The 72,089-nt window shown below is 34.0% G+C and overlaps 3 protein-coding genes, 2 long non-coding RNA genes and 2 pseudogenes across 7 annotated transcripts; 5 read left to right on the top strand and 2 right to left on the bottom strand.

The window, feature by feature from the left end:
• Positions 1 to 17,391: 17,391 nt before the first annotated feature.
• LOC146904589 (cation transporter HKT1;3-like) lies at positions 17,392 to 22,220 on the bottom strand. Its single transcript, XM_085727055.1, has 3 exons — positions 20,912 to 22,220; positions 18,785 to 19,012; positions 17,392 to 17,801 (listed from the first exon to the last, which is right to left on the bottom strand). The coding sequence occupies exons 1-3, from the start codon at positions 22,159 to 22,161 to the stop codon at positions 17,603 to 17,605; spliced, it is 1,677 nt and encodes a 558-aa protein (XP_085583181.1). The 5' UTR covers positions 22,162 to 22,220; the 3' UTR covers positions 17,392 to 17,602.
• Positions 22,221 to 30,828: 8,608 nt separating this feature from the next.
• LOC146904586 (cation transporter HKT1;3-like) lies at positions 30,829 to 42,822 on the bottom strand (annotated as a pseudogene). Its single transcript, XR_015018314.1, has 2 exons — positions 41,573 to 42,822; positions 30,829 to 31,167 (listed from the first exon to the last, which is right to left on the bottom strand). The product of XR_015018314.1 is annotated as a cation transporter HKT1;3-like (transcript).
• On the top strand, positions 32,656 to 35,773 carry LOC146904588 (uncharacterized). The gene is made up of 10 exons (XM_085725040.1): positions 32,656 to 32,675; positions 32,718 to 32,854; positions 32,995 to 33,128; positions 33,264 to 33,478; positions 33,906 to 33,971; positions 34,338 to 34,407; positions 34,517 to 34,586; positions 34,996 to 35,040; positions 35,372 to 35,559; positions 35,651 to 35,773. Exons 2-4 carry the CDS (start codon positions 32,753 to 32,755, stop codon positions 33,376 to 33,378), a joined length of 351 nt encoding a protein of 116 aa, XP_085581166.1. The 5' UTR covers positions 32,656 to 32,675; positions 32,718 to 32,752; the 3' UTR covers positions 33,379 to 33,478; positions 33,906 to 33,971; positions 34,338 to 34,407; positions 34,517 to 34,586; positions 34,996 to 35,040; positions 35,372 to 35,559; positions 35,651 to 35,773.
• LOC146904587 (uncharacterized) lies at positions 36,901 to 38,490 on the top strand. Of its 2 annotated transcripts, none has more exons than XR_015018317.1 (3): positions 36,901 to 37,038; positions 37,453 to 37,568; positions 38,100 to 38,490. It is a non-coding gene; the product is annotated as an uncharacterized LOC146904587 (long non-coding RNA). The 2 variants fall into 2 exon arrangements; XR_015018316.1 differs by lacking the exon at positions 36,901 to 37,038 and adding an exon at positions 37,053 to 37,227.
• Positions 42,823 to 51,728: 8,906 nt separating the features above from the next.
• On the top strand, positions 51,729 to 52,916 carry LOC146904585 (F-box/kelch-repeat protein At3g06240-like). The gene has a single exon (XM_085727216.1). It carries the CDS (start codon positions 51,729 to 51,731, stop codon positions 52,914 to 52,916), a length of 1,188 nt encoding a protein of 395 aa, XP_085583342.1.
• Positions 52,917 to 56,241: 3,325 nt separating this feature from the next.
• LOC146904584 (F-box/kelch-repeat protein At3g06240-like) lies at positions 56,242 to 57,395 on the top strand (annotated as a pseudogene).
• Positions 57,396 to 59,940: 2,545 nt separating this feature from the next.
• Positions 59,941 to 63,534, top strand: LOC146904583 (uncharacterized). Its single transcript, XR_015019427.1, has 3 exons — positions 59,941 to 60,452; positions 60,583 to 61,794; positions 61,932 to 63,534. It is a non-coding gene; the product is annotated as an uncharacterized LOC146904583 (long non-coding RNA).
• Positions 63,535 to 72,089: the final 8,555 nt, after the last annotated feature.

The following is a 72,089-nucleotide window of genomic DNA, read 5'->3' as shown; positions in this document are numbered from 1 at the left end:
CACACTTTTTATAATGGCCTTTTGTATCCCACAAAAATTTATGTTGATGCAGCTGCAGGTGGAGCTTTGATGAACAAAACATACACAGAAGCATATGCTTTGATCGAGGACATGGCACAAAACCACTATCAGTGGACCTACGGAAGGGACACCACTAATGTTGCTCCTTCACCCTCTTAGAAAGAGGTAGGTATGTATGAAAATTCTTCCCTTGATCATCTAGCTGCTAAAGTTGACGCACTCACACAAAAATTTGATAAAATAAATACTAGTGCTGTCACACCTCCCCCTGTATCACCTCTTTGTGAAGTTTGTGGTGTATTTGGCCATATTGACATTGATTGCCAACTAGGTAGTGTTGTTAGAAGTCCTGAGCAAGTAAACTATGCTCAATATAATCAAGGGTTTAAAAACAATCAAATTTTTTTTCAAACCCCTCAAAATCTTTTTGGACAACAAACAACACCACCCGGTTATGCAAACAACCAAGGAGTTCCTCAAAAATCCAGCTTGGAAATTTTACTAGAAAAATGTGTTATTGATCAATCCAAGCAGCTCCAAGAGCTTAAAAATCAAACTGAATTTTTGAAGGACTCTCTTGCCAAACATACATCGAACATAGACTCCATAGTTACTCACAGTAAGATGATAGAGACTCAGACTTCTCAAGTACCCCAACAGGTGGCTAATCCCTCTCAAACCTCCGAAGCCCTTCTAGGCCAAATTGAAACCAACCCCAAAGACCATATAAGTGCTATTATTTTTAGGGATGGTAACCAATTAGAGGACCCCGTTGGTAAAATTCATAGCAATGAAGAAGAGATAGGAAGTGATGAGCCTCAAAGTGAGAAAGCTATAGGAGAGAATGACAAGCCATTTGTTTCACCATCTCATGAGCCTAAAATTCATTTAACAAAAGAGTTTGCTAAATCCAAGTTAGATGAGCAGTTTAGAAATTTTATTGAAATACTTCCAAACAAATCGCCACCTAAACTTAAGGATCCAGAGAGATTTTCCATACCTTGTGTCATAGGATATAAAACATTTGAGAAAGCCATGCGTGATTTGGGAGAGCATGTTAGTTTGTTGCCATTATCCCTTTCTGAGAGATTGGGTATAGGATAGATAAATCACCTTCTAACCGTCAAGCTAGTGACTCTAAACAAGCGCTTCGTGGGAGGCAACCCATGATTTTTATTGCTTTTATTTTTGTTTGTTTTGTGTTATTTTAATTTATTTTGAAGGTATTTGTCTAATATGATACAAAAAAGTGAAAGAAAGTTGAAGTCATTGACCTGAAACAAAAAAAAAAAAAAACGTTTTTCAAAAAAAAAAAAAATTTTAAAAAAAAAAAAATTCCTTCTCTCCTCCAGCTTCTTCACCAATCTCCATCATTCAACTCTTAAACTTCACTTAAACCACAACCCCATCACTAAACCAACTCTTCCCAACCAAAACCTTGCCTAACCCTAACCTTCACCCAAAATCCACACCAAGTCAAGTTAAGGTCAATGACATCAATGAAGAAAGTAAGAAGATTGAAGCCTCTGGAGGTGGTGCAAGCAAGAAGCAATCATTAGCCCGCAATCATGGGATCCAATTCAAGGATTCTGAGCAATTAAATAGGTATAAATCTCTAAATCTCTAGAAATATCTCTCCTTGCAGGTACCCTGATGATAATGTTATGGATAGACTAGAAATAGATGAACATGTGATTAGGTTGTTGAATAACACAACCCTGTGCTTAGGTACCTTCAAAGGGTTATGTCTTGCACCGTATAGAGTAGGAAAGAGGTAGGGAATGATGAGAGCTGTTTATGTTGTGGGCTATGCTTTATAACCATCATATTAACATTTACTATTATTTGCTTCGATTATCTTGTTTCAATTGTTAAAACGAAACCGATTTACAAGGGTGATATAATGGTAGGTGGAATCATCACTTTTATTGCTAGGAAGCTCGGGGGTGAGTGTAAATCAAGGGATCAAGAGGATAGAGGGGAACTATTATCTAGACTTATATACTACTTTCTCCTTCCTTAGAACCCATGGCCCTACTCACAATTACCAATACGAATGGAGAATTATTAGAGCTTATTGTTTGATTATTCTACCTAATCCCACTTAACTATTCTCGAGGTGGTGGAAAATTTGCTTTATGTTGGTACTAACCCACAGTGTACATAATGATGGTGATGATGATGGTAGAGGTAGGTGCAACTTCTTGCACCATGAACAAGAAGCCGGGGTGGGAAGTTACAATGATGAACGGCGGGCATGGATGCAAACTAAAGTTCAAAGAATAAGCACCGAGCATCAAAAAGGATATGTGTCGAAGTGAAACAATGTCCAAAGGAGCATGAATAAATGAAGAAAACAATCAAATGCTCAAAACAATTACGCAACACCTTCACATCCAAAGTCCACTAGAATTTCCAATAAAATTGTGAGCTTTCTTCTTCATTCTTCTCTTCTTCTTCTTCTTCTTCTTCTTCTTCTTCTTCTTCTTCTTCTTCTTCTTCTTCTTCTTCTTCTTCTTCTTCTTCTTCTTCTTCTTCTTCTTCTTCTTCTTCTTCTTCTTCTTCTTCTTCTTCTTCTTCTTCTTCTTCTTCTTCTTCTTCTTCTTCTTCTTCTTCTTCTTCTTCTTCTTCTTCTTCTTCTTCTTCTTCTTCTTCTTCTTCTTCTTCTTCTTCTTCTTCTTCTTCTTCTTCTTCTTCTTCTTCTTCTTCTTCTTCTTCTTCTTCTTCTTCTTCTTCTTCTTCTTCTTCTTCTTCTTCTTCTTCTTCTTCTTCTTCTTTCTTCTTCTTCTTTTCTTCTTCTTCTTCTTCTTCTTCTTCTTCTTCTTCTTCTTCTTCTTCTTCTTCTTCTTCTTCTTCTTCTTCTTCTTCTTCTTCTTCTTCTTTCTTCTTCTTCTTCTTCTTCTTCTTCTTCTTCTTCTTCTTCTTCTTCTTCTTCTTCTTCTTCTTCTTCTTCTTCTTCTTCTTCTTCTTCTTCTTCTTCTTCTTCTTCTTCTTCTTCTTCTTCTTCTTCTTCTTCTTCTTCTTCTTCTTCTTCTTCTTCTTCTTCTTCTTCTTCTTCTTCTTCTTCTTCTTCTTCTTCTTCTTCTTCTTCTTCTTCTTCTTCTTCTTCTTCTTCTTCTTCTTCTTCTTCTTCTTCTTCTTCTTCTTCTTCTTCTTCTTCTTCTTCTTCTTCTTCTTCTTCTTCTTCTTCTTCTTCTTCTTCTTCTTCTTCTTCTTCTTCTTCTTCTTCTTCTTCTTCTTCTTCTTCTTCTTCTTCTTCTTCTTCTTCTTCTTCTTCTTCTTCTTCTTCTTCTTCTTCTTCTTCTTCTTCTTCTTCTTCTTCTTCTTCTTCTTCTTCTTCTTCTTCTTCTTCTTCTTCTTCTTCTTCTTCTTCTTCTTCTTCTTCTTCTTCTTCTTCTTCTTCTTCTTCTTCTTCTTCTTCTTCTTCTTCTTCTTCTTCTTCTTCTTCTTCTTCTTCTTCTTCTTCTTCTTCTTCTTCTTCTTCTTCTTCTTCTTCTTCTTCTTCTTCTTCTTCTTCTTCTTCTTCTTCTTCTTCTTCTTCTTCTTCTTCTTCTTCTTCTTCTTCTTCTTCTTCTTCTTCTTCTTCTTCTTCTTCTTCTTCTTCTTCTTCTTCTTCTTCTTCTTCTTCTTTTCTCTTTTCTTCTTCTTCTTCTTCTTCTTCTTCTTCTTCTTCTTCTTCTTCTTCTTCTTCTTCTTCTTCTTCTTCTTCTTCTTCTTCTTCTTCTTCTTCTTCTTCTTCTTCTTCTTCTTCTTCTTCTTCTTCTTCTTCTTCTTCTTCTTCTTCTTCTTCTTCTTCTTCTTCTTCTTCTTCTTCTTCTTCTTCTTCTTCTTCTTCTTCTTCTTCTTCTTCTTCTTCTTCTTCTTCTTCTTCTTCTTCTTCTTCTTCTTCTTCTTCTTCTTCTTCTTCTTCTTCTTCTTCTTCTTCTTCTTCTTCTTCTTCTTCTTCTTCTTCTTCTTCTTCTTCTTCTTCTTCTTCTTCTTCTTCTTCTTCTTCTTCTTCTTCTTCTTCTTCTTCTTCTTCTTCTTCTTCTTCTTCTTCTTCTTCTTCTTCTTCTTCTTCTTCTTCTTCTTCTTCTTCTTCTTCTTCTTCTTCTTCTTCTTCTTCTTCTTCTTCTTCTTCTTCTTCTTCTTCTTCTTCTTCTTCTTCTTCTTCTTCTTCTTCTTCTTCTTCTTCTTCTTCTTCTTCTTCTTCTTCTTCTTCTTCTTCTTCTTCTTCTTCTTCTTCTTCTTCTTCTTCTTCTTCTTCTTCTTCTTCTTCTTCTTCTTCTTCTTCTTCTTCTTCTTCTTCTTCTTCTTCTTCTTCTTCTTCTTCGTCTTCGTCTTCTTCTTCTTCTTCTTCTTCTTCTCTTGAATCATTGAGGACAATGCTTCCCCTAAGTGTGGGGGGGGCCTAATAAAGTGTCTAGAGTCGTAGTGTTCCCAAACTCCCTTGAACTTTATTCTTTTGTTTTGTTTTTATAGGAAGAGGCATGACCAGTAGCTTGTTTTTAATGTAAAACATGGCATGAAATTTTTTGTTTTGTCTCTTTCTTAAAGGTTGCCTCTTGTACATGAAAGTAGTTTCTTGTGTTTCTTATGTTCTTGCTACGCCCATGTCATGTTTTATTGTGAAATTCTCCAATGAGAAAAGCACCCGGTTGCAATCCTTCAGTAAATGTATGAATCGGTATTTTAAGGAACACGTTCTATCTTTAGTGTTAACTTAGACCCTTTAAAGTCTTAAGAGTAAAAGTAGTATAAGTTTGTGTGGGAAAATTGATCAAATTGTTCTTAATTGTTATATTCTTATTAATTTGTTAATGTTAAATGGGGCGGGAGAATGGCAACAACATATGGGGGAAAGGACAAATACATCCTAACTTCCTAATTGTGGTGGTGACTCCTTAATTTGAACTTAAAGTGAAATAAATTCATTAATGCTAGGGGGAAAGGACAATTACATCCAAAAAGACTTCCTACGTGGAGATGAAATAAAAGAAAATTTTGCAGCACTACTTAGGGTGATTTTGAATCTAGGGGGAAAGGACAATTACATCCGAGAAGACTTCCTACGAGGATAGATAGCCCCTAAGTATCTGCAGCTCCCTTGTGCTTAATTGTTAAATTAATTCAATCTTAACTTAAATTCCCATCACTCTTATATGAAATGAAGAAAGGACTTTTCTCGGTTACTTTAGCACTAAGGATAGAACCTATTCCTCATAATATCTGTCTTATACAGGAGCAAGAAAAGGGTTGGACTGCACACACACACACTCACTTGAGACTTGATGTTGGGTAGAATAGGTTCATGAGAAGTGTTTGAAGTTGTAATTAGTGTACTTGAAGCAAAGCCTTTCTTTTGAGACGTTTGTTCTTAATATTGCCATAATCAAATCTTTTGTTGCTGCCATGTTTGCTGCCTTTTGCTTGAGGACAAGCAAAGATTCAAGTGTGGGGGAGTTTGATGAGTCATAGATAGTCTTATTTATTGCCTTATTTAGTTTAGTTTTATTTTAGATTTGATTTTATTTTATTGCATTTTATTTTAGTTTAGAATATTTTACTTCAAATTATGTTTTATTTTATTTTAGGAATAAATATATGGTGGAAGGTGCCTTGGAGCAAAAGAAAGAGGACTGGAACAAATACATCGCAAGAATACGAAGATACGGGACAAAAATATGTCCCCCCAAAGTCAGAAGCTTGGCACGGCCCGTGCCAACATGTGGCACGGCCGTGCCCGTCTCCAGGACCTGTGTTGCTGCTTTTCTTCAAGCCCAAGTTACCCTGTTGCAGCTTTACCGTTTTATCCTTTTAGTTGCTTAGTTTCTAAGTCAGATGTAAAGCTATAAATAGAGTAGCTCTCCACCATAAACAATCACTCTTTACTTTGTTTATTTCAAGTATTATTTCAATAAAAAGTCTTTATTTCCTTTTTACTTTCTTTGCAATTTATTTTACCGTATTTCTCTCTTCTTCCTCCATGTCTACGATGAACATGAGTGAGTAGACTTCTTCGTCTTGGGATTGTTGGGGAGTCTAATGACTCAATCCTAAACAAAACATGTCTAAACCCTAATTTCTATGTAACCCTAATTTCTAATCTAGAGTCACCGTCTTAACGTGGATTAACAATTATCAAACTGTGGAAGCGAAAGCGGAGGGTTTGATAATCGTTAATCCATCATCCCAAACATCAATTCATAAAGCGAGAGCGGTGTCTTGATGTTGGAACAAGTGAATCTAGACAATAGTTGCAAAATAGTGAAATAGTCTTTGCAACTATTGAGACAAAGAGTAGTTTCAATCCTCTATGCATCTTCTAGTAATCATGTCAGCGAAATAGGCTTGGTTGCTAGAAGTAAACTCTCACCGGACTTTCATCGGAAAGGTGAGGGGCTAAGGGAAACCGGTCTTTAGAAATTAGTGTGTAAATCATGAAATTAGATGTTTAGGTTTTGTCTAGTGAAGGATTAGTCATTATGATGAACCAATGATCCTAAGGCCCTTTATTATTATTGTTTTTACCTTCAGCAATCAAACTCTCTTTCATTAACTTTCTCTCCTCTAATCATTCACTAAAAGTTAATTAAGTTGAACAACTCCCTAGCGGAACGATAACTCTACTTACTACTATTACTTCGATAGGTCGTGCACTTGCGGTTTGGCCCTATCAGCAAACTGCTATCCTTGCTAACCAAGCAGCTATGAACAAACAAATCGAAGCTCTAACTAAGGAGTTTCAAGGCTTCACTTTGGCTCATAAGCAACAACAAGTAGCTGCAATCAAGTGTGACTTATGTGGTGAAGAACATCCCAACGATGAATGTGTTCCAGAAGGATCAAGTGAAGAAGCTAACTTCATGGGAGGTTATCAAAGGCAGAATCAATACTACAATTCAGGCATTAATAAGCATCCAAATCTAAGCTACTCAAACAACAATGCTTTGAACTCTCAGATGCTCACTCCTCCTCAACAACAACAAAGGAAGCCATCAGCTCTTGAGGAAACTATGATAAACTTCATGAAGATGACTCAAGGCAACTTTGAAGAGATGAAAAAGAATCAAGAAGCTGAAAGAAAGAACAATGAAGCTTCTAGGAAGATGCTTGAAACTCAACTGGGGCAATTAGCTAAGAAATTGGCTGAACAAAGTAAAGGCGGATTCTCAGGTAACACTAAAGACAACCCTAAGAATGAGTCTTGTAATGCTATTGAATTGAGGAGCAAAAAGGTTTTGACACCTTTAGTTCCAAAAGCTCCAAAGAAGGTTGATGATGTAGTTGAGGTAGAGGAGAATGATGTAGTTAAAAAAATGATGAGGGTGTAGTTGAAAAAGAAAATGATCATGGAGAAGTTGAAAACGAAAGGAAGAAAAAAAAATAGAGGGAGAAAAAAGTGAGAAGTTAATTGATGAAGATTCAATCTTGAGGAAGTCGAAGAGTCAAATTCTGAAAGATGGAGACAAAACACAGGTTATTCCATCATATGTGAAGCTTCCATACCTCACCTTTCAAAGAAGAAAGAAAAGGATGAAGGTCAATTCAAGAAGTTCATGCAACTTTTCTCACAACTTCAAGTGAATATTCCTTTCGGCGAAGCTCTTGATCAAATGCCGTTATATGCTAAGTTCATGAAAGACTTGTTAACCAAACGAAGGAAGCCTAAGGATGATGAGAACATAGCACTTTCTGAGAATTGTAGTGCTATTCTTCAAAAGAAGCTGCCACCTAAGTTGAAGGATCCTGGAGCTTTCACTATCCCTTGTTCAATTGGACCGGTAGACATTGGAAGAGCTTTATGTGACTTGGGAGCAAGTATCAACCTGATGCCTCTTTCAATGATGAAGAAGCTTAAGTGTGGGGAGCCAAAACCAACAAGAATGACCATTACTTTAGCTGATCGGTCAATCTCTTATCCTTTCGGTATACTTGAAGATGTGCTAGTCAGGGTTAATGACTTGGTGTTTCCAGCAGATTTTGTGATCCTAGATATGGCTGAAGATGAGGATATGCCACTCATTCTAGGAAGACCTTTCCTTGCAACGGGTCGTGCTTTGATTGATATTGAGAAAGGAGAGTTAATGTTGAGATTCCATAAGGAGCAGGTAGTTTTCAATATCTTTGAGGCCATGAAGCACAAAGATGAAAATCCCAAGTGTTACCGGATTGACATTGTTGAAGAAATAGTTAAAGATGACTCTTGTGAACATCAACCAACACACCCTCTTGAACGTGCAATTGTGAATTCTATAGCAAAAGGTGGAGATGATGAAGATCTTAAAGTAAGTGAGTGTGTTAAGCAACTAGAAGCAAGCAAGCAAGAGTTGGGTCCGGTAAAAATAGAAGAATTAATGGGTAAGTACTCTATGGATGCTCCTATTTTGAGTGGAGAAGGAGAGAAAAATCCAGAATTAAAAGAACTCCCTTCTCACTTGAAATGTGTTTTTCTCACTAAGGATGCCTCTAAACCAGTAATCATCAGCAATACCTTGACACCTTTGGAAGAAGAAAAATTAATGAGGGTGTTAAGAGACAATCAAGGAGCTTTGGGGTGGAATATTTCTGATTTGAAGGGTATTAGTCCAGCTTATTGCATGCATAAAATACACATGGAGGCTGAATACAAACCGGTGGTTCAACCTCAAAGGAGACTTAACCCAACAATGAAGGAAGTTGTGAAGAAAGAGGTGCTGAAGTTACTAGATGCAGGTATGATCTACCCTATCTCCGATAGCCCATGGGTAAGTCCAGTTCATGTGGTACCCAAGAAAGGAGGAATGACGGTGGTAGCAAATGAAAAAAATGAATTGATACCTACCCGCACCGTCACTGGTTGGAGAATGTGTATAGACTACCGGAGGTTGAATACCGCAACAAGAAAGGACCACTTTCCATTACCATTCATGGATCAAATGATTGAGAGATTGGCTGGCCAAACCTTTTATTGCTTCTTGGATGGGTATTCGGGGTATAATCAAATTGCAGTGGCTCCGGAGGATCAAGAAAAGACTGCTTTCACTTGTCCATTTGGAGTGTTTGCTTATCGAAGGATGCCCTTTGGGCTGTGTAATGCGCCGTCAACCTTTCAAAGGTGCATGCTTTCCATCTTCTCTGATATGATAGAGAAGAACATTGAGGTATTTATGGACGACTTTTCTGTTTTTGGTAAGTCTTTTGATCAATGCTTGTTCCATTTAAATGCTGTACTTAAAAGATGCACCGAAACTAACCTTGTTTTGAATTGGGAAAAATGTCATTTTATGGTAACTGAAGGTATAGTTTTGGGGCATAAAATAAGTGCTAAAGGCATTGAGGTGGACCAAGCCAAGATAGAGGTTATAGAGAAACTTCCTCCACCCATCAATGTTAAAGGAGTGAGGAGTTTCTTGGGGCATGCCGGTTTCTATCGGCGGTTCATAAAAGACTTTTCTAAAATTTCCAAACCCCTCTGTAACCTCTTGGTCAAAGAAAATGAGTTTAATTTTGATTCTGAATGTCTAAATGCTTTTTCTTTGATTAAAAACAAGTTGGTGACTGCACCAATAATCATTGCACCCGATTGGGATTTACCTTTTGAACTTATGTGTGATGCAAGTGATTATGCTGTTGGTGCAGTCCAAGGCCAACGCAAGAACAAATTTTTTCATGCAATTTACTATGCAAGCAAGGTTTTAAATGAAAATCAAGTTAACTATTCCACAACTGAAAAGGAATTGCTTGCGGTAATATTTGCATTGGAAAAATTTCGTTCTTATCTAATAGGCTCCAAAGTCATTGTTTTTACAGATCATGCAGCTCTCAAATATCTCTTAACTAAAGGGGATTCAAAGCCTCGACTGTTGAGGTGGATCCTATTATTGCAAGAATTTGATCTTGAAATTCGTGACAAGAAGGGAGTCGAGAACGTGGTAGCTGACCACCTCTCAAGGCTGGAGAATGATGAGGTGACAAAGAAGGAGAAGGCCATCAAGGCTGAGTTCCCCGATGAACAGCTGTTTGCTATTGGAGAAAGACCTTGGTTTGCTGACATGGCAAACTTTAAGGCCGGCAACATAGTTCCTGATGATCTGACTTACCCTCAGAGGAAAAAGTTCTTCAAAGATGCAAACCACTACTTGTGGGATGACCCGTATCTGTTTAAGGTAGGTACTGACGGTTTGATTAGACGTTGTGTTGCAGGTGAGGAAGCACATAGTATCATGTGGCACTGCCATAGCTCAGCTTATGGAGGCCACCACAGTGGAGAAAGAACAGCTGCAAAAAAATTTCAAAGTGGATTCTGGTGGCCCACCCTTTTCAAAGATTGCCACGACTTTGTCACAAGATGTGACAGATGCCAAAGGACAGGTAACATATCAAAGAGGAATGAAATGCCCCTAAAAGGAATCATTGAAGTTGAACCATTTGATTGTTGGGGTATTGATTTTATGGGACCATTCCCTTCCTCTTACTCTTATCTCCATATTCTAGTCTGTGTTGATTATGTCACAAAGTGGGTTGAAGCGATACCATGTGTTGCTAATGATGCCAAAACAGTTGTCAACTTCCTTCAAAAGAATATTTTCACTAGGTTTGGAACCCCTAGAGTATTGATCAGTGATGGGGGGAAGCATTTTTGCAATAATTTTCCTGAAAATGTGCTCAAAAAGTATAACATTAAGCACAAAGTTGCAACTCCCTATCACCCACAAACTAGTGGTCAAGCAGAGGTTTCAAACCGACAGCTGAAACAGATTCTGGAGAAGACAGTTGCGTCAAATAGGAAAGATTGGTCTAGGAAATTAGATGACGCACTGTGGGCATATAGGACAGCCTTTAAGACCCATCTTGGGTTCTCACCCTATCAGTTAGTCTTTGGGAAGGCATGTCATCTTCCAGTCGAGCTAGAACATAAAGCTTATTGGGCCATTAAGGCCTTAAATTTTCATCAAGTAGCCGCTGGTAAGAAAAGAATTTTGAAACTTAATGAACTTGAGGAGATGAGGCTTAGAGCGTATGAAAATGCGCTCATCTATAAAGCCAGGACAAAAAGGTATCATGACAAAAACTTAGTGTCTAGGGATATTAACTGTGGACAACTAGTTTTGTTGTATAATTCCAGGTTGAAGCTGTTTCCTGGGAAGCTCAAGTCAAAATGGTCTGGACCATTCTTGGTCAAAAGTGTGTCACCATATGGAGCTGTTGAACTAGTGACACCTGAAGGAGATCGAAGTTTCAAAGTAAATGGACAAAGAGTTAAACCATACCTAGGTGGCGACCTACCAAAAGGAAGGGTGGCACTCATTCTGAAGGACCTCTGAGGATCCTTAGCAGTCAAGCTAGTGACGATAAAGAAGCGCTGAGTGGGAGGCAACCCACTAGATTTACTTTGTTTTCAATTTATTCTCTTTATTTTCTTTTTAATTTCAAAGTCCATTGAACTTATTTCCCTATTGTAATTGCTCCTGCACTTGTTTATTATTAATGAATTTGTTTTGTTTCATGTGACCTATTCCAGTTTAGTAACAGTTGTTTGATGAAACGGTATTCCAAAAGTTCTAAAGGAGGGGTGACTTGATTCAAAGGCGAAGTGTACGGCGTTGCTAGGTAGTCACATACTCCCAGAAATCTCAGCCATAAGGTTCATTGCCAAATTTTGTTTTTCAATTTACGTATATTTAGATTAGTTTTCCATGCAACTACATTTCTAGAACTTGCATTGTTTCTCTATTATTGATTGGTCTTTGTCATATACACACTGAGGCAAAAGTGCTTGGTCCTGTGAGCCTTTTTGAAGCCTACCCTTATTTTAATTGTTATATATTATCCATTTCTTAGCCAATTTGAGCCGGTAGGATTAGAACTTTTTTTTCGGTGACAAACTACATTACAAGCCTAGAGACCTTTAGGACTTGTCCCTTAAAGTATTTTCTGAGTTAAGGCATTGTAGGATGTTGCTAAAGATTAAGTTTGGGGTTGCTATTGGAATTTGCAACCAATTAAGTTTGGGGTGGGGGTACTAGAGAATAAGAGAACAAAAATGAAAGAAAAAGAAATTGTCATGCAAAATACACACAAAAATGGTGTATGAAAAAAAATATATGATGAAAAGAAAGGGACAAAACACATTGAAAATCCGAGTAACTTCAAACTCGATTGTCCCTACTGTTGAAAATATTCTCTAGTACCTTTACATTGATTGTTGTTTCATAAGGTGAATGAATGATGGATTGAATTTTGTGCTTAACTTCCGTAGGAATGCCTAACTCAAATTTTGTGTAGCCTACTTATCCAAATATATCCCACCTTTCACCTAAGCCCCGTTATAACCCTGAAGACCTCAAAAGTGTGTAATGATATTGAATTTGATTGATATTTAGAAACTTTTCAAGCGTATGGTAATATGTAGACCTGCATGTCGACTTGTAGAACCCTATTTCAAATTGAAGCAAGGAGTTGTGAATTGGTGGATGCGAACAAGTCAAACTAGCTCATCTTTAGCTAGAAGGAGAATGAACTTTTGGGTACTATCGTTTTGTCAGGTAACTGTTATTTTACTGTCGTTTGTCACTGTTGCAAGCAAATTCCTTGAGGACAAGGAATGGTTTAAGTTTGGGGTTGTGATGACATGCTGTCATTACGTAATTTTTAGGACTTATTTTGACATTTTGATAGAGTTCTAAGCAACATTAAGTGTCCAGGAGCAGTTAAAAGCAACAAATTTGGAAGAACTGGATTGAAGCCAATCGTACTGCGATTCTCTAATCGCAATACGATTTCTTGAAGTCAGAGAGCATGTTTTTGAAGAAGCTGGATCGTAATACGATCCAGCCAATCGTGATACGATTTCAAGAAGGGCTTTTAAGGAAATTAGGGTTCAAAGAAGCCATCGTGGTACGATTTGCAAATCGCAATGCGATTATGGGCGATCCAGAAGTTGCCTATTTAAGCCCAACTTACTCTCAAACATAAGGATTAAGATTTTGGAGAGCTAAAGTGCGATTTTAACACCCAGAAGGCTGCAGCGGAGAGGATTTCATCATCTCTAACCCAGTTTATGTATGTTTTAATTCTTTCATTGATTATGCTATTTGTAAACTCAATTATGAGTAGCTAAATCTCTTAGAGATTAGGTCGGAGATGAACCTATGTAACCCTAATTGATCATATGTTGCTGTGAAACTCTATTGTTTATTAATGAATTTCTTCTAGTCTTTATTCAATTCAATTGTTCTTAATGCTTTTTATATCCTGATCAAATATAAACATGATTTTGTGAGATCAAATGACTACTGACCATAGCTTTCGACTTAGACCTAATTGAATTGTTCTGATAAACATGGTTAGTCTAGGAATAGATAATCGTTTGTTAGTGATATTAGGTTAACGTTCATAAAACCTTCAAGGATTATTAGACCACCTAAGGAATTAGGGGTTGTAGTTTAAGAAGAGGGTCCTAACTCAAGGGATTGATTAGGGCTAATTTGTTAACTATCGTGAAACTAGAAAATCATTAGTAATAATAGGTGCAGTAACCAATTAGGGGAAACATAGAGGATTCGAAGACCTGATCTCATCTCTCTCCATATTTTCTTAATCAAATCTATTCTTTTATTTGATTTCATAAAATCAAACCAAATCTACTGCCTAGTGGCAAACAAAAATAAACTTTTATACATCCTATTTTTATAACGCGATTGAATTATTGAAGTTAAAAACAGTCCTCGTGGGATCGATATTTTTACTACTTCGATAGTATTTGGTGCACTTGCCAGACGTCTATCAGAAAACGTTGTTGGGAAAGGACTTTTGCAGGATTTGAGGTTGTCACCACCAAATCGAAAGATTTTAAAGATTTCCAATATTAATAATCGAAAGATTATTTCAAAGATCAAAAGATCGAAAGATCAGAAGCATCTCAGTTCCTAGCCAAAGTCAGGTATGATTCTATATTTCACAGTTTTCAGTATTTTATAATGGAATTTAGCATGATAAAAGAAGATTCATCTGGTTTTATAGCCGATGTATTAATAGATCATATAGAAAAGGTAGATTTTACCTTAAAACCTGAAGAAAACTTCAAACAAAAAAGTATTTTTTCTTTAATAAAAGAAAAACTATCCAGAGAAAACATTCTAAAATATGGAATGATGGTAGGAGAAGTTGCTATACCAATGGAGTCAACAGATGGATCTGTTGTAATATCCATGATTGATGAACAACAAATAAGTGAAAGATTAAAGCACTTATCGCTAGAAAAAAGGAGAAAGATAGGATATATCCATATATCAACTATTCAAATAATCATAAAAAACACTTTTATGAAAGGAATAAATTCAGAACTAGAACTTCTTATAGAAGATGCTAGAATGAATAAAAAGCATTCATTAATAACCAAAGGTGAAGGAAATTTAAAATGTGGAAAAATAAAATTCGACATAAATTTGCAAATAGGCATAAGTTTAAATCATATAGATCTAAATAGATCTTTCGTAATTCATTATAAACTCAAAGACCAAAATCTTATGAGACCAGGAAATCATCCTTTTAGCATAAGTTATAAGATGAACTATGCACTAAGTAACTCTCATTATAGCGTAGAATTTAGTGGGAAAGAAAAGGTATAAATAGATGAACTATTTGCACCATTAATAAAATTAGAATCACCAATTCTAAAACCATTAAAAAGATCAAAATCTATTATGACAATAGAAAGGACACCTCTTTTAGAGCAAGAGGAAAGCACTAGTGAATTAAGATTCTTACCACCAAGAACTTCACTAGATAGTAAAAAGGTTGACAACACTTTATCAGAAATAAAAACTGAACTTTTTAATATTAATAAAAAACTATAATGTCAGGAATAACAATAAAAAACGAATTAAGTTTATTCAAAATAAAACTAAAAAGTTTAGTTGATAAAATAGAAGAAAATTTTCTAAGTATAGAAATGAAAAATACTCTTTCGGGAATCCGTGATTTAATAATCCTACAAATTTCAGATGTAGAAGAAATGATAAGAGAATTGGAAGAAACAAAAAATGTTTCTACCCAACAAAGGGAAAGAGCTGAAACCTTACTATGTCCTGCTCAAAATTTAATTTATTTAGAAAATCTTTTGAAAAAAGCTGAAGAAAATTCCGAAAACTCCACAAATAATTCTGTTCCCAACATATAATGCCTGGGGTAACAATTAAGACAGAATTAGAAGTTTTGAAAGAAAGACTAAAATCCATAGTCAGTGATATTGAATGGTATTATGATTTAATAACATTCAAACAAATTTGTTATAATGCCCAAACTATAACAAAAACCCATATAGATCTAATTGAAGATTTGTTAGCAGAAATTCAAGAAAATAATCTTACAGAGATCCAAAAAACAAGAGCAAAAATTCTCTTAGAACCTTTTCAAGCACTAACACAGATCGAATTGTTTTTAAAAGAAGCCAAAGATTTGGAAAACTCCGCTGACGCAAACACTAACCCCAATAATTCCGTGTTTAATCAATAATGCCCGGATTAAATCTTGAAACAGAGTTAAAACTCTTTAAAAAAAGATTAGAAAACATAGTTTCTGAGATAAACTTTTATAATGAAAGAATTATATTAAAACAAATTCTTTTCCATGCTCAAGATTTAGCACTTTATCATATAGAATATATTGATGATTTACTAAGAGAAATAGAAGATTTAGAAAATCTTACAAATATACAACAAGAAAGAGCTAGGACACTCTTAAAACCATTTCAAGGTTTATATAAAATCGAACAAATGTTAGAACAAGTTCGAAAAAATTCCGCTGCCGATTCTGCCCCCAACCTGGTATCAAAGCCAGTCATACAATCCTAGGGATAAAAATGAAAATAAGAATTAAAAAACCTTTTAAAATCGCTTTTTTAATCAACCGACTTAAAAAGCAAAGAGGTGTACAAGGTGGTATGCCACGTAAGGTGGTTCACCTATCACCACTCTATTAGAGTGATGATACACGTAATTAACATTGTAAGTGATCAATTACCTTATGAGTAATAGTAAATATCTTAGTCCACAAGTTTGCAGTTTCAATTGACAAAAATATCTTAGATCATAATCTGACAAAAATACTAAAATTATTAGAGCAAACGTCATAATCGAAATTTGAATTCAAACTTTTCTCCTTATATACGTATGTGAGTATTTAAAGCTTTACAATTTCAATTGTCTAAAAAAATGAATAACAGATATCTTATACGCTTTCAAAAACAAATATAGCACTCGAAGTGCTTACATTGCATGGAATATTTGAAAAACATTACCTTTCGTTGGTTGGGTTTGGTTTGGATTTCAGTCTTTTTCAAAATAGGAACCGAACCGAACATGTCGGTTTGGATCGGTTCGGTTGATTGGTTTATTTGAAGATAGAATTAAAAAAAAAAATCATATTTTCAAAAATTTGTATTTTAGCTGAGTTGGTTGGGACAATGCATAAAATATGCAAGGTCCGGGGTTCAAACCCCGACCACTACCCAAAAAAAAAACATATATCTTATATACGAAAATATTTCACGAAACTTTGTATTTCATATTTTGTTTTTTCATGTTCTATATTTTTTAAACCACTTTTTATAAGTGGTGAGAAACGATGGGTTAGGTGTTGTTGGCGACTAAAGTTTATTTTTAAGAAGAAATGAAATAGAGTCGGAGTGATGGGATGAGAGATGATGTGAGAAAGTAAATGGATTAAAAAGTATTTTATGTTGAGATTTAATTTTGGGTCTAATCATAAGTGTGTAAGGAGGGATAATATTAGTAAAATAGGGAGTGAGGTTACCATCGGTTCGATTCATTGGATCTCAAAATGAAAAACCGAGAACCGAACGAAACAAGATCAGTATATAGATTGGTTCAGTGTGATTTTGACCCGAACCTTACAACGTTGGATACCTTTTCGGTTTGGTTCGATTTAGACTTTCGGTTTTGCCGGTTTTATCCGAACCACTTACACCCCTACTACTTAGCGGTGGTCTTGAGGGTGTGCGGGAGGGGCGGTAGCCCATATAATTTTTTTTTTTTAAAGGCATCAAAATTATTATTTTTACTTAATAGTTAGTACTATATAGATATATTTATTTTTAATTTGTTGTGATTAATTCTATTAAAAATATATTTTTAGAGAACTTTTATCATAAATGAATCTTTTACAACAAAAATACAAGAAGAAAAATATTGAAACAATTAAAAAGGTACTATTTTATTGTTTCGCCCAGAGCACCAAAAATCTTAGGAACGACCCCGCCACAACTCCATTTTTTCCGACCGGTACATGATTTGATTGGGTCGACGGTGATTCCTGAGGACTTTGCTATAAAAATTGTCGTGCAAATAGCATTGTTGTTCTTTTAATATGTATTTTGGCAAAAAGAAGTTTATCCAAATTACTTATATTTTAATTGCAGAGAATTTTATCCCAAAAAAAAAAAATTGCAGAGAATTATCTGCGTAATATACATATATAGCACTCGAAGTGCTTACATTGCATGGAATATTTGGAATGAGCTTTTTCCACACAATTAATTTTACTTGGTCATCTTAAAATGCATTGTACATAATTGGTTACAATTGATATTGCTGATGAATTAGAGAAGTTTCCATGGTTTGCCTCCATCCATGTTGAATTTTTTAAGCCTTCCAAACAACATAACAAGTATAAGAATAATCTTACCCTCATCACTCCATTTTCCAACAAATCCAATCCATTTGTTTTCACAATTTGCCTCTGGATGTAACTGTCGTTCACAACTGTATCCTGTTGTAAATCCTACGTTCCCATATGCACTGTTCAAAACAAAAATAACAACTTGAGCATAACCCACATAGATAATATGTTCAAACTAGGTCGTTTTTTTATCACTTTTTTTTTTATTATTAAACTTGATTTTATTTTATTTTTTAAAAAATAATTTGATAATAGCTTTCTTAGGATGATAAGAAATTAGTTTTATTGTATTGGTAACAATTTTTCTTCTAAGAATCCTTCAAGAAAAATTCTTTGAAGAAAATATAATATTGTATATTTCTCATGGGGGGAAAAATTTGACTATGTAGTATTTTTATTTTTTATAAAAAAAGTCGTTATCCAACCTAAGAATCTGTATCATGATTCATGAAGTACTATATATGTAATCTGTAGAAGTACTATATATGTCCATATACAAATACAACCTCTTTTTCTTCATATATTGGGTCAAAGGTCACCTCTTTAACAAAACATAATAGTCACTCTAATATTGTGCCATCATGTTCGTGATATGACCAAGTAAGAAGCATCTCATACTGCCGCGAGACAGAGTTGTCGATAATAATGAGGTTTTTTATTTGAAGTGCAACAAGTAACATGATATATAGTCTCAATAAAATACAACATTATTGAGCCTACTCTTTTGATTTATTTTTTTTTTAGAATAAATTGGAGAGACTACATTATCTACCTCGCTAAAATTTTAATACTTTTGTCAATATATGTTCATTAGTTCATGTAATTATTGATACAATGAATATTGAATGAATAATTATACTATTTAACCTATTAATTTTTTATGTAAAATATTCAACCTATCAATTATGATAATTATCGTGTATAAAAACTTATAAACGCCTTGCTTTTATAAATACATGTTATAATATAGAAAAGTAAAATTATTGATTAAAATAAATCAAGGGTTTCATTACAATTTCAAAATGTACTTATAATTTGATTATTTTGAGTAAAAGGAAATAAGATATACGTTAATGAATAATGAAATTAACAGAAATCTAACCTGATAACTTCAACAACGATATTTAAAACGTTGAAGTTGAGAGGATCTTCCTTCATTTTTTTCCTCTCAGTTATGCACACTAGAATGATGAATATGACTAAATAGGAAAGCTGAGAAAATATCAAATTCTCTGTAACTTTTCCCCTTATCTTTTTCATCCTCTTACTTCTTTCTGAGTTTTTCCCATTACTTTTCAATGGGAGGAATGAGGTGTAAGGAGGAAGGTACCTGTACGTGTACAAATTTTGTAAATATCAGTGATTATTTTTATTTATTACTAACTTGCAACAAGACATTGTTATTGTACCAATTAGTTTTTTTTTTTATATTTAACATGGAACAAGTTTATATACTACTTTTGTATTAGTAATTAATAGTTAGCACTTTCATATATAGCATGTGAGCTAGAATGAATTTAACTAGATAGAACTTTTCTATTTGCTTCCATTACTTCTATTTGCCGTCTCAAAAAAAATAAAAAATAATAAATTGGATGCAACATTTTTTTGAAGAAGAATTATGTACCACATTTTGACTCATTTTCATTTAGGAATAACCGCTCAATTAGGACCTTTTGTTAGTGTTATTCTTGTGACATTTTGTAATTTGGTAGGAATATTCTTAGTACTTCCTTGATTTTTTTTATTATTGTTAGTAGGAATGATTGGATTATAAAATAGCTAGGGTTGACTAGATAAATCAATAAAATGAGAGAAATCCTAGGAAGGAGTGGTCAGATTATGCAAAATCATTGTAATTAAAAATGGAAATGATTAGGAGAGTGACAACAGATATAAAAAACAGATATCATGGAGCTCAATGATAAAACCTTGGAGGTTCTTAATTTATTAGGAAATAAGTGAAATTGACATTATTTTAGTAGTATAACCGACTGCTACCATGGTGCAATAATGCAATTTTTTATTATTTTAAAAAAAATTGAAACATGCAAGGTTGTTCATGTAACTTCGTTCAAGTTAAATAGTATTATCATTTTGTGGAAGGTAGGTAGATTTATCTGCAGCATATGCTTTGAATTTGACTATCACTGTATACTATACTTTGAGTTTGCTACCATGCTGCAATAATGCAATTTTTTTATTTTTATTTTTATAATATGCCTATACTATGAGTTTTTTCTGGACAAGTATGCCTATATTATGAGTAAAAAGAAGATACATATTACAAAATTTGAACACTTTGAAAGTGCATCATACTGATATTCTCGACAAGTTTTTTTTTACCTTTAGTGTTATAATAAATAATTTTATATTTACGTAAATATTTGTAGAGTTTAATTAATTAGTTTGAAAAATAAACATTGAGAGATTAAATATGTTTGTAGAGTAGCATTGATAATGATAGTGGCATGGAAGTAAGGACAAAAGTGGTAGTTGCCATAGTAATTTAAATGAAATTAAATGATAATAATAGTAGTAGTAGTAGTAGTAGTAGTAGTAGTAGTAGTAGTAGTAGTAGTAATAATAATAATAATAATAATAATAATAATAATAATAATAATAATAATAATAATAATAATAATAATGACAAGTTCATCAAAATCATAAAACTGTTTTTCTAATTTTTAACTCAAAAACCGATTTGTTCGAAAAAAAAAAAACTCAAAAACCGATTATAAATTCATCAGAAAAGGTATAATCGCACTTTGTGAAAAATATTACTAGTAGGGTGAAAATAGGTTTTGCAAGACTCAAATTTAACCTGGTGAAAAAATCCACAGCTTAAACCTAACATGTAATTTGTTCTAAATTTACTTTTAAAAGTATGGCATTTTTGAATAATCAAACAACTATAAAACAGATTTAAAACTCAAGAATTAGGCTACGTAATTGTGCACGAATGATAATCCCAGTTTAAAAAATGCTATGAATGAGACCAAGTAATGTTTGTGGGTGCATTTTATTTTAAACCAACATGTATCATCCACGCACTGCAATATTTTTCCATACGTACCAATCAAGATTAAATGTTGACAAAATGGTTAAAAGATTTTAAGTATCTAGCATTATGTATATGGGTGCATATGATTTAAATCAATAATATGATTAATGATACTAATAATAATTAGTGGATGGTGAAAATAGAGATAAAGTGTGAGAAACTAACATCATGAGCACAAACAATACCAAGATGGCTTGTGATAGAATTGAGATGTCCACAATAGTTTCTCCCGTATGTCTTGAATTCACACTTTGAAACAACACTCCAATAAATTTTTGATAAAAATTCAACCCCTTCAAACCTTCTGAATCCCAATCCATTGCACAAAACAATGTAACTTGAACCACAATCAACCCAAAAACAGTAGCCACAAGAAAAATAGAGTGTTTCCCCTTAAGCAAGTGTTTGTAACCAACCTCTTCTGAATGTTTCAAAAGATATCTACACTCTTTCTTCTTGTAAAATTTTCCCAATACCCATATACAAAATCTCAAGCATGGAGGGTACAATGTGTTTCCAAGAAGTACTTGTGGAATAAGAATAAGTAGAAGACCTGAATTCTTTCTAAAAACAACCATGTTTTCATTTGTTGGAACAAATCCACAACTCGCAAATGTTGAAACTATAGTAAAAAGAGAGAATGTGAACATTTTTAGACCCTTGTTTTTAAGTATTTGTTTAGCACTAGGAATAATTGCAAGGTAAATAGACACCCCAACTACACCTATAATATGGATTATTACAAAGTAAGCAAAAACTACATAACCCAAATATTTCATAGACAAATACCTCAAATTTTCATTTGTTGTACTCAAAGATTCATGTGACATATTGTGCAAAGATTGATGTGATTTATTGTGCAAAGATTCATGTGATTTATTGTGTAAAGATTCGTGTGATCTATTGTGTACCTCATTTGTGACCATTTCAACTTCTAGATGAATTTGTTCAACATTGAAAGTGTTTATAGAAGCAAGACGTGCATGAGAAGAAGCAATTTTATCTAGCTCAGTTTTGAGTCTTGATCTAATAAAAAAAAGTCCTACCATTGAGGTAAAGACTTCACCACCTATGAACATTAAGATGGTAATGATGATTAATTGAGGGTTAGAAAAATTTTCCATTTCAACCGTGGACATGCTTGAAACTGTGGTGGCTGAAACGGATGTGAAGAACAAATCTAAATTTTTAGGTGTTTGACCTAAAGGTTTTAGAGCTTTGAGAAATCCAAAACCCAAAGTTGAAAGAGATGTGAAATATACAATTTGAACCCAAAATGGGTTTGCTCTTAGGAGGATGAAACGACAAAAACATGCTGCTAAGAAAAAAATTGATTTGCTTTGACAAGCTAGTCTTTGAAGTGATGTGCTACAAAGGTGTTGTAACTTTTTCAGAAAACAATTTAAGGTATTCATTTTTGTCTTTAATTTAAACAAGTGACTATTTGTGTTGCAATGAATTCCAATGCAAGTGAGGGTATTTTTTTTTGGTACAATGAGAGGGTATTTAAAGAAAAGCTTCAACGCTACTATAGCTATAATTGATGTGATTTTTTTAGTCAAATAATTGATGTGGCTAACTTCTTTTCTCTCCATTTCTTTCATTATTAAAGATTTGGAAGTATAAATAAAATAATGAAATATTTGGTTGGGTCAATTATTTAATATACACCACATTAAAACAATTCAAAACTATAGTACTCCTTACTTTACAATACACTTACTCATTTCACAACAGTAGTAACATTACAAATGATTTTTTTTTTTGAAAGGATTACAAATGGGTTATATTGACGTTTTTTACTCAAGAATATAATTAAAAGTGATCACGAACATCTTTATTAGTTATTAATTAAAAATTTGTTGTGTAGCAAGTGTGAATTATAAGTCATCCATTGTTTGAAAAAGTGAAGGTTGAAAACTTTATAACCGAAAGAATCCATAGATACCTTTTTAACGTTTGAGAAATGACTTAGCCACTTACCATTAATGAGAGTGCGAAATTAGCGCAGGATGGGAGGGGTCACGCCAAGTTTAAAGAGGGCAGAAGACCAAGGAAATGTAAGGCACCTAACACCAAACCCTACACAATATGACCTCAAGCACGGCATACAACCAACCTTGGTCCTAAAGTACCATTTTGGAACACTTTCATTTTCAAATTAAAAAGTGACATATGTTGGTATATCAAGTGGGAATAATATGTCCCATATTAGATGGAAAAAGTGAATGTTGAAGACTTTATAAATGAGAGAACTCATAAACTTAATGTCTTAAGGTTTTGGGTTAAATTTTGGTGTCTCTAACTAATATGATTGTTCAAGATTCGATGTGATGATCTACTGAATCCCCTCATGATGCAATAGTGATATCAAAGTCGAGGTTCGATGAAGGGTTCGACCGGCTCCTAGTGTCGAAAGTCTTCCTGACAAGGTATTCAGACACTCATATGACACACACTTGAGGGAGAGATGATGTATATCAAGTGTGAGTAATATGTCTCATATTGGATGCAAAAGCGAATGTTGAACACTTTATAAATGAAAGGATCCATAAACCTAATGCATTAAAGTGTGATGTTTCTCTTACTTATAGAAAAAGTGTTAATTAAGTTTTTAGTCCCTATAAATATTCAAAGTTTTGTTTTTAGTCCCTACAAAATAAAATCACACTTTTTAGTCCCTGTGCCATTTTCCTTAATCATTTTAGGGACAAAAAATGCTGATGGAAAAATTTTATAAGGACTAAAAATGCTGATGAAAAATTTTATAGGGACTAAAAAGTGTGATTTTATTTTGTAGGGACTAAGAACAAAATTTTGAATAGGGTTGATTATGTTTTTGGTCCCTACAAAATTGCGACCTTGTAAGTTTAGTCCTTACTTAATTTTAATAGCATTTTTAATCCCTACAAAAAAAAATTTACTTATAATTTTAGTCCCTGCTAAAATAAATTTTGTTTAATTATCCTTAAACTCTTAAATTTTTTAACGATTCTTTTTATACTAGTTTAGAACACTATGAAAGGTTCATTTACTAAAATCTATAATTTTTTAACATGAAATAAATTAAATATGAATTTTTTAAAACGACAAAAGTTTAAGATATAAGTAACAAAAATATGGACGTAGAAATCAAATTTTTGCGATATTTTTTTTGGAGGACCTTTTAATAACGTTCTTAACACGCCTGTAAAAAATTGTTGAAAAACTTAAGAGTTTAAGCATAAATTAAACAAATTTGGATTGAGTAAGGACTGATATTGAGTGCAGAAATTTTTTGTAGGGATTAAAAATGCTATTAAAATTAAGTAAGGACTAAACTTACAAGGTCGCAATTTTGTAGGGACCAAAAACATAATTAACCCTTTTGAATATTTACATGGACTATTTACTTAATTAACCCTAGAAAAAAATAAATGAAAGGATCCATAAACTTAATGCATTAAAATTTTGGGTTAAAATGTGATATTTCTCTTACTTATATGATTGTTCAAAGTCTGGTGTGATGATCTTCCGAATCCTTTTATGACCCGAAACATTAACATATTTTTTTCTTCTAAATTATACTCTTATCAATTAATATAAGAAAAAAAAACAGAAAGGGTAGACGGATTAATGGTCAATGAACTTGTTTATTTGATTGAAATTTGTTTATTAATCAAAATTATTTCTTTTACAAAATAATTTTAAAAGACATACACGTAGAAATAGATAGAGTAAGTGATGAATGATTTGTCATATAAATACAACTCAGTTGATAAAATATTGTAATAACAATGATATAGTGAGATGTAGATTTGAAACTACAATTTGCACTTAGTGAATGCGAGTTTCGCCCTTAACTGTCTATGATAAAAATTTAAGAACAATTAAACATGATTTGAGTAAACAAAAATCAATTATACATAATTAGAATTATCTAGGATATAATAATTTCTTTTGACAGAATTATTTATGGATATAATTCTCCCCGCGTATAAACCGTGTGCCAATTATTGGTTATAATATTAACTAACCTAGTACACCCTCCGGTCACAAATATAAGCAAAAATCCATGTTTTAGATTCATTCAATAAATGATGTATGTGGTCTTTATTGTAGACAACATACATCATTTATTGAATATATCTAAAACATGAACTTTTGCTTATATTTGTGACCGGAGGGTGTACATAGTTTTGGCTTTTCCAAATACTATGACAGGTTTTGACTTTTGAGCACTTGTTTACTCTTCAAAGTTCAATATGCATGTCCTATGATGCAGTACAGATGCATAATGCCTCCATGTTGCACATGGATTGGTTTGGTGGCACAAAAGGAGAAACGAACCTTCAATCAATATAGTTATTCTATTCTATTCTATTCTATTAAATATCACTGCATTAATGGTCATCTAATCAAATAGGCTAAAATGCATTTATGACCCCTTATGTTTGGCTCCGTAGCAATTTTGGCCCCCTATTAAAAAAAACAATTTTTCAGCCCCTAACTTCATCCCCTTTTGCAACTCAGTGGCCCCCTCCTATTTTGACCCGGTCAAAGCCCATGTGGCCTTTAGATGAACGCCACGTGGCATTTATTGAATTAAAATTTTTAAAAAAAAGTCAACTAATTATTTACATAATTAAATAAATAAAAAAAGAAATAAAAAATTGGAAAAACTGGTAAACAGACGAACGGTCATGGTATTCATCATCTTCACCTTCAACATCATATTATTCATCCTTCAAAATCCAGAAACAAAACACAACTAGCTCCTCCTCTCTCTACTCCCAACAACCGCAAACTCACTCACCAATCAATACCTCCTCCTTTCTCACCAGTGATAGGAAATGAATTCCTTTCTTCTCAATGGATTCTCAAACCCTATTTTCTTCTTCCCAATTTCACTAACCAATTAACCGGCCATAATTCATATTTATGGATTGAAGGCGGTTAAGAAGTATAGGTATGACGAGTGCGGTGGCGCCGGAGGTGGAGAATTGATGATGTTGGTTCTTGGGGTCCTTCAATTATTGGTCACGCTGATGATCAGGTTTCTCATTCTCATTTCATTTCATTTTTATTTGTAAGGTTTTCCATGTTAATTATCTATTTTAACATTCAATTCTTTCTTGGCCATACTCATATACTTTTGTAAGGTTTTCCATGTTAATTATTGCTGCTCTTGCTGAGACAATGAAGAAAGGAACCAGCTTTAGTGCACCTTGTCTTCTTGAAAACACTCTAGCTGTGGTGTTGAGAACAAATTCCGAATATGGTTGTGGTTGTGGTGTTGAGAACAAATTCCGAATTCATATTTCTGGGAAGTTAATTTGGTGTTTTTGTGGGTTTTGAATTTTTTTAGGTTTGTTGATTTTTTGTAGATTTGTTGAAATTGTTGTTGTTATTGGGTTTGCTGTGTTTGATTCTCTTTTTCTTGTGTATGTATGGAGGAGATTGAAGAACAACATGAATGAGAAGGAGATGAAGATGATGTTCTTGTGTTTGATTCTTTTTCCATTTTTTATTTCTTTATTTATTTATTTATGTAAATAATTAATTGGATTTTTTAAAATTTTAATTCAATAAATGCCACGTGGCGTCCATCTAAGGGCCACATGGGCTTTGACCGGGTCAAAATAGGAGGGGGCCACTGAGTTGCAAAAGAGGATGAACTTGGGGGGCTGGAAAGTTGTTTTTTTTAATAGGGGGCCAAAATTGCTACGGAGCCAAACATAAGGTGTCAAAAGTGCATTTTAGCCAATCAAATAATAGATTACTAAATAAGATAAAATGAATTAAGAATTAGAATGAAGATGATTTGACTTTTCAATATAATTATTCTATTAAACTTCGATAAATGGCATAAAGCTTCGCTTGAAGGATGTTAGAAGAATTGAAATGAAGCTTGAGAAGCAAGCACACCACATACCTGAAGAGTTATATAAATGTTGGTGCATGAGAGAAATAACCAGTTCCACTTGATGAATTGCTCGTCCTTGGTGTCTTGATGGGTGCTATAATTTTTTTTTGGTTAAGTAGTCTAGCGGCTAAAGAAATTTAGCTTAAAGGTGAATAAATATGGTGTTTCGGGTTCAAACTCTGACTTCTGTATATGTTATACATTAACCCTTACCCAATGAGTTAAGCTCATGGGACAGGTGATACAATTTTAGCAAGTGTATTAATGTATATCAAAGTAATAATTAAATTCGTATCACATGGACTATTTAAATCTCGACTTTTTTTTTTGAAAGGATTTTAAGGTCCGTTAATTTTAGAAACCACAATTTAACAACTTTCTATCCATAAATTGTCTATTAAAATGAACAATATAACTAGATATAAGCTATAAGTTGGTGTCAGTAATCATATAATCTCTTAGTTCAATTTATATTTGATCAGAACATAAAGCATTAAGCACAAGTTATACTGAATAAACCAGATTTGCAATTATACTGGTATAGAGTTCACATATTACATGCCAAAAAGCTAGAACATAGTCATCTAAGACCTAATCACATAGTAATTAGTTACCCATGGCTAAAGCATAAACGATTAATACAAAGGAAGAATTCATTACATAAATTGGATGACTGACTAAGAGTTTTGATGCTCTCCCACTCGTTCTCCAGATCTACAGCTCCAAAAATGTGGTTTCTCTCTCAAAATTTTGAACTTTTTGCTCTGAAACAAACCTGACTTTTATAGTCATCGCTTCTGTCACGTAAAAATTGTGTCTCGATCTATTAAAATCATGCCTCGAATGTACGAAAATTCAAATTTTTAGCTTTGCGCTCCTCAAAATCGTGTCCCGATTGTAGCAAATCGTGGCCCGATTTTTGTAGCAAATCACCAAAAAATTGTGACCCGATTTTGCTGCTTTCCAAGTTCCTTGTTATCGGCCTCATATACACCAAAATTCACCTGAACTCAACGAAAAGTATATAAATGTTAGGTGGTGGCAAGGAATAGTGTCATAATCAAGGAAAGTAGAATTGTTGCGTCGAGCAAACTGATATGGGATTTAGAAACACCATCTTTGAGCCAACTGACGCAGTCCTGAGTCGAGAAAAATGTGAATTCGAAAAACCAAGATTTAACCAAGTTTTCTAGATTGGCTGCAATGTCGGATACAATGAAAAGAGTGGGAACCAATTTATGACAAGCAAGCAAGCTAGAACATAAACTTAATTTATTTTTTTTAAACTATTTGCATGACATGTCCCTAAATATTTGATAGAGAGCTTTGATCAAGGGTTGACTCTACCTGCAAAAGATAAACCAAAAACTTTTCAATCTTACAATTTCTTACGCATTTTATCAAATTTATTCAACCATATAGTTGAGTTGGTCTATAATGGCTTTTTTTAGGGAAACGTGCTTATAGCATTTCATTGATAATAATAGTCTCAATACAAATGGGTATCTCATAATAGACAGCGGAACTAGCAGAACACGTAGCCTCTCATGCAAGAGTATGAGCCACCGCTTTGGCTTGTCGCCTAACAAACTCCACCCTAGAGCTAGAGAATAAATTACAAAACAAAGAACGATAGGAAGAAATAATGCAACCAAATTCGGACAAGTCGTTCCTGCTAGAAAGGAAAGCATCAAATGTTACCTTGGAGTCTGTTTCAAAGTCTACGTTATCAAGTTGCATATCGCTCAACCATTGCAAAGTAGAATGCAACCCCAAAGCTTCTCCCACATCCACTGAAACAGTACAAGGATAGGTAATAGTCTTAGCCAGCACAAAGCTACCTTCCGAGTCGCGAACACAAATACCAACACCTGTGCGATTATGATGGGAAGAAAAAGCCGCGTAGATATTACATTTATATCTACCTGACAAAGGGGGCTGCCACAAAGTTCGATTGTGTTGGTGTGAGAAGGAGGTCCCCGTGTTCGCATCAATTGCATGTTGTGGGAGCGAAGTAGTTGCAAGGACATTCGGAGCATTCGCTAATTGTCAATCTGTAATCATATTCCGGGCACGCTCTACTACTACAGCACTTGTTTCTGTCACATCGTCCCAAACACGAAGGTTGGAATGTTTCCAAAGACTCCAAATTACGGTTGACAGGTGTTGTGTTAACTCAGCAGACAGGTTCTGTAAGAGATGAAAAATAGCTTCCGTACCTGATGCGGTATGAGTGAGGGCGTGCTGCACCGAGCCCCAAAGACCGATTCTGTTCCATACCTGTATAGCAAAAGGACAATCGAAAAAAACATGCAAAAGATCCTCATAAGTAGAGTCACAACTAGAACAGTTAGTAGGACAAACAACGCCTTTATCTAACTGACGGGCACGGGTCGGTAAACATCCTCGACACATCCGCCACAGTAAATTCTTAACCTTCGGTGGAACTTTAAGGTTCCAAATACCAGACCAGTACCCCGAACGCCATAAATAGGAGGAATCAATTAATTCTGTGACACACAACCTATAAGCACTACGTACAGAGTAGCGTCCGTGTCTTTCCGCTTTCCAAATAATTCTATCTTCATCAACCTGGGAGATAAGCGGCGTGTGAAGTATTTTATTTGCCACATCCACACTGAATACCTGTCTAACCACCTGTTCATTCCAACTCTTTTCATGTAAATTCATCAAACTATTAATAGTGAAATTATGAACAAAGTGAGCACCTGGAATATCACTACTAATGAACTCCCCATTTGACAAACATGGTTCATTGAGAATGGAAATGGACGCGCCCGAGCCTATACTCCAGCGTGCTCCCCCACGCACTACAAACCTAGCACGCATAATACTTTGCCAGACATAGCTCGGATTATGTCCAACAGTAGCCGTGAGATAGGAACCGTACGGAAAATATCTAGCTTTAAAGATTCGAGCAACAAGAGAATTTGGCTCTGTAATAAATTTCCATCCATGTTTCCCTAACATAGCTAAATTAAAAGCAGAGAGGTCCTTAAAACCCATACCTCCATGCATTTTTGGTGCCGACAGCTTCTCCCAATTCATCCAGTGTATCCCTCGTTGCGTCGTTTTGCCATGTCCCCACCAAAACGAGTTCATCATCTTTTCAATGGAGTCAATCAATGTACTAGGCAGCTGAAAAATACTCATCACGTAAGTGGGAATAGATTGCAAAACGGATTTTATCATTACCTCGCGACCCGCTTTGGAGAGACATTTGCCACTCCAGGAGTTGATTTTCTGCCAAACACGGTCTTTGATATACGAAAAAGTGGCTTTGCGGTCTCGACCTATCATAGAAGGTAGGCCTAGATATTTACCTGTACCCAAAACAACTTGAACACCAAAAATATTAGTAATATTGGTTTTAAGGTCGTCAGGGACATTACGACTGCAATAAATCTCTGATTTCGGCAAACTGATCGCTTGACCCGAAGCTAACTCATAAGTGGTCTATAATGGCTTTGTTGTGAGGTTTTTAATGTTTTTTGGTAAAATAAAATAAAAAAGTTTGTTTTTTAAAAATATATATGACTAAAAAAAGACTTTAATGTAGCTTTTTAATTATTAAAATTATTATTTTTTAAAATAATTATAACAATACTTCTGAAAGGTGTCTATTTTAAAATGAATGACTATTCACGTTTTCTTCTTCTTCTTCCAAAATCCTCCCAAGACGGAAAATGAGGACATAAATGGAGCATTTTGATCGACAAAAATGAGGGATTGTTTGGATTTGTCTAAACTGTTGTATAACATCTTAGTAGGAGATAACTTGTTTTGCAAGTTACCTTGTGAGTTAGTTTGTTTATTGCAATTTGTTAGGAAAGTTAGTTAAAACTTTGCATTATGTATATAAGGAGAACACTAAAATGCAATTATATAATATAAATCATCGTAACCAACAAATATATAAATATATAGTATGAATCATCGTAGACTAAATTGAATAGAGAATAAAACTTTCACATTGAATTCCCCTTCTTTCTCTATTTTCTCCTTTTTTTTTTTTTCTCTTCTTATCTCATTCTCTCTTTTATTGTTCACACAATTAACTTCACATTTATCACGAAAAAGAAAAAAAACATTTTATCCCAGCAAGGATATGATATGTACTCTAGTTGTGTAAGTGGGATATGATGTGGGCAATACTAAACCACAAATGTATATATACATACGATCTACATACATAGTCCATGTATATAATAAGGTTTGTGTCACACCACCTTATTTAATTAGTTCTAAAACTAGATTATTAAACCAACACACCTATGCTATAGATAATTAGATATGCTAGGACAAATGCCAGGCTTTGCCTCCATTCATATTGAATTTCTTGAGCCTCCCAAAGAACATGACCAAAATAAGGATAAACTTCCCTATTGTACTCCACTTGCCAGAAAATCCAATCCATAAATCTTTGCACATTGAATCTGGTTTCAATTGCCTTGAACAGCTATATCCTGTTGAGAACCCTACGTTCCCATAAGCACTGCATATAAATTATCACAATCTTTTTCATTAATACTTTTGCATACTAAGTATAGAAAATTTTAGGGTAGTTAGAATTTTCTAATTAACTTTTTTTTAGAGTAAATACAAATTTTTATTCTTAAACTTTTTTGACCTATTTTTCTTTCTTTACAAATTTCATAGAATAGAGGCCATTTTAAAATATGAAACATAGGACCACTTTGCAAATTTTAAAAAATTTAGGGACCATTTCACAATTTTTTTAAAATTGATAGGGACCCTTTAATTTTGTAATGGATACCTACTAAGAAATCAGACATACATCTTATCATGAAAAAAGAAGAAGAAATCATACATCCATATATATATGGTAAACATTTAGTAGTGCTTACCGAACATGAAAAACCATTAAGTTTTGTCTCCATCATGTACCATAACACTATATTTTTGGAAGAGATAACTTAATCTACTAAACTAAATTAGAAAAATAATGTCCGAGGAAATTACCATTTTGCCCTTCTGAGGGGCATTTTGGTAAAATACAAATTGGACTCCCCTTGCCTATATATGTGAAAAGAAAAAAAAAAAAAAAAGAGAGATAAACGGGAACGGGAGAAAGAAGGGGGGAACGGGAACGGGAAAGGGAAAGGGAGGAGAATCAATTCTCCTCCGTCACAACTGCGGCGAAAAACGGCGGAGCCGGTGAGGAAGAGGAAGAGGAAGGGAGAGACGGTCGTCTCCAATCTAAAGCCATGCATGTATAATTCTCTCTGGTTGTTTCATATCGCAGGTTTGTGTCCGGTTCTGTTCATCGCCATCATCATCTCAGTTTGGTTTCTTGCTTTTTTTTCTGCATGCATGTTTCTTCTTTATGTTGTTTTTGATGTTTCTTTACCTCTCTTAGTCGATTGAGAGTTTGTTTGGTTTGTATGTTGTGTTTGTTTTAATTAATTTAGAGACTTTGGTTTAATTTTGTCTGAGTTTATGAATTTGTGTTTTCTATGTTTGTTTCTGGGTTTGAGTATTTTGTTTTGTTTATTGATTTTGGGTTATGGTAATCTGTTGTGAGACTACAAAATTTCAGTTGGTGACTATATTATTTTTGGTGAGTTTGCTATTCTCCATTTTCAGTTTTGTACGGCGGCGGAAACAGGAAGAGTAACGAAGACGAAAGGGAACACAGTTGTTACAGGCGCAGATTGTAAAGGAACGGCGACATCGATGTTGATAAGCGCCGAATGTTATCGACGGCGATGGTCGTGAGAAGAGAAGAAGGAAAGGGAACACGGTTGTTAGGTTGTGGATTTGGGAATTTACGATAAGCAAAATGATTTGAATTAAAATGTGAATCTTGAGCCGGCAACGACACATGGGACAACGATAAACTCTGGATTAAAATTCCGAACCAATCAAAGTTAATAGTAAGTTTATTATGATTTGATATGTTTTTATCTTATTTATAGGTTTCTTATAATGTGTTTTGAGTTGTTGGCAATCAAACGATTCCGAACCAAATCAAAGTTAATAGTAATTTTGTTATGATTTGATATGTTTTTATGTAATTTATAGGTTTCTGGGGTGTTTTGGCTCATAAAGCCAAATCAATGCTGGATGAAAACAATCCAGCTCCGCAACAACAAGACACCATGCCTCAAACACTCAAATCACACTCATTTAATACCTTTACAAGTCCTTTTTCAACTCAGGTGATTACCATTTATTATGTTCAATGCAATGCATGGATATGATACATAATGTTGCAAAACATATATTTGTCATTTACATTATTAGTTGAATGGGAATCAACTTATTTCTGTGTGATTTTGCTTTTGTATGGTTATTCAAGCCATTATATCAGCCTTCTGACTATAATAAAAGAATGGACAATCCTTCGATTCGGAAGGGCTTGGATGCAATTATTACTTCCCTCAATCAGCTAGGTGACACCTTTGAGAAGGCTTTTGAGGTCAATCTGTCTGTGTAAGAATGACACAATACATAATTGTTGATGAGTTTCTCTGAATTTCATGTTTCGATAGAGTACATCAAAGTATTGATATCTTCGATTTTTTTGACAACTCACTTATGATTTTATTTATACATCACATTCTTTAGTTCAATGTTACTTTTGGTGGAGAGTAAGACAGCAGTCCTGAGATATCAAATCAGGCGAAGAGGAAATGGCTCTGAAGATATAAACCAAGCTTCAGAAATGAGGAATCCGTGGTAGCAATCAGATCAGATACATTCTCCTTCTCTCCATGAAACCCAACTCGAAGGTGGATGGTATTAAGGCTGAAGGTGATGCTAGGTTGCAGAGAAAAGCTGAGGTAATGTTTATGGTGTTGAGAGTTACTGACTTGAAAGCTTATGATTGAAGATTTTATTTTGCTCAATTTACACTGTTATAAGAATACCATATATGTGCCAGCAAAATCATGGTATTAAAGATGAGAAAATTATTTCTTTTTGATTCTAAATACAACAAAACAATTTTTTTTGAGATAGGTTCGAATAGAATAAGCTAAGAATAGAAGCTACAAATAATGGTTCATCTTCTATATATGTTAGAATAGAAGTTTGGCAAGTTTACAACACACATTGAAAAAAGAGTGTATGCTTATGTTTTCCTTCTATATATGTTTGAATTTGTTGTTGTTTGAGTTTCATTTCTGAAGAGATCAATTGAACCAATAAAATAGCAAACATGAGACAATCATGTGATTTGGAGAGTTGACTGAATATTTTTTTTTGCAGATTGTGCATTCAATTGCTCTGTTTCGGGTTGACTTCGCAGGAAGAGGAGAGCTTGCTGAGCGCCAGGTCTGTGAATTAGTCATTACTTTAGCCCATTATTTTAATCGCAAAAGTTCCTCTTTTTATTATTTTCTTCTCTAGGTTTGTTTTATGTGAAGGTTTATATGATGTTTTGCTTGATGATGGCTTCCTTAAATTTTACTTACCGTGTTTTATAGGAGCAGTATAGTCTATCTTTTCGACCTTCAAACGTTATGGTTTAAGAAGGATTTCATTGGCTCTATTTTGTGCTGAGAATAAATATCAATGATTAGTTTCTGATGCAAATATGTCTCTGCAGAAGCTGTTTTTGTGTTTTAAAGGTGTTATAACTTTGTCTAGCATATTTCTATTTTTTTCCTAACTTCCGTGTGATGATTCTTTGCAAAACAGAGAAACATTTCATGGTGCAGTGAGTTTTGCAGCCTCACTTTCCTACTTTGGCTGAATCTATAGCTTTGAGGTGGTAATTGATTTTGTTTTGGATTTGTGTTGTTGATCTTATTCTGTTCATTTTTGTGTTTTAATTTTGCTATATATTTGAAGAATTCCATTTTTGTGTTCTTTACAAGTGTATTGCAGGAGCTATGGGTTGAATCATTCATTCTCAAGATATCTTGACGACAAAAGAAAGAACAAATGGTATGTGTTTCTTATTGTTTTATTTGACATTCATCATATATTTTGAATATTGGTTGTAAGCATAAGAGGTTTTCGTTTTGGTATTTGATAGTTAAAAGAAAGATTTGTTTTGGTAATTAAGCGCTTTGATTTGGTCATGTTGTGTGCTCTGATATGTGAAGGCGGATTCACAGTGCATCGACAAAAAAATTTCATGTCTGTTTCTGCGCCTTTCATTGCATTGTTGGTGATAAGAGTTCTCCCCCTGTAGTTTCTATGTCTGCTTTGGCTCATGTTTTGAATGCCATTTTATGTTTGATTGCAGCAGTTGGCAAGTTTTGTTGCGGTAGACGTTCTTAAGATACTTTTTCTCAACTTTTTGTCGCATTCTCATCTATGTTCTTACACTAATATCTCTCTTTTTCTGCAGTTTATTCTCAGCTATTTCTTTCCCACCCATTCAACCAAATATCAGGTGAGACACTAAAACAAAACCAAACATTGTCCTCCCTTATAGTTGCCAAGTTTTAGTCATAGTTATTTTGCTATATTTTTCATCCTTTGTTGGACATTAATTGGTTAGCTAGATATATTGTGTCTTGAACCCACAATGTCATAACAATTTTCGAATTGACATGATCTGCAATCTCAGTGCATGTTTAGTTTTTTAGTTTTAACATTTTGTGACAAACAAGTTTCATTTCTGTTTCAATTGTCAATGGACGAAGATATAAAATAGAGAAAATACAATGAAGTGTAATTGCAATTACTGTCAAGTTGCATCATGCTTTATTAGCTGTTTTTAGATGTAGCTCGTGATCACTTCAATATAATTTTGCACAAAAAAGAATAGCGGAGGGGACTGAAAATGGGGTAGGAATATCCCTTTGATTAGAAGGATGGTGTGGCTAGGTTTGTGTTCATATGTTGAAGATGGTGGAGAGTGAGACATTGATGGGAAGGTAATGCTGTGACAGGTTTCTTTCTGCTCCAGGTATTTCACTTTTTACTCTTTCCTTTTTTGTTGTTCTGATGTTGTTTGAGAGCATTTTGTCTCATTTTGATGTGTATATATTTTTTGTTAGGTTTTTCTTTTTCAGAATTTGAGGCAGGGGAGGGGAAACTCAAATCATGTGCAAAATGAGAAGGAGAAATTTGAGAAGCTGATTTTGTTTGAGCTTGAATTTGACGGAGAAAGGTTCTTATGGGTAAAGTTTCTTCTTCCACTTTTATTTGTTTCTTTCTCATCTATTTTTCTATAGAAGAAACTAGAATATTCAAATTTGGATGTGCTTTGTTAGATCTTTAATCGTTTGTGAGGGAGTTTTTTCTCCGTGGCTGTCGGTGTGTGTTATGCTGTATTATGTGTTTTGTTTATGTAAGTTTTTTTCCTCGGCTGCTTCAAATTCAGGTCTGCTTTCGATGTTTCTGTTTAGCCATTTTGTATGATATGCTTTGTTCATTCAATTTTACTCTTTGCCTAATCGTTATTCCTACAGATTAATGTATAAATATGTACACGATGTTAGTTAGTGCCATTAATGTATGAACCACTGCTAAAGTATCACAACATGAATGATATGATTCAATGTTTTGTAGTTTTCTTTTCTCCCACACTTTTCTTTAAACAATTCTCATCAAATATATTGAAAAGGCAAACAAGATTAAGCTGATAAATGAAAAACAAAACTAAAGGGGTGCTATTAAATACATTTAATTGTTTATTGCTTTATATAGCCATTGCATGTTTAAATATTCCTAAAATTCTATTATAAACAGAAGCTTCAGCCACCCTTTATTTCACAACATCCAATTCAACAGTCTACTTATCACATAAACCTAACAGAACAAACAAAATGGCTGATGCACGTACAGTCCCTGGAGTAGTCCTCTCCTCCTCCACCGGATAACAGAAAATGCCGGTGATGGGCCTCGGTACGGTCGGAAGCAACCAGTAAGTTTACTAGAAAAGATGATGTCCTTGAAGCAATCAGACAAGGTTATAGACATTTTGATGTTGCTGATGCATATGGTGTACTTCTAAATTATGGGTTACTGATAATCATCCTGAGATCATTGTTCCTGCTCTGCAGAATCTCTAAGGTGATTAATTTTTTTTTCTTCTCAATAGTTAGCTATATTTTTAGTTTTTCTCATAAATTGTGGATATTGATTTGAATGTATCCATGTTTGTTTTTGCAGGACTCTTCAACTAGAATATTTAGACCTCATTTTGATCCATTGGCCATTTACTACTAAACCAGGTGAAGATAAATAACCTATTGAAGTATCAGAGATTGTGGAATTTGATATGAAGCGAAGACAAGCAATTGAAATTTTAATGTATGAATATTATTATCAGTTTTGTCATTGGTTGAATTTTTGTAGAGAATGCATCCCTGCAAAATGTAATGAATACTACCTGAATTACGATCAATCCGGATATATCAGAGGCTGCTGAGTTTAAGAAAGGGTTAGTTATTTTATTTCGATTGTTGTGGTTTTTAATATATGTTTAGAAGGATAGTTAACACAACCTTTGCAATTTATCTATTTCCTATAAAAACCTACATAAACTGTGTTAATAGAAAGAGATGATTTTTTCTTCAACTATGGGGAAACTTTTGCTATGATAGCTGCTTCTTTTGTTTCTCTTTTTGAGGTAAGCAATAGGTCCCTTGATAGAATCTCCACAATTTTTTGTTTTGTTTTAATTTTGTATTTTGCACAATGTTCATATTTGCATGTAGTCTACTGATACATTTTATGCTGCGGCTAGATACGAAAATGCAACCCCCGTGCCACCTTATGTTACCAGCCGCGGAATTAAATTGTTTGTAACATTGTTAGTACTTTGTTTTTCGGTGTTGATAGATTCGTATTTCAGGTCTACTTTTTCAAGAGCTCTTATTTTGCTGGTGTTTATGCAAATTGCTTTCTGTTTGGGATTATTCCTCCTGTCATGACTTATATTCATCAACAATCCAAGAAGGGAAAAATCAGGTATGGTTTGTGTTTTCCAAGTGATGCTAATTAGAGTTATACATTTCACGATGTAAAGTACTGACATAGGTACGAATACCAAACACGACACTAACACATCGACTCCGATAATAATTTAAGAAAATGAATTTGTTGAATGTAGTCACATGTGTCAGTGTCGTGCCAGTGTTGGGCACTGTGATGTGTCTGACAACATGTTTCAAAATGTTTGTGTTGCAGAGTTTTACATAACAAAATTAAGCATTCAAAAGAAAGGCACAATGTACCTATGCATTACTGCCCTTCATATTGATGGCATGTCCAACTGACATGACACTGTCACATGTGGATTATTCCATTTTCTCAAATTTCTACCACTGTCGACGTGTCAGTATTCGTGTTGTGTTCGATGTCTGTGTTAGTGCTTCATTGCAGTGCAAACAAGTTATACATATAAACTTACTTTCAATTAATCAATTTTTCAGTCCCTTAGAATTTGTGAAGGAAAAGGTTGTGGTTACTGATATCGAATTGTAATGAATGATTTTGCAGGCCAACTTTCATTCAAGGAGGAAATGTGACACTTCTGCTGCTTTTCATTGTCTCGGTCATTTTGGGAATTTGGCATTAGATGTTCTTCAAAAGGCAAGGCTTAGAAGGATTTGGTTTAGCTGCAGTGAAAGTAGTCCGCCATCATTGCAATCGGCAAATTTCAACTTCTGGGTTGAGATCGGAAAGTTCATATTTCAAATTTGTATTTAAATTATGACTTGGTTGTGTCGGAAATCGGAATATGAGTCATCTAATCTTAATCCAACATTCGAGATCTATGAATACTGTAAATGAAGAGTATTTTGACAGTAGACAATTCGGATTCAGTCTAGAAACATGACTAATTCTGTACTAATAATGGAGTTATGAATAAATAATTTTTTTGCATTCAGTCAAGCATTCTTCATCCTTTTTGATATTCTAACAGTTCATGGTTAGTAAAAAACCATTCGTTTTTGGTCACAATGCAAGAAGCATCCACATCTCCCCACTTCCCCCATAGCTAGAAGTTGATCCCATCAATTGATAGGGAAGGTAACTGCAGTAAACAAGTAGTGCTGCATTACTGAATATTACATAATAGAAGGTATTGGACAGGCCAAGAGAAATTGTACATCTCAAAATTAAAAATCAACTCGGTAATGTATTTTTTGGTTGTGGACAGTTCTAACTATAGCAAAATATATCCTTGATATCCTTCCAATTATAAGAATAAGCTAACTTTGGGCTGTGCATAAAGAGTATGAGACCAAAATTAATCTACCTCGAGTAACACAAGTCCTATGACACCAAGTACAAGCCCGGCAGCTCCAACAATTCCAATGGACTCACCAAATAGCACAGCCGCAAGTACAGCACTGTCAAAGGTTGTGAATCAATAATAACCTGCCATATATATCCACTCCAGAGAGTCAAAGCAAGCAACAATTCATGCTCCCACTGCTCCAAATCAACGCAAATTTAACTCAAAACAACTTTTCCTCAAGTCCAATTCTATCATGACACATACAGTATTTGCAGTTTGATTTTACCGGTTTAAACATTAATCTCAGCCATACAATGTGCACTAGATAAGGACTATACTGCAGTTTCTAGCAACGACGCAAGAACTAGACATAAACACCCAAACAAAATAGCAACATCAATATAACCTCTGTCCATACATTTAAGTCTCATTCGGAAGAAGAAAAAAAGTGTCTCGAAATATAAGTCATGTTACAAATTACTCGACACATTTATTTTAGTTTATTTTCCGAGTATAGCCCCTATGTGTAGTATTGAATCTGAATAAAAGTAAGAAAGTAGATATTTTCAAGTTCTAGGCATCTAAGGAATATAGTATTTAGTATTGTCATGATCAATATCTTCGACAAACTTTTTTTTTTAAGATCTTAGTCAAACTTACTAATTTTTTTTTTAAAATTAGTTTAAAGTTATAAATTTATCTTTAATCTTCTATGTTTATGTCGATCCTTTTAAATTATTCCAAGAGGTTAATATGCACTTTCAATGTTAAGTTATGGCAAGAAATTATTTTAACCTTTAAGGTATGATTAAATTGAAGGTTTAAGAAGAAAATGGAGGGGAATTGACATGAATAAGCAACAAAGGTCATGTAGGGGAGGAATTGAGTTGACACAATGCTGGAGAAAATTTTGTATTGGTAATGTATTTGTCGATGGAGATGTTCTTGAATTCACATTTAGGAACATTAAGAACAGTTGTTGAGTTGATGTGAAAAAAAATTTGTGATTACTATTTCCCTTAACTTGGTCATTTTTTATCAATGCAGTAATCCTTTTTAGTTTATAAATGTGTAACTTAGAATTATGAATCAGCAACATTTACATCTATGTTCTTAGATAAATTGCATCAACATTATTAAAAAGAGTCGAAGCCTGAGCGCAACTACTAATCAATTTTACTAATAAACAAATTTTCTAAATTATAACTTATTCAAACAAATAATAAGGAATTTCAGAAACACAATATTCTAACTTGCTTGATTTCCACATTTATAAAGGGCAGTAATTTCTTAGAAAGATGTAGCTATTTTCTGTAATTTGATCATTTCTCCTTTAGAGCAATTTTTTTCAAAAAACATGTTATTCAACGAAAGGTAGTGGTTACTTTTGGAATTGACGATGATGGGGCCATTTTGGAAATTTAACTTTGTAATCCATCAAACACAACTACTTTAGAATTTATGTTGTATAACTTCTGTTTTGGTTTCGTTTATGGTAGACCTATCTAGGATTCGATATGTTATGGATCATGATTTTTTATATTTATATGCATGTAATATCTAAATTTCGAATCAGTTTACTTTTAAGCGTATTAACAAATATGTGTTTCCCAACAAAATTATCCAAAAAAAGCAATCCACCCCGTGCGAAGCACGGGTTCGTAACTAGTTACTCTACAAAAATGTTTAGAACTCGTGAAAGGATGATTATAGTAGTCCACACAACAACTGTATAAATGTTTGGACTCTACATTTTTTTTTAAACTTATATGTGCTTGATACATTTTCCTACAACTTATATTTTTTACTTACACTTAAACACTCTTATAGTAAGTCCAAATTACTATCGGAGTAAATAATTAAGGGTAATTGTTGAAATAAACCATGTAATTAATTATTGAAACAGTAGAGAAGACTTTTCCTACAATGTGATTTTTTTTACTTACTATGTAGGGCAGACTTTTCTAATAAGCTCTATCCCTTTATTTTATTTTGTGGTTTGTAACATATTGTTGTATTAAATGTGAATTTGAAATCTCATGTTGGATTGTAAAAATGAATGTTCAACAACGTATGATATATAGTCAATGTCTTAAAGTTTTGAATTAAGATGTAGTGTTCAAATTATGTATGTGGTTCTCAAAATCCAATGTAATAATCCCTTAAGATTTAGGCACCCCTCATCTCCCAACATAACATTGGTACCAATTTTCCTTTTTGTGCGCGCCTAACATTCACCAAACATTGTAGGTGTGCTAAGTTATGGAGACTAAAATCACACGAAAATCTCTACATTAGATTAGGTACATAGGCCTCCACACTTCTTCATGTATTAACATGTATATTTTCATCATGGTTTTCTCTAGGTTACCTTTGAATAATAGTCGATAATTTGCCCAACATTCAATGGAAAGTAGCTACATAAACAAATTTACAAGTGCGCTAGCAAATTTGTTTATGTTGCTAATTTTCATTGGTTGTTAGGTAAACTACCCATAATTCTTCGAGGATAGCCGAGACTTCGTACCATTCATCTAATGTGAGATGGTTTACTTATACTTGACACTTCGAAAACTTCTGCCTCAAGTGTGAGTTCATTCATATATAATATATTATGGTCTCACTCCAGTGGCATTGGCTCACATATATCAACTTACTACATCAATAGTCAAATTTACTAACTTCATAGAAATATTACATGGATGCTGATGCAAAGAGAGAAACTTACATCATGACAACGAAGATCACCAATATGGCTGAGGAGATGGTAGAGAGATCAAAAACAGATTCACCTGCATGTCTAGCATTTGTAACTTGAAACAAAGTTGCAACCACTTTCTCATAGAGATTTAATCCCTCCATAATCTTGGAACTCCATTCCATGGAACAAAACAATACAAATTGAATCACATTGAAACCAAAGACAGTAACAACAAGTAGCCAACAATGAAGATCAGATAGCAAATGGTCATAACCCATTTCCTTTGAATTCTTCAACAAGTAAGAGAATTCCTCTCTTTTAGTAACACTTTTCAGGACCTTTATGAAAAGCCTTAAGCATGGTGGGTAAAGTGTATTACCTAAAAGTACATATGGAAGTATAAGAAGAAGAAGAAGAAGTCCTGAATTCTTCTTGAAAACCATCATGTTCTCATTGGTAGGTACATAACCACAACTTGCAAATGTTGAAACTATGGTAAATAAAGAAAATGTTTCTATCTTGATGCCTTTGTTTTTTAGTACATTTTTAGCACTTGGTACATTGGTTATGTACAAAGTGACCAAACTAAAACCAAAAAAATGAACAACTATAAGGTAAGCCACAAGTATATAACTTAGATACCTAAGAGAATTATACTTAATTTTGTCTTTATTAATATTGTTATTATTGTTATCATTCTGAGTATGGTTTTCTGACTGAGGAACAGAAACTAAACCAAGTTCAACTTGATAACTATTATTACTAATACATTCATTTTTGAGACAGTGATTTTGAGTGAAATTGAACCTATCAAGAAAAAGTTGAACATGGAAGTAAAAACTTCACCACCTACTAACATAAGAAAGGTAAGAAGAATGAGTTGGGAATTGGAGAAAACTTCCATTTCTATTGATGTCATACTAGAAACAGTGGAAGCAGAAACAGAAGTGTAAAATAGATCAAAGTCTTTTGGTTTAACAGAAGACCTTGGCTTTGAAAACTTGAGACCCAAGTAACCAAAGAGAGAAAGGATAATGAAATAACATAGTTGAATGAAAAAATTGTTGAATTTGAAGGATAGAGAACGAGGCAAGAAACCATTGAAGTTGAAGTTGAATTTGTTGGGAAAGAAAGTACAAAGATTTTGTGACTTTTTACCAAAGTTGTTCTTCATGGTTGTGTTGTGTTGTGTTTAGCTTAGTTCAATGGTTTGGCAAAGTGTCAAGTGGGAAGGAATTTATAAATAGACCAAAGCAGTAGAAAGGTAGTGGTGTATGCACATTTACTTCATATGACCCAAATATAAAAATTACAAAAGTTTAGTTCCACTTTTAATCAATTTCGTGGTGTGATTGGACAATTTTTTTTATGTGAATAATTCTCCATAATTACAACACTTGGGAGGCTTAAAGTATAAAGGTTCAAAATTGCACTCCACCAGCAACAAATACATCATCCGGTTAATATTATAAGTAAAATTTTACTTTTAAATTCATTTAATAAATTATATATGTGGTGGTCTATATATAAACCATATACATCATTTATTAAATAAATCTAAAAGGTGGATTTTTGTTATAATAATAAGTGTAACACTCTATTTCTAATAAGCGGTAAAACGCGCGAATATACAAACATATTCTAGAAATAGATGCTACGTCTTCGAATAAACCACAATTGATACATGCATAAAGATCATGTTTACATAACATAGCAGCGGAACATACATATAATTCTTAAACATCTTCAAATTTCAACATGATACAAATGTATTCTCCAAATCTCAAATAACAAGTACCAACTCAACTCCAAAATACATAGTCCAAAAATAAAAACCAACATGCAAGAACTACCCTAGATCAGAGCCCTAATCTAGACACTTGCATATAAAGAGGAACTCCGCTCTTCGGCATCATCAAGCAAACAACTAAGCATCCTGCACACCATCTACCCGTCCATACAAAAAGGTAGGTGGTAAACCACTGAGGGTTAGCATTACATCATCATAATCCAAAAAGAAATAGTGAGAACATTGGAATGAAAGATATATTCAAGCATGATGATTAATACATTATACACATACTCACAAGTATCTACAACATTCATATCATTCATTACCACCATTCCAAGTTCATTTCAACAAGTGTATCATACACATATCACAACTTCACCTTGTCAATCAACAATTAACAATTATCAATTCAATCCACAATTACCATTAGCAAATCAATCACCAAACACATCTCAATGCAATTCAATTCACCAACAGTTTATGCAATGGCTCTAGACTCATTTAGATGCATGTGGTACCAAACACCTCAATGTCGTCACCTTCGCTGCAACAAAAACATCGTACTCACCTCAATCGGATATAAAATCCACCACCATCAGTCATGTATGCATGAACATATGACTCGACTACAATGCATATATTCACACAAACAATTCACCTCAACATCACCAATACTTGTATATATGCAATCAACAACAATTCACCACCACTTAACATATATACAATCATCAAAACATCCATAATTCAATCAATATATAGTTGTCACATTTATACATCATCAATCATCTCCACATAAATCAATATATAGTTGTCACATTTCCACATAATTCCTTACAATCCAAATAAAGGAACAAATACAACATATGATCACAAACATCATATTCATCACTCAACAACCATTCATACATCATCTCATAATCATATTAATCTATTCATAAAGGGTTCATAAGACAATCAACTCTTAAAGTCATTTTCTACCAAGTTCGTCTCCAAAAGTCACAACTTAGAAATACTAGAGGTTATGAACCAAAACCAATTCTACAAGCTCAATTGCCTATGCCATGTATTCTCACAAGTCACTTATATGTGCAGTAGAGTTTACATAAGCATTTTATCAGCCGAATACGATGAATTCATGAAGAATTCAAAGTTCGTCTCACTTTATCACTTTTCACAAAAATTTCCATTTTCAAATCACAACAAGTTAGATCCATCGCCTCATAGATTAGATAGTATTAAACAACTTAATTGAACTCATAAAACCCAAGTTTGAAGTTTGGAAACAATTCATAAGGTTTGGGTCGACTTAGAAATAGTTATGCGGAATTTTCGTAAAATTTTCCCTAAGACCTCCTTGGAGTATTTTCATCAAAACTCAAAAACCAAAAATCATTTTCATGTCAAACCAACGACATTAGAAAGCCAACTCAATTATCTATAACTTTCATGTTTACACCAAAGACCAGATCAAAACAGAAACGAGGGAAAAAGACGCAAGAATGCGAAACAGAAAAAGTTGTTTCTGGGCAATTTCGCTATTAGCGCAATTTGAGCTATTATCGCAATAACTCCAGACAGTTTTGCTATTAGCGCAGTTCTAGCGAATTTCTTTAGTAGTTACGGGTTTTCACACCATTTTCACCCAAAATCCCATTTTTCAAGTCCCCAACTCCCAAATCAAGTTCCAGAAAGTGTTTATGGGTCAAAATAGGTTCAATACACTTAAACAAACATGATTCAAGCATTAGAAACAACAAAATAGCTCAATCCACCAAAATCATACCATTTTCTCAAAACACCAACACAACCACAAATCTCCTCACAAATCCATCAACGACGATTCCAGTTACACCAATTCAATTCCAACAGTTCAACAATCATCAATAACAACTAATGAACATAAATTCATGCACAATTCAACATCACAACCTCATTTTTCATCAAATTTGCTCAAGAACACAAAGCACCAACAACTATGCATTTGAACATGTTAATTCACATACTAACATGCAATTATCATACAAATCATGTTCTCAAACATAACAACAATAATCATGCACGAATTTACATCAATTAGATTCAATTCATCAATTTCATAAAATGGGTAGAAATGAAAAGTTATGAATTATGGTTGAATTCTAACCCTCTTACCTCTAACACCAAGTTTCTCTAACCCAAGCCTCAATTTAGCTCCTAGATGATGAATCTCCTCTTGCCTCTAACCCTTGTTCTTGTTCTTCTCTCTAGCCTCTATCTCTTCTCTTCTCAAATGAAATGAAATGATAAATGTTTGTAAAACCTCATCTTTACCAACAACTAGAGTTTATATATGCTCTATCCAATTGGGCTTATCTTACAAACCTTAATGGGCCTAACCCATTTCTATTCTAACCTCAAGAAATGTTACTACTCACTTAACGGTATAATATATCACTAACGGTAACTTACTTCACTAACGGTAACTTACCGGTAAATAAAATAATTACTACACTCTCTAGTAACTTGCTGGAATAATAACTCTCACTAAACACTAAAAATAATCTTCAGCAAAAATTACAAAATTACCCCTACTCTCAAAATGACCAAAATGCCCCTAAGTCCAAAATGACTAAAATACCCTTCTAACACCGAATTCTACAATTCCCAACCAAAAATACACACAGAGGCAAATAATCACATAAGAGCACATATAACACACATAAATAAATAATAAAATAAATCTAGCGAAAATCGGGCTGTTACAATAAGCGGAGGGTGTACATTTGTTTGAATTTAATGCATATATTTAAAGTTGAAATGAGTATTTTTATAATAATACACATTATAATTAGTGACAGATAATTATAACAAAATAGAAATTTATGGGACTTTCATAAGAAGGGGGTAAACTAGAAATTTTTGGCATCAAATAACAAAATTTATGGGACTTTCGCCCCTTGTAATTTGAGCAAATTTCGGTTTACCCCCTTCTCATATCATCGCTTTTGTATGGTCGAAATTCATGAAAGGGGGTAAACCAAAAATTTTCAAATTACAAGGATGGAATCTAAAACAAAATTATAGGCAGTAAACCGGAATTGACCTATATTACAGGGGGTAAAACACCATTAACCATAATAATTATTTTATGGAAAACTTCAGGTTATTGGGAAGAGGATTCAATGAATTTCAATTTGCTTCTTATGTAGACTTACACACTGTATAAACTAGGCCAATAGAAGAAATCTGATTTTAGCATTTCATTTTTTTCCATCTCTTACTCCCAAAACCAATCCCTCACCATGATAGCCACCTTCATCACTGTTCAGAATCCTACATGCAATTGACTTATTAGAATTGTTGGCTTGTTCTAAGGCTTTAGGGAAACTAATAGAAGATGAATTGGAGTTTTGAAGATTTGGAGAAATTGGAGAGGAAAGCTAGGAGTTGAGGAAACTAGAAGCAAGGAAAGATTAAACCAAGCTGAATCTTATCATCCTAAAATTAAGGTGGGGTTCCCTTTTCCTTTCCATCATGCATGTAGAAATTTGATGAATCTAGAGTTAAGTTTCATTAGGGGAAAAAGGGAATTTTAGGGTTTTATGAAATTAAGTAATAAGAATAGTGAGAGTGTGGAATTATATGAATATGCATTACTTTTATGATTCTTTTATGTTATATGATTTTGAAGGAAAATCTCTTGTATTGACCTTAAATTGGGTGGAATAATCTGCTAATGATAAATGATTTGTTGTATGAAGTTATTGACATGTTTAGATTTGAGAAAGATTTTCAAGAGAAACATGAAATTCTGAAAGTTATTACTTAAAACAGTTACAGTACGTGAATTTTCATAACTTCTTGGTTTCAAATTTTAATATGGGACCAGTTGCATTGTGATTATATGTAAGTTTACTAACTTTAGTAAAATATATAAAATTTCCAGACTTCAAATGACTGTACATTCATAGTTTCTATTAATGACAGTTATGCATATGTGCTTGTATTAATCAGTCTGATTGCATGATTTTTTCTGAATTATCTATATTCTATTTTGATATAGGATCAACTTCAATGCCTTGGTACGAGGAATGTCTATCTTTAGTAAATTGTACAAAAAATTATGACTTCATTTCATGAGTCGTTCATAGCTTTTAGTGACAGATAATTTTGCAGAAAAAATTATGGCATGTCTTCTATGATGAGTGAGTAAATGTATGGGCGTTTATTTACTTATCTAATTGTTAGTGTTTTAAAATGGTAATGACCTTAGAAAAAAGAATTGAAAAAAACTATAATTCATACAATGTATAATTAGTTATTGATTATTGTAAATATGTGCTAGTGAAGTATGTTGAATGATGTTATCCCCTTGAGTGTTGTGTATTACACTGATTTATGTATGTTAAATGTCACACTACATGTTGACATAAATTCTGTAAAAAATCTGCTATAACTAGATGATTATGTTTAGTATGAGGTTATTGAATCAAGTGTACATCAAGCTAAAATGATGATATGATAAATGGCATAAACTGACTTTAAAATTTAGAGGCATACTTTGAGTATGAATGTTATTACGCATCGTTTATATTATTTATCTTATGTGTATGAGATATCTAAGTGGGAATAATGGGATTCACCTAGCTAAGTGAATTCCCTGTCTACGACGAGACGTGTAAGAAGGGGTAAACGGGGCACCGTTTACCGGAGTTAATCTATCTTCGCCTTACCTAATGATTTATAGAATAGTTTAGGTTATCGAGGTTTTCCCACTTTCGGTAACTTAGAGGATTGCTTATATTGTTTATAAGTATAATTTTAAGATCAAGTAATTGGATAAAAATGTTTATTGTAAATAAATAGTCGATGTCTTTCAATCGATTACATTTAATTTTTTCACTATGTTTACATCTCATGAAAAATCTTCTTCAATGGCAAGATTGTATTTTTATCCCATTTGGGAAGCTCAGTGAGATAATCAATATCTCACCCCATGTTGATTTTATTTTTACAGGTATAAACTTTGTTATTCAAAGAACTTGAAGCCGGATCACAGTCAGTCACCATCTAAGTCTAGGGATTTACCTTAATTTTTATATCAATAAAAGAGTTGTAAATCCAAATGTTCTTTGAAGTCAAATATTGATTTAAGATTTTAATTGTAAAGCTTATTTTAACTTTGAAAGTTTTATATAAGATTTAAGTGTATGGATGAAAATACCTTCGACATGATTCCGCAAAACAAAAAGTACTTTTAATTCCGCTTTGAAAATGAGGCGGTACAAGCACCATGAACATCAAGCCTAGAGTACTTAAATCTTTCACAATGGATGAAAGATTTTAATCCTTACACCCGTCAAACTCGTACACATATTTGGATACGTCTTGTGGCGTTTCCTCATGAATATTTGTGTGACCAGACATTGTTTGAAATTTATGCAATTGGCACTCCCATTCATTTAGACACTTCCAATTAAAATAGGGTTTTTAGCCACTATGCACCTATTTTGGTTTATATGGACCTCTCACGACGTATTTTTTACTAGATTTTGGTAGAAATGGACAAGTTTACCTTCAATGTGGGGGTTGTCTATGAATGATTACCGTGGTTTTGCTTTAATTGTAAGACCAAAGGCCACAATGTCTCAGGTTGTCGGTGGTTGCACTTAGAGAAAGATCCTAATAGAGTTGATTATGGTCTCGGAGAATGTTACTGCCAAGTCTATAATTCAATAGTATGTAAAACAAAATGAGGAATGTGAATATTGGTACGTCCAAGACCTTTGAAAAACTTGTCCTCGAGGATGAAACTCTAGTTGTTAATCAACCTAAGCCGGTTGAGATGCATCTGATGGTTGAACAACCTTCCAGGCAACAAGGACAACCCCTAAAGGCCAACACTCCTTTTCACTTTGCTTTACCTAATGTTACAGATGAGGTTGTAGAAGGCAACACTCACACTCATATTTTGGTACAACAAGTAGTTAACGAATATGATCCCGTTACACCGGAGCATGTGTTGCAGCTAGTCAGTCCTGCACTAGTGCATGTAGTTACATCGAACTGGTCCAACAAGATGAGAACCAGTCGATTGCCTTCGATGAACATATTATTTCAAGGCAGGGTAGTAGATTTAACTAAGAACTAGAGAAAGAAACTCAATTGTGTTGCCTATCTGGCCCACTACAAGGGTGAACCATCACCTACCCCCTTATTGGAATATTTCAGGTATTGGCAACTTTAATGCTCGGGTTGCTCACACTTTGTTTTTCTCACCGACTGAATTTGCAGTCTATAAATACCCTTTTGGTTTGCCCTATTTTTGTTTCTCGTAGGACTCTCACTTTATATTTGTTGGTTTCAGGTAAAACAATAACTTAAAAAGAGAGTTTCTTTCAATAAAAAATGAGTAATTTAATTCTGTGTTTTCACCCAAAGGGTCATATATTGTAGTTGTTACTTGTTAGGTTGTTAGTTTGTAATCAAAGGGGTCATTCTTTACTGCATGTCATAATTATTATTATTATTTTTTTGGAAAAAATTATTATTATTATTATTATTATTATTATTATTATTATTATTATTATTATTATTATTATTATTATTATTATTATTATTATTATTATTATTATTATTATTATTATTGTACTTGCAAAAAGTATGGTAAGGACTCTAGGGTCAAGAATCGTAGGCTAGGGTTTTGACTGATTATTGGATGCCTTGAGAATGCTCTCAAGAGTAGTATTTATAACCTGCTATGGGCTTGGGTTTCGGTTGCTTGGTTCCCAAGCAACAGGGGTATTTGTGTATTTTAGGCGGTTTCTAGAGGTTTCTAGAAGCTTAGATGGGCGATGCCTTAAGGAAAGCGCGCCGGAGTCTCAGGAGCCCTTCTGGAGGGCGCCTGAGCCCTTTCGGAGGTCTTAGAACCTTTCTGGAGGGCTTCTGAGCCTTTAGGAATATTATGACGGTTCACAGCCCCCCAAGCACGAGTCTTAGGACAAGGCGAAGTGATGACAAAATGGGACTGGACCTTCTGGGGGTCATTAAGTCTTTAGGAAGGTTTTGGTGGTTCAATTATTATTATTATTATTATTATTATTATTATTATTATTATTATTATTATTATTATTATTATTATTATTATTATTATTATTATTATTATTAAGTCTGAGACAAATCAAGAAGTTGGTCGATGTTACAAATTTGCTTTATCGATTCCATTTTGACTATCTACTCTCTTCAATTTTTGTAGAATGGTTTTTTTTTAATTGATTGAAAGCAACACATAATAGAACAAAATAAATATGGAATTATGCACAAGTATTTGAATCAAATGCCTTTGTTAAATCTAACTTAAAAGGCTGAGGATTGACACTAGATACAACATTTTTTAAGCATTTACGTTTAGTGAAAAAATTCAAAGAAATATCCTTAGAAAAAATATTTGTTTATGGTTTTTCTTTCTTTATTTTGTTTGAAATTTATGGCCTTCTTCCTGTTTAGTGTAATTTATAGTGTATTTTCTTAATTTAACAATTGGAAAATGTGTATGACGTTCGATAAATTAACTAAAAATTTGTCTTCAAATATATCCATACAGCACCTTATTAAATTAATACTAATTTTTCATTGAATATTTATATAATCTTGTAAAGGTTTGTTGTCTATTTTTAGGAGATTAATTTCCTCTACTTCATTAGAAAAATACATTGGTCTAGTAAGATTGTTTATTTCCACTTATATCATTCTATTTTGAACTTCATAAATAATTCCATTGACAATTTTTTTGGATTATCTTTCTTAAATTTTTATTTTATTTTGAGACAAAATATATTGTTAAATTACATTAGTCTTTGGAGATGCGGGTACATGATACTCGGTTCACACAAAAAAAACTATTAAATTCTTTTAATTTTTGATTTTAATTGTTTATTTTTCATATTTAGATCATCAATATTTTTTTTTGGGTGTTATTTAGCTTAAGGGGTCCTAGGTAATTAGGAGTTCAGCTGATAGGTAAATAAAGTCTAAACAAAAATTATTCCACTTCAAATTTAAATGTAGGTTCTCCCCAACTATTCGTTCTTATGTGAATCCCATTAACCATATATATATATATATTTGTTTGTAAAATGAGCTATATCAAAAATTTTCATTTTATATATGTTTTTTTTTACCACTATAGTTTATTCCTTACTTTCTAATATAGTTTATCTTTTTTTTTTCTACTTAAAAATAAAGATGGCCCAACCCTTTATTAAAAAAAAAAACAAGAAGGCCCAACCCGTTATAAGAAACCCTAAATTTTCATATGACTTCATTTCTTATTGTTCTATCAGCCGCCTGCTTATTTCCTCATCATTAACCTCTTTTTTATTTCAACTGGCGCCTCCTTCTTCCGATGTGAATATGGATAAATCAGTGATTGCAAGAAATAAAAAGGTTAGTAATTATATACCTGATGATCTTTCCCGATTAATTTTGTCAAATTTATCTCTGAAATCTTTGAATCGTTTTAGATGTGTACGTAAATCCTGGTCTACTTTGTTTGAAAACCCTTATTTCATAAGCTTGTTCCGCAACAACTTCTTATCTAATAATCATGCTTACTATGAGGATACATCACTGCTCCTGCATCAGAGTGTACCCGATGATAAACTTGTGTTATATTCTCTTTCGGGTGAGAGGTTTGAGAATGGAACCAAGTTAGATTGGCCAAATCCATTTGAGGAGACTGAACCTAGTTTTGTTATTTCAGGATCTGGTAGTATTAATGGTATTTTATGTCTGATTAATTACTCCCAACCTAATGCAAGAGTTGTATTGTGGAACCCAACTACTCAAGAATTCTTAGTTATTCCTACCAGCCCTTTTGAATTAGTCCCACATATGGATGTTGATATAGTTCGACATGGTTTTGGGTATGATTATGTTACAAATGACTATAAGATAATTCGGCAGGTGATATGTTATCATAAAATTGACGTTGATATGTTGTATTTAGAAAATATAGACGACGACCATTTTTTGGAGATATATAGTCTACGGAGTAACTCATGGAGAAAACTTGAATATGATATCCCAATAAATCATAAAGATAATGGAGTGTGCCTAGATGGAATGGTTCACTGGTTGAATGAAAGTGATGATAGTGATGATGAAGATGAAGATATTGAAGCATATCTTTTGTCATTTGACCTAAGCAGAGAGGAATTCATAACAACACTCTCACCCATAGAAGATGTTGGTTTTGATTCTGAACCTGTTTTGCTTGACTTGATGGTTTTAAATGGGTCTATTGCTTTGATTTCAAATAATAAAAATTTGGGTACTTTTAAAATATATGTTTTGGGTCAATTTGGTGTGAAGGAATCGTGGTTTAAACTCTTCATTTTTCAACCAATGTCTATTAATGTGTATCCTTTTGGAGCAGGAAGAAAAGGGAATATATTCTTTACAAATGAAGACGGAAAACTAATATTTTTTAGTTTAAGCACGATGATTGTTGAGGAGGTCAATTTTGTCAGTGGTAAATTTTCGGGTAAGACCTTAACTTATAAAGAGAGTCTTCTTCCAATTAGAGAAATAAATGAGTAATGTAATTTCGTGTTTTTATCCAAGTGCCATATGATTATGGTTGTTACTTTGGAATCAAAAGGGCCTTTCATTTGTGTATGTCATAATTATTATTAAGTGTAAGACAAATCAAGAAACCATTTGATGTTAAAGATTTTGCTTTATCAATTTCATTTTGACTATCCAATCTCTTCATATTTTGTAGAATTGTTCTTTATTTCAATTTCATTTTCACTATCTACTCTCTTCATTATGAAACCCAAGTGTGCGAAGAATTCATCAAATCCAAATTACCTAAACCCAAATTTGTGAAAAAAATTTCAAATTCAATACTGTTCTTGTGTGAACGAACAGGAACAACAACACTTTCATTTGTTTTCCTACTTCATCCCCATTTTCCCACTTCTATTCACATAGGAATTAGATCTCATTAACACCACCACCACCACCAACAACAACAAGAACAAGAAGTGACAAAACGAATCCAAGCTTGCAAGCTCACAAACTAAACATTGTTGTATAAGATCATTGCAAATTGCTAATTCCAGCTCTCACCTTAAAGTATCTAAAAAAATGCTTCATCTGATCTACATCCTAAACAAATCAATATTATGTGAAATAATTTAAGTTTTCATATTTGGGAAAGCACCTACTTCATATCCCCTATTATCATCATTTTATACCCCTTTTACTAAATCGTGTGTTTTTAGACTCACTCGTACCCACACTATTTGCCCTATTAAATTCTCGTCTTATTAACCTTAATTAACTTGATATCTTTTCTCACTGTTATTATCATCCCCAAGCTTACCAATGCTTTAACTCCTACTCACAACATAACCCACTTCATAATTCACTCGTCACCCTAAACAAGATAAGTCATCGTCATTACTCGTCATTCACAAACATCATTTATTAAATCATTCATCTTCACCATTCCTTGTCATTAATCAACATCTTATGTGAGCATATGTACACATCATATTCCTTCGTTATTCATTACTGCATTTTAGAATCTACATATTGTCATTTGTTCTCTCCATTACTACATCTTTCATCCTAATAGTGTACCCCATTCTCCATTCTAATTTAAGTGTTTATCTCTCTATTAATATTCCTCATAACGTCTTCCATATTATCTCTCACTTTCTATTGCCAACTCACCTTGACATCATTAGATTCTCACAGGCTACTATCTTCAGTTCATATTTAAGTTTGTTATTATCCAGGGGTAATCATTTCTATTTATATCTAAACGCACTCCCTCATTTAGTTATATAGTTTACGACCCTTACTCTTACCTCTCACATGAACACCTTCTTAACTCTCTATTATTTTCTAGGATGTTTTAGGGTCCATTAAAGGGGTTGTGCTGAAGTTCCAGGAAAAACGCAGCACGAACCAGGTACGGTAATTTGATCATAACTCGATATGTGGATGTCGAAAAAAGGTCAAACCAAATCCAATGGAAAGCTAACTTCCATACGCCACAGATTATTCGGTTACGGCTACTCTTTTTGAAGTGTGGTGCAAATTCAAAAATGTTGTAGTGTTCGGGACAGAAATGGGTGAAAAACACCCAAAGTTGGGTGCTGGGCGCCAGGAACTCACATCTGAGGCGCCAGCTCTCAGGTTGTGGGCGCTAGGCGCCCTTAGTGCAGCGCAGCGCTGCAACGATTTCTGATCCTACGTTTTTGAACTACGAAATTTCTTCTAAGTTGCCCAAAACTCCCATTTTCAGAGCCCTTATGATCTTAAACTGATATGAAACATTACCTAGGATTATCCTACGATCCAAACACTAGTTTCTCACACAATTTACCTAATTGCATCATTCTTCGCATGATTAAAGGCTCTAATTTAGATTACACTAACTTTGTTCTTTTTTGAATTTTAATTCTCAACCATAAAGATAATCCTCAACAATATCTCAGCAACACTCCTTCTCTAGCCTTTCTACAACCCTAACAAGAAAGATAAACCCTAGCGACGAATAGATTCTCCCCCTTACCTCGAATCCTTCAAAATTATGGTTTGTGGCTTGACCTTGCCACCGCTAGGGTTTCTCCTCTTATGCTATTCTTTTTCTTTCTTTTCCATGTTCAGTAGTACTGACTTTTCTAACTCCTAACCTTTCTATTTATATTAGGGTCCGTCACTTGTTAAGATTCTCTGCTCCTCTACTCACTATTATTTTACTCCTCCCCTCCCCTACTTATTTAAAACTTATATTCTACACCCCGACTCTTCGTTATTTTATTTTTACTCCTCCCTTCATTTTATTTAATTTCTCATACTACTTCTCAATCATTATCAATATTTTATTTTCTCAACCACAAAACAATACTCAAGCACAAGCAACATCAATAATGATATTAATCAAAACATCGCCTATTAAATACCATTGGATGAATTAAAAATTGAAAGTTGGAGTGTTACAATCACGTCCCCACAGACTCATCACTTTGATAGTCTACTTAGAATAACTGAACACGGCTTGATTGTTAATTAATTCATACAAATGAATAGGAGGGTTCTAAGAATCCTAACCGCTACTAACATTTCTGCAACCAAACAGGTAACTTGATCTGTTGCAAACAGATAAAAATTGCAAATCTGATCACGTCCCGACAGACTCATCACTTTGATAGTCTACTAAGAATAACTGAACGTGAATTGATTGTTAATTAATTCCAACAAATGAATAGGGGGTTCGAAGAATCCTAACCGCTGCTAACATTTCTGTAACCAAACAAGTAACTTGAGATGTTGCAAACAAATAAAAATTGCAAATCTCTTAACCCTCAACTCTTTATTTTATAATTTTTTTCACAAATAAGTAAAGCGAATTGTTTGGACGAAACGACAATCATTGTGGATACGATACTATACTTATCACTTAATTACTTGGTAAATGATTTGGCACACTATTCCAAATTCGACCGTCACCGTCCAATATTTAGCTTAAGTGGTCCAAGGTAATCAGGAGTTCAACTGATAGGTAAATACAGTCTAAAAAAATTGTTCCACTTCAAATTTAAACGCATTTCTCCCCAACTATTTGTTCTTATGTGAATCTCATTATATATATATACACACACACATAGACATATTTTTTTACCACCATAGTTTATTCATTAGTTTCTAATAGAGTTTATTCTTTTTATGTTACTTAAGAATAAAGATGGACAACCCCCTTTACAAAGAAAAATATGGCCAGGCCATTATAAGAAACCCTAAATTTTCATATGACTTCATTTCTTCTTGTTCTATCAGCCGCCTCCTTATTTCCTCATTGTTAACCTCTTCTTTTTTTCAACAGGCGCCTCCTTCTTCCAGCGTGAATATGGAGAAATATATGATTGCAAGAAATAAAAAGGTTAGTAATTATATACCTGATGATCTTTCCCGATCAATTTTGTCAAATTTACCTCTGAAATCTTTGAATCGTTTTAGATGTGTGCGCAAATCATGGCCCACTTTATTTGAAAACCCTTCTTTCATAAGCTTGTTCCGCAACAATTTCTTATCTAATAATCATGCTTACTATGAAGATACATGTCTCCTCCTACATCATATTGTGACTGATGATGAATTTTTGTTATATTCTCTTTCGGGTGAGAGGTTTGAGAATGGAACCAAGTTAGATTGGCCAAATCCATTTGAGGAGAACGAACCTATTTTTGATATTTCAGGATCTGGTAGTATTAATGGGATTTTATGTCTGATTAATTACTCCCAACCCAATACAAGAGTTGTATTGTGGAACCCAACTACTCGAGAATTCAAAGTTGTTCCTACCAACCCTTTTGAATTTGTTCCACTTATGGATGTTGATATACTTCGACATGGCTTTGGTTTTGATTGTGTTACAAATGACTATAGGATAATTCGACAGGTGATGTGTTATCATAAAATTGACATTGATGTAATGTCATTAGAAGATATAGCTTATAGAGTAACTCGTGGAGAAAACTTGAATATGATATCTCAATAAATCATAAGGAAAATGGAGTGTGCCTAGATGGAATGATTCACTGGTGGAATGAAAGTGATGATAGTGATGATGAAGATGATGAAGCATATCTTTTGTCATTTGACCTAAGCACAGAGGAATTCATAACAACACTCGCACCCTTAGAAGATGTTAGTTTTGATCCAGGATATGTTTTGAGTGACTTGATGGTTTTAAATGGGTCTGTTGCTTTGATTTCAAATTATACAAATATGGGTACTTTTCAAATATCTGTTTTGGGTGAATATGGTGTGAAGAAATCGTGGTTTAAACTCTTCATTTTTCAACCATTATCTATCATTGTGTATCCTATTGGAGCAGGAAGGAAAGGGAATATATTCTTTACGAATGAAGATGGAAGACTAATCTTTTTTAGTCTAAGCACGATGATTGTTGAAGAGCTCAGTTTTTTCAGAGGTAAATTTTCTGGTAAGACTGTAACTTATAAAGAGAGTCTTCTTTCAATTGGAGAAATAAATGAGTAATGCAATTCCCTGTTTTTAGCCAAGTGCCATATGGTTATGGTTGTTACTTTGTAATCAAATGGGCCTTTCATTTGTGTATGTCATAATTATTATTAGTGTAAGACAAATCGAGAAATCATTTGATGTTAAAGATTTTGCTTTATCAATTTTATTTTGACTATCTACTCTCTCCATACTTTGTATAATTGTTGTTTATTTCAATTGATTAAAAGCAACACATAATAGAACAAAATATTTATAGAATTTGAATGTCCCAAATATTGTGCACAAGTATTTGATTCAAATGTTTTTGTTGAATCTAACCTGAAAACTGAGAATTAGCACTAAATACAACATTTTTTTAATCGGTTCATTTTTTACTTTAGTGAAAAAATTCAAAGAGATATGCTTATTAGAAATTTTTGTTTATGGTTTTTCTTTCTATTGTTTGAAATGAAACACCAAAATAGTTTTTATGGTATTCTTCATGTTTAGTGTAATTTAGGATGTATTTTCGTAATTTAATTATTGGCAAACTAGTATCACATTCGATAACTATCTAAATTTGTGTCTTCAAATTTATACTTAAAGCACTTTAATTAAATTGATTCTAATTTTACAATGAAAATTTATATAATTTATTAAGTTTGTCATCCATTTTGAGGATATTATTTTCCTCTAGTTCATTAAAATGATACATTGGTATATTTGTCAAAAGATAAAAATGACACATTGGTCTAGGAAGATTGTTTATTTCCACCTATACCGGTCTATTTTGAACCTGGAACCTCTTAAAGAATTGCATATACTTTTTTCTAGGATTCTCCTCTTTAGATAGTTTCTCGTGTTGTTTCTTGTTGATGATTCTCCTCTTTAGATAGTTTCTGGTGTTGTTTCTTGTTGATGCTAATTTCTTATAAAAATTTGAAATAATAATGATATGTTTTTGATCCTATAAATATTTCAACTTTTCGTTTTAGTTCCTCTAAAGTTTTTTTTTTAAAATTTTTTTTTTGGTCCCCATTAGTTTTGCATCACCATTTTCGGTCCATGTATTATGGTAGGTTCACGAAAACCACCTTTATTTTGAAAAATAATCTACTGAATCAATAGGTTTACTAAGACCACTTTAACTTAACTCGATCAACATTTTACTAACATCATCACCTAAAAGAAAGAAACATATTTAAAAAAAAAAACTAAATTTATCTTTATTTTCCGAGTAGAATGAAATTACTAAAACCTTGTAACTGAAATTAAAATATTTAAGTAGTTAATAACTGTTGAATTATATCATTATTAATACTTTTATTATCTATTTATTATTAAATGACTCATAAAATAAATGAGTTAATCCTTTTATTTTCTCCTATAAAAGGAGCCCCTTTTCTTCGTAATAAAATTATTACATATCACCAATATTATTTTCTACTATAACTATCACAGATAAAATAACTATCATTTTATAGAATAACTATCACATACAAATTTCTTCTAAAATAACTATCAAGAAATACTTGATTGGGGACAAATCCAAATCTAAAAGGATCAGACACACTTACACAATTTATGTTTTTTTATAAAGATAAATAGTTTAATGATATTAAATTATGTGACTAATTTAATTATCATTTAAATTTTTTTAATGTTGTGTGTGTGACTATATAATTTTATTTATATTTATGTCTATACAAAACTATCTCCAGATATAACTTAGTGGAACCTCGTGCTTTACTTTATGTGCAAATCTCAATCTTTTAGGTGTCACTTACATTTTCTTTACTGTAAATCTTTTTTGACGTATATTTCGATCATTTTATTAATTTATTTTTTAAACAACAAAAATATTTCTTATCCTTATTATCTAATCCTAATGTACAATGCACACAAGACCTAAAAAACCCTAATCCTTGATTTAGAGCGGGAAAACTTTGCTCTAACTGCACTTAATGTACAATTCAAATTTCAAATCCCTTCACCGTTACCATCAAACATTGGTATTCCATCAAACATTCAATGCACGTTTCTTTCCAAGGCATGCACATGGCTCAAAATTTGGCTTCAATCTTACCCACTCTTCTCAATCCAAAGGCATCTGAACCATCGCTAACAAAATTATTTCCTTGCCATTTGCTCTCTCTCTCTCTCCTCTCCTCTCACACCCATTTTTCTCTGATCTGAGAAATTCATCTTCCATTTTCAATCCCTCTTCTCTCTCGCTCCATAATCTTCTAAAAAACCAAGTGACAACATCACAAGTGACGAATCCGGAGAAGACGAAGATGGAGAAGATTACGTTTTTATTGTGTGCCTCAGCCTGTAAGGAACTGATTTGTGGTTCTTGCTCAGTTCTTATCCCATTGATTAATTTCGTTAACTTTTGTCCTTACCTGCTCAATTCACCTTGTGTTTCTGGCAACAAAGTTGTTCTTCTCGACACACGCTATTTTTTTAAGGTAAGACTAAGAGATGACCACCAATTTTCAATTTCTTTAGGGTTCTTAATTGATATTTTTTATTCATCTATTTCTACTCTTCACATTCTGAGCGCACACCATGTGTTTGATCAAGGTTGTCTTTGAAGCTCGCACTCCTGCTACTAAAAAAAACAAAGAATGGCAAGAGCAACTTCCCGTTGCTGTTCTTAAAGCTGAAGAAATCGTGTATTCCAAAGGTAATTATGATGTTTTTATAAACCCTTTTGTTAGTTTGGGTTTTAATGTGGATTTTTGTATAAACCAACTCACTAGAAAGTAGAAATTAATGTTTCAAAGTTGCTATATATTTAAGTTCTGTGGAAGTCCAATTGGTTTGCAAATTATCGATATTTTATTGTCTTTGTTGCTAACTATGTCATTTGTGTGTTTTATAGGGTCCTTATGTTGTTTATCAGAATGATTTTCCTAATGTTATTTGTGACATTTACTAGGAGGTCACTTATCCCTTTGAGAACCCCATTCAAGAATCAAATATGTCCAGCAAAATGAATGATGCACGAGTTACAGGAGCGAAGTTTGCTGCTAAAGTTATCAATTTCCTTTAACTAATAAATCATTGTTGGTTAAAGTTGGTTTCAAGGTAAGGAAAGTTCAAATCTTAAGTGATTTTATCTTTCAACTACTTAAGCATTTGAATATTTTAACCATTAATAAGCTTTCTGTGTTGCATTCTGAATTTTATTTATGGTCTCATGTTAATTGCCTTGAAGAATTTCTAGCTATTGTGGAACTGAAAGCATAAAGTGATGGTCCTTATTAAGTGATTGAAGTTGGCGGTCTGTTATGGAATGCTTCAGCAGACTCCAGGAAATTGGTTTTCAAATTACTCATTTAGTGACATTTTGGGATTGACTTAGTACACTTGCATTGCATCTTAGGACACTTGATTTCATTAGTCTTATATAGTGGCGTAATCTGATCTAAATGTGTTTTTGGTTTCCCTTTTGAATTTGTTGGTAGTCATATGATGCACTTAAGTTGAGACTTCATAAATATATTGCATTGAATTGAAGGGAAGAAAAATTCAAAAGTTGTGAGTGTTCATATTCTAAGTTATTGTCTTTTTTATATTCTTTTTTTGTTATCATTCATTTACAGGTTCCATGAGATCAAGGACACCACTATATCATTGAGTTATGAATTAACCAATGGAATAGCTCTACTTCATTGTATATGGAATCCAAAGGAGTGTTTACAACGGGAATGACAGTTGAGAGGCAAAGTCTCGGGTCTGTTGCTGCTGTTAGGTGCTTTTTTTCCTGTCAGTTTTTTCACTGTCTGCTGCTCTGGTGTGTGGCTTTGGCTGCAGTTTTTGTTTCGGTCCTGTTTTAGGCCTTATGTATAGTGGTTATTTTGATTTGTTGGTTTGTATTGTGATGGGGTAGGGTGTTTTGGTTTCCTATTGGTTGCATGCCGCATACATAAGGCTTCCGTAATTCTGTTTGTTTCTTTGCATGTTTTGTGCAAATTAGCTGTTAAATATATATGCTGCTTTAAAAAAAAATAGCTCTACTTCATCTTTTATCACAACCATTTTAAGAATTGATTTTTTTTTTTGTTAGTAGTTGGAAGTGATTCTTCAACATAATCAAGTTTTACCTTTCTCACAAATAATCAGTTTCTTTGGTTCTTGACATATTTTAAGGCAACACACGAGGAAAACAATTTTCTAGGATCTTACCAGCTTTATTTACAAAGCTGTTTTCAATACTTATTTTTCAAAGAATTTCCAATTGTTTATGTGATTGTTATTATTTTAGGTTTCTATGGTAAAATTGCTTCATTCAAATGTTAAGCGAACATAAGATACAATCACTATAGCTCAGAGGATCAAGAAGAAACTTGAAGATGGTAAAGTTTTTTATGCACCCAACTCATGGAGTGAATTTGAGTCTGTGATTTCTACTAGCAGCAAATATGAGGTAATTTTCATTCAACTTCTATTTATCCCATAAAAGAGTGCCCTTTCTAACCACAATGTAGCTTCTACACATCAAAGTGTTTTTGTGTGTCATTCATAGCTCCTAACTAAAATGCATTAATTTTTTGTTCAATATAGGATTTTTACAATGAAGTGGTACTCCAAATATCATATATCGACAAGGACGGGAGGTCTTCTCCTCTTGGTGGTGATGGCGATATTGACACTTTACTAAATTGTGTTGCAAGGAAGTTAAAGATCATCCCAAAGATTGTCACGCAAGTCTTTAATTATGCAACCATGAATCAAAAATTGTTCTAACTAGCCGTGACAGCGGAAATCATGTGTATATGAAGGCAGGAGTGATGGTTTTCCATCTAGCCGGAGTGAGCAGACGACGCAGACAGCTGATGCTCTCAAATTAAACCATCTTGACATACATGATGATGATGCATAATCATAAAAGTTTGATTTGTGTTTCACTTAAGAGTTCACTTCTCTCAAGAAAGGAATGTGCATTACCAACTGCTGACATGCATAGAGGAGGTAAATCCTTCAATGAGAGGTAACGTTTTTATAATTAGAAGTTATTGGACAAAATCTTCAATAATTTAGTTGTGTATTCTTATCTTTCTTAAATTGGTGATTTACATGGTTTAATTTTTTTTTTCATCCATTATGAGTATAGTGTAGTATTTTGGTTCATTGGCTTTAATATATTAATTGGCATTGAGATAATAACCTTGCTGCATCATAAATAACATAAAGTTGCTCATGTACTCCCTAGAAAAGGCTGATGCATGATGTATCTTTCTGTCTCTTTTGATAATTTGAAAGTTTTTTTTTTTTATCTCTTTTACCACATGTTTTGTAATTATGTACACAAATTAGGGTTAAACTGTGCATAAAAGTTACTGATGTATGTTGTATCTTTCTTTCTTACTCTTTTTTAAAAAATATGCAGAGGCTAATTGTGGTTCATTTGTTTTCGTGTTTATACATCAACACATGCCTGGTCCATTTGTTTTCATTGCTTTTAGGAGGGAGATCAAACATTGATCCACTAGATAGAAATAGAATAAGTATTAGCAGGGTTCAAAGTTCATGTTAATAGCACTAATTTGTCCATTTTGCATATTTGAGTATGGTAATGTTGTAAAGTTGACTTAGTTTGTAGTCTTTGTGTTCAAAGCTCATGTTAATAGTACTAATTGGACCATATGAAAACACGGGACCTGTAGAAAGATTAGCTGCCACAAGAGAGTCTAAACCAATTTGTTGTGTATGTGCTTCTACCTATCGGCTAATGACTGCCACTTTAACTAACATAAATGATTTCTCCACCAAACTTTAGGCTGATCCTTCTATTGAAATGTTACTTCAGGATTTTCCTCAATTTAGATATGGCTTGATTTTATTGTCAAAATATACCATATGTTGAACAGATTTCTAAAAAATTGTCTTATGCTCAAACTTTTCTCTTTGTGCATGTATGATGACATATAATTCATTCGGCAGCATGTAATTTCTTTTGTTGCAGGTATAAGTATAATTTACATGATACCATTTAATTTCTTCAACTCCCACATGTTTTAGCATTGTCTTTTTATGTTCCTTTGGGCTGCTTAAATTGTGTTTGCTATTGATATATATGGTACTGTCAAAATATACAAGAGAAACAAGAATTTATGATACTGCTTTTCTAATATGAAGTTGAGAATTTATGATGCAGGGTCTGAACGTGCAGTCAAACGAAGAAGCAACAATTTCAGTTCACGACACGCATGACGTGCAATTTGATTGGCAGCAGCCGGACGCTAAGCACAGTGCAGCAGCTGCAAACAGTAGCACTGACAATTTTCCAGCAGCTCTATTGGAGTTCCGTGGTGGACTAAGCCAGCAAATAGAGGGATAAAATGCAATGTCGACAGAACGTCTCTTTCACAGTTACCGTGTTTATCATATAACCATATAATCTTCATAACCTAAAGAGTGGTGATCACCGCTATTTAGGAACAAATTTTTATTGTGTTATTCTTCAATGTAAAATCACCGCTATTTAGGACGAGAATTTTACTGTGTTATTGTAACACCCATACTAGACGTATCTAGAAAGCCTAGCATGTGCGTTAAATTGATATTGGATACATTAAAAATATACAACATAAAATTTTACCGAATGAATAATATTTACATCAAGTCACGTTCATATAAATCATAATACAATACAACTCATCCATACATAAAAATACATTCTTGAAATCCATAATGTCCTGCAGCGGTACGAACGAACCCTTGAAGTAATATCCATCCGGCTACGAACATGCATACTCATCCTACTTATCTGAAACAAATAAGGATTGGGGTGAGTCATAATGTCTCAGTGAGTTCCCCTAAATCCTAGGCTATAGGCAACCTCAAGGGAAACCTACGGTCACCACGTGTCTACATTCCAACCTGACGGTTGATTATACGTGTGTGGGGACTTGCATACTTAGACGGTAGTGCATACTAGAGCCGTCATAATCATATCTTAACTTGTTATAGGCTTCACTTCCTATACGTGTCATGGCGGTTGAGGGGAACCTAGAACCGCGTTGCCAAGAATACACTCTATGTATCGAGGCCTAAACATAACATAATCATGACACGACTCTAAACCGGACGATTAGGGGAAACCTATGATCGTCGTCGGTATCATGTTCTTTACTTTCTCTATTCCATGCCTTATACTTGTCATATAGCATCTAATGCTCTTGTTCTTAAACATAAACGTGCATGGATTCATTCTTGCTTGATCGTGAACATATCATAATCATAATCATATTCATATCGTACATAAACGTATCTAAGTTCATTCATTAGGTTAGCGTTGAACAAACAATTATTATCTTGATTCATTTTACGGAAAGTCCCGGGTGGAGTAACCCCGAGTACAATCCCATACATGACCGATGTACGTACATCGGACTCCCTCGGTGTCATGCGGGTCCCTTGCGGCTTGAACCGTTCCCCTTAGGTCGAGAACCTCTCGTATCCCCCTGACGTGGATAACAAGAGACACGAGCACCTACGTCTTGTTAATTTCAGTGACGTGTGGGTCCCTTACGGCTTGAATCGTTCCCCTTAGATCGAGAACCTCTTGTATCCCCCTGATGTGGATAGCAAGAGACATGCCACCTACTTATTAGTCATGGACCCTTGAATCGATCCGATTAACGGTAAACTTATACTTGTTCATGCGTATAAATTCCTAAACATGGTGGAGTGATTAACTAATCAACCCACAACTTATCATGCTTGCTAAACACTCTTAAACATATGCGAAGAGTTTATACTTCGCGTCTTAGCATTCTAGGAGTCTTGCTAACTTGCTAGTTCTCGACAACTATGTCGAGGCTCTAGTATTTCCCTTACTTATGGATAACTTGCTACCCGTCTCTTGACATGATTTCTCTCGTACGCCATGCCTTACTAACATGCTTAATACTTACTTCACATCATAAGAATCATGCTTTCTTTGATCATCATTTAGGACCTTGGTTTGAGGGGTTTACATTTATAACAGACTGCACAAAAGATCCGGAACGGAAATCACCGAATCTGCCTGAAACGAGCAAGCAGCACCAGATGGCACTACTTGCTCGCCTAGGCGAGTGAACTTGCTGGGGAGGCGAGCTGCTGCTCGCCATGGCGAGTAGAAGGCGAGCAGAACCCCCTGTTCGACCTTCTAGCTCGCCTAGCGAGCTATTTACTCGCCGTGGCGAGTTAGGACAGTCCAGCACCCCTAAAAATGGCATTTTTGACCCAAAAACCTCAAACCAAGTGTCTCTAAACATATTGGTACATATTTGATCATAGAATACTTGTAAAACATTCATTTGGCAAGTATAAACATGTTTAGTAAGCATGGCAAGAAAAGGGGCAACTAGGCTAATACATAAAACCTAGAATTACATATTATTCATATTAAACACACATGACATAATCATAATCCCAAAGGGTGGGAATTCTATCTATGGAACTCACCTAATCAAGTTCTTGAAGCATCAACAAGCTCCAAGCTCAAACATGGCAAAACCCTAGTTTGTGATCACTTGCGGCTTCCTTTGCTCAAACCATACATTTTTGTTGTCCTCTCTTGCAATTCATAGCATCATGACCTTTGCTAGCTCATCTCTAATCCAATCCAAGGCTTCTTCCACCAAAACCCTAATTCCATGATTTTTCCCTTGTAAAGATAGAGTAGGAAAAACAAGCTCAATCAAGCTTCTACTTGTTCCTTGATCTTGAGAGTACCATAAAACCAACTCCAACTTCTTGCTCAATCCAAAACCCTAACTCCTTGAAACCTTTATTGAGATGAGAAGTAGAGAAATAAACCAAAAACACCCTTCCCTTAAATAAAGAGATCAAGAGGAAACATAAACTTAAAGCTTCCCATGGAAAGAAGAAGTTTTGGAAAGATTTGATAGTGAGAAGGAAGGAAGGAGAAGTGGAGGAGAAGAGAGAAGGAAGAGAGAAAAGCTTTTGCCAACTTAGAGAGAGAAAGAGAATTGGAAATGAGATATTTTTGGGTTAAAACCAATTAAATATCCATTTCACGTGAAATTACCATTTTGCCCTTGCCTTGAACGTGTTTAAAACGACTCTGATTCTTTTCCCGTAAAAAGCTGACATGTCATAAAATATTTCCATTAACTTACCATTTTATTGGTACTAAATCACCCTTTTTATTTATTTATTTGAATGATGTATTTGCCGTCAATATCACCCGTGCGGCAGCACGGGTGCAAGGTCTAGTATCCTTATTATCTAATCCTAATCTACAATGTAAACAAGACCTGGAAACCCTAAACCTAGATTATGAGCGGGAAAATTCTGTCTTAACTACACTTAATGTAAAATTTGAATTTCTAATACTTTCCCTACATTGTATGGCACCAAACCATTGATTGTTTCACTTAAATTCTATTAACTAGGTATTATAAACAATAATTGCAAACTCTACCTATTCATATTCCACCAGCAATGAATGTTTCATGTTTTCCAATGTTTGGGTTATCAATGGAATGCACTAAGTTCAAACCTATAAATCCCATACATTTCTCTGCCTTACCCGCACTTCCCATCTTTTCCATTCTTCCATGGCACACAATAACAGCTAATGCCTACAACATTATATATCACACGGCTCAATGCTTGGATTGAGATTCATGCGGTTATAGTGAATGGACGCATTCACACATTCAAACAAATCTCAACCATCAACTCTAATACACATTTAGATCTAGCATTTCTCTGTTCTCCCACCATAAAGACACAGCCACATGAACACGTGAAAAGTGAAAAGCCAATTTCCCATTAATATATAACTTTGGTGTCACTTTTGTAAACCCCAATTCAGTTTCTTCATCAACTCTCGCACGACACTGGACGTCACTTATATGTGTCTTTTACAGTTTGTACTATTATTGTGCCTTTTATTTTATTAATGTAGAAGTTACTTATACCATTGAATGAAGGTCAATGAAGAATGCAAGTGTTATTAGCAGGAATGACCCTTTTTTGAGTTGTTGGTTTTTTCCAGAATGCAAATAATGCATGATACTGTCATTTATTTGAGTTTGTTTATTTCTGTTTATTCTCATTAAAGGACAGATGTTCAGTCCAAATATGATATTGTTGGTTAAAAGAGTGAGCAATTACATGTTCACTTCACTGTTGTGGTTTCTATGAATCTAGCCATTTTGAGACACCCATTCTCTTCTTTCCACAAATTACATTTATTGGATTTATGAATAGTCAAGGAACAACTCAAGCGGGCCTATTGTGTGGAGTTTAGAGAAAATTGTGGAGAGTGCATTCAACACATCAGATTCTGAATCAAAAGATAGTAGAATAATTGCAGAAGCTTTGAAGCTACTTCAATTTGTTCTGCAACAAAATTTGGCGTTCATTGATAGATATCTGGCAAGTGTACCAAAAACTATCGAAGTAGTAATAAATATCGATCCACAAGGACTGTGTTAGTTTCAATTATAACAAGTACGTTATACGTTAGGATGTGTAAAAATTATATTTGGTTGCCCTAGGCAGAAAAAGTTTGTTTTAATCAGAGTTGATTAAAGTTGAAAGAGTTTGAAAGAAAATTATATTGAGATGAATGGTTGAGCCGGTGAATCCACTATTGCTTTATATGAAAAAGTCTTCCTCTCTCTACTCTCAATTACTACTCAGTTTTTACGATAAATTAACTAAGTGACTTTGATCAATCTCTCGCATCAAAGCCCTTTCCTAAGTTATAACCCTATTAATCTCTTAACGTGATTGAATAACCGCGGAAGCAATATTGGAACGTTAATTCATGTATCATAACCCTCAATTTCCTATCTCTAGGTTCCTAGTGTTGAGTTAAACACAATTACTATTTCAGGATTAAAAGCTAGGGCTAGTAGTCATTCAATTCCTAAGATCAATTCATGTGATTGCAAGAAGCTAGGGCTAGTAGTCATACAAAACAATAATCATGAAAAGCAATAAACACAAGTAATTCTGAATAAAAACTGAATAGCATTGATTATAGAGAGAGTTCAACTACAAAATCATATATTACAAGAGTTTCATCATGGCTTAACCAAACTAAAGGTTTAGCTACTCATAGCTAAATGATCATAAGAAATAACAAGAGAAAACATACATAAATCTAACCAACGGGGTGTTGGTATGAGATTCAGGGCTCGTTCCTTGGTCTCCTGTCGTCCTTGATGCTCAAAATCGTAATAATAATCAGTACCAAAACCCTTGCCAAAGCTGGATATTTATAGAAAGAAAATTAGGGTTTCAGGAAAGCCCACCATCGTGCCACGTTACGGGACCATCGTGGCACGATACCTTCATTAATCTGACGTGGCAGCAAGTTCATCAACCCATCGTGGCACGTTGTGTCTTCCTTCGTGCCACGAAATTTCCAGATTGTCGCCATGAACTCCACATCGTTCCAACGTGCCACGACCAGTTATCAACGTGGCACATTTGCTTATACTTGGGCAATATTTTCCTGTTTCATCAAAGTTTCTTCTCTTGAGCTCTTGTTCCTGTTTTAGCTTGATTACACCATGAAATCATCGCAGTTGACTCTCTAAATGCTATAATAAAGACGTAAATATGACTAGATAACTAGTGTTGATGCACTGTCATCACAACCCCAAACTTAAACCATTCCTTGTCCTCAAGGAATCAATTTGCAAATGGAAAAATCGCAGTGAGATAACAACTTACCAACCAATGATATGCTTAAAAAAGTTCACTCCTTTCCGGTGTAGTGATGTACCGGATGCCTAGCTCATACCTCCAAATCCACAACTCCACGCAATTTTTTTGAATAGGGTCACACAATCATCATGCAGGTCTGCTGTATTACCATAAGCTTGAAAAATTTCTAAACTGTCAATCAAAGTCAAAGTCAAGTACACACTTTTAAGGTCTTTCAGGGTTATAACGGGGCTTAGGTGAAAGGTGGATATAATTTGGGAAGTAGTTTTATAAAATAATGAAGTTAAGCTCATACTACTTGGATATCTTTGGTAACAACACAGAAAACCAATCTCTTTCCTTTCAAATTTTTAAACAGAAGAGTACTAGAGAACTTATTCTTTTGAGACATATAAACATTGTTGGTCTCATACACAAGATTCTTTTCTTTTCATTTTTTTTTCTGCACATTTTCAAGTGCTTTTCAAGAGACAAAATATAATATTTAGGATTTTCCTTCTCTTGGTTCTCTAGTACCCCCACCCCAAACTTAGGAAGTTGCTAATTCCAGAAGCAACCCCAAACTTGAACATTTCACAACCTAAAGAGCTTACTTCAAACAAATAATTGGGACATTCATTCCTAAGGTCTTCTAGGTTTGTAATGTGGCTCGTCACCGAACAAAAAGGATCTATACCTAATGGCTCAAATTGGTTTTACAAAGGATAAATAATGCATAGATCAAGGTAGGCTCAAAAAAAAAAAAGGCTCAAGGTACCAAGCACTTTGCCTTAGTGTGTACAAAACAAGACCAATCAACAAATAGAGAAATATCGCAAGTTCTAGAAACAGCAGTTGCATGGAACACTCATATATGTAAAATTAGAAAAATAAAAATTTGGCTATGGACCTTACAAGTTTAGATATCTGGGAGTTGTGGCTACCTATTTCCTTTGCCGAACACTTCCCTCTGAATCAATTAGGCATCATCCTCCTTGAACTCTTTGGCATATCATTGGTATAGCACTGTTATGAGACTGATAAATTTTCACAAACAAACAGATTCGTTAATAATAAACAAAGGAAAGCATTACAACGGGGGGAAATTAAAGTTAAACAAAGTGCAAACCAACAAAATGTTCCAACGGAATGAAAATTACATCAAAATAAACGAAACAAAGATAGAAAGCTGAAAAAAATAAAATTGGACTCAAGTCCATCACTGCTCATCGTCATCAGTGGCCTCTGGGTCACCCTGCAAACCAGCATAAAACTCATTCACGCTCTGATCACTAGCTGCCTTCCCACGAGCAAAGTCGGATCGAAGGCGACCCTCTCTCTCTCCAGCACGTCTCCTCTGTTCCATAATGTAGTCCTCCATGTTGGCTTCAGTGCCAAACCTATCAAAAGCATTGCTCTGAAGGGACCTCTGACGGTGCTGATCAGCAACAAGAGAAAGCTCCGCTCCAAAGTAAGGACCGTCCACATACATCTGTGATGATGTATCCTGGGCCCAGCAAGCCATACCTCCCAAGTAATCAAGCATCATCGGGTGTAGTGGTGGGTATTGAGGCGCATCCTCCTGCATGGGCTGTGCCTGAGATGGTCCTCCATGCTCTCTCTGAACCGGTGGTCCCTCATGACCCTTCTTCTTCTCAAACTTCACCATAGCCGTATCATCAATGTCTCCTTTAGACTTTAGCATGATATCCCCATGCTCCTCAGGAACACCCTTCGCCTTGCACAAGGCATTGATCAGACAAACATGCCCTAAATAAACTGAAGTCCCACAATCTGCCATTTGTTGAATGCTCAAGTTGATCAATCGCCCAACATTAATCCCATGTCCAAAAATGATTGCTTCCACAATGTATAACCTTTCCATGGGCAATTCAGAAGTGGCAGACACACTCTCCAAAGTAAAATGAATGAATGAAGCCCAAGCCTTGTATTGTGGCTTGAGATCCACCACATCCATCCTGGTGGGAAGCCCAGTAGCTCTAGACCGCACATAATCCACTCCTACTTCTCCAATTTCATGCAAAATCTGCATCAGCTCATCATCAGTAGGAAAGTTTCTTTAACTCCTCGACCTCCTCCATTCCACATGACAGTTTCTCGGAGGCTTCAACCCTAGAAGTGCATTGATGGCTCTAGGGCTGTAATCAATCTTCTTTCCACGCACAAAGGAAACATTATCCTCCCTTCCATAAGCATTTGCAAAGAATTCAAGAGCAATAGTACGATTGCCCTCTTTAGTTACCAAGTTGTTCAAGCTTTTCCACCCAAGGGCATTCATAGTAGTTTCAAATTGTGGATACCTCTGGAGATTGATGAAATCGAACTTACGTTCGCCAGAAAACTTGAATCCTTTAATTTTCTCGAACCGTTCAGCATGCACGTCATCTTCGAATTTCTCATAAGTGGGTTCAGGTGGTGGTTGGGTTGATTGAGTGTTACGGGTTGTTCTTGAACGTTTGTTGGATGCTGAGGCCATTTGTGAAGTTAGATTATATGGTTTGGATGTTTTGGGATGGAGGAAGATGAAGATTTGGGGTTAGGGTTAGTGAGAAAAGGGTTTGGTTGAATTTGAGGTTAAAGATTAATGGGTTGGATATATGTATGGGTTAGGTTGTTTGTAGGGGTGATGGAGATGATGAATTTAGGTTAAAGGACGAATTTTTGAGGTTGAAGATGCGTGAGACGAAAATTTGGCAGAGTTTTGGTAGGGAAAATGGGAATGGTGAGAAATTTGTGAAGTATGTATATATAGGAAAAGTGCATCGTGCCACGTTTGGTTCAGATCGTGCCACGAAGCTATTTGTAACGGTCAAATGATTTCAAAACTTCCCACTCACGTGCCACGATGCAGGAAAACGTGGCACGATCATAGTTCTGGGCAGCAACGTGCCACGTTCATAGTCCCATCGTGCCACGTTCATAGATCTTCCAGCAAACGTGCCACGTTTTGAGAGGGTTCGTGCCACAAAAATTCCAGTGGCGAACCATGTTGAAGCTACTCTCAAAACGTGCCACAATGAA

Source organism: Medicago sativa, chromosome 7, assembly GCF_051527215.1.
Source record: "Medicago sativa cultivar Bolivia chromosome 7, Bolivia_mono, whole genome shotgun sequence".
Classification (NCBI taxonomy): Eukaryota; Viridiplantae; Streptophyta; class Magnoliopsida; order Fabales; family Fabaceae; genus Medicago; species Medicago sativa.
Note: the sequence above shows the minus strand (reverse complement) of the source record. Positions and strands in the feature narration are given on the sequence as shown.

Coding starts and splice junctions, on each gene's coding strand:
- LOC146904588 (XM_085725040.1), top strand. CDS start 32,753: ATGCTGGATGAAAACAATCCAGCTCCGCAACAACAAGACACCATGCCT. Junction 32,855..32,994: donor CAAGTCCTTTTTCAACTCAG/GTGATTACCATT, acceptor TGGTTATTCAAG/CCATTATATCAGCCTTCTGA. Junction 33,129..33,263: donor TTTGAGGTCAATCTGTCTGT/GTAAGAATGACA, acceptor CACATTCTTTAG/TTCAATGTTACTTTTGGTGG.
- LOC146904589 (XM_085727055.1), bottom strand. CDS start 22,161: ATGAATACCTTAAATTGTTTTCTGAAAAAGTTACAACACCTTTGTAGC. Junction 19,013..20,911: donor GTATTGTTTGTGCTCATGAT/GTTAGTTTCTCA, acceptor GTACACGTACAG/GTACCTTCCTCCTTACACCT. Junction 17,802..18,784: donor ATCGTTGTTGAAGTTATCAG/GTTAGATTTCTG, acceptor TGTTTTGAACAG/TGCATATGGGAACGTAGGAT.
- LOC146904585 (XM_085727216.1), top strand. CDS start 51,729: ATGGATAAATCAGTGATTGCAAGAAATAAAAAGGTTAGTAATTATATA.